This window comes from Dermacentor andersoni, chromosome 11 (genome assembly GCF_023375885.2).
Source record: "Dermacentor andersoni chromosome 11, qqDerAnde1_hic_scaffold, whole genome shotgun sequence".
Classification (NCBI taxonomy): Eukaryota; Metazoa; Arthropoda; class Arachnida; order Ixodida; family Ixodidae; genus Dermacentor; species Dermacentor andersoni.
This window is the reverse complement of record NC_092824.1, coordinates 71,784,949-71,857,037: the sequence shown is the minus strand read 5'-3', so window position 1 is coordinate 71,857,037 and position 72,089 is coordinate 71,784,949. Positions and strand designations below refer to the sequence as shown.

Here is a 72,089-nt window from a genome sequence, read left to right as displayed (position 1 = left end):
GTTCTTGCTCTAAACCAACAAATGATGCTTGCCGCCTGTCATTCAGTGTTGGTCAAAGACATTTAGCCAGAAACTTCACACTCAACACCAAAATTCCGCAAGAAAAAAAAAAAAAAAAAGCTGTTCGGTATGTTGTTTGTAAGCAACACTCGTCAATAAAGGGTTAATGTTTTTGCCATCAGAAGACGTTATTCCACTGCTTTATTCTCCCTTATGCACCGTTGCAACTATGCAGACAACAACTGCAGCAGAAGATCTGCATTTTCAGGTGGAAGCGCACCAGTGATTTAAAGAAACATCAACTTTATTGCACGTGTACTTATACTGACAGGTGCCCAAATTACTATGTGCACATGACCAACACCACCTAGATAGCACAAGTCCTTTTCATTCCGATCCATAACTCCACGTTACCTGGCCCGACTGCCATAGAATCTAATAGGGATGCTCCAGAATAGGCAACAGCCTTCAAAGGAAATTTCAGGCCAGGTAGTGTGACGTCATGTATTGGAGTAAACAGGCCTTGTGCTATCTAGGTGGTGTTGACATGACCTATTAACAATACACTTAGTGAAGAGGCATGCTTCATTAATCCCCAATGATGACAAGTGGTGAGCCAATCATACTGCTCGCTAGAGTGGCATTATTTGCCACATTTTATATAGAACGGGCAAAGATGTGTGAGAACATGGGGAGCAGAGCCATTACAACCTGTAGCAATGCAGATGTTGTTACACGCTTTTTACAGGCCAACCTTACCAACTCGGTGCATTTGAACAAAACTTTCAAAATTGTTTTGGGTTCCCTTTAGACACTTTAATGTGGTTTACAAGTGCTGTTTTCCTTGTGTGTGAGCACGTGCATGCGTGCGCATGTATTTACACTTCACTAGCACTTTCATTGTCGTGACGGTAGCTTGTCTTCACCTTGACGTCTTCATCACACAAGCATGTGATGCATATCACACAAGCACTTGTCACGTGATATACAGTATGCATATTCACGTCACACTGCTATATTTCCAACTAATGCTATAAAACTAAGCCTTATCTCAGCATGACACGGGTGCTGCAAGGTTTCTGGAATGGTATGTGACGAGTCACTGTTGTGCAACAGAATAACACCTTTGGGAAGCTTTGCTCAATGCTCTTCCTTGATGTCTTGCCTCAACTTTGTCAATGAAGCACAGGAATATATTCTGCTTAAATGGCTGAACCCTGTTGGAGGGACCTCACACGCAGAAATCCCTTCTCACCCCTAAAGACTGCTGTCATTTGCTTCTGCACAAGCTCTGCACAAGGAACTTCTTTAGCCTTTGTACTTCCATTCCTTAAACTGTTCCTTTGTGTCGAGATCAAAGCAATAAACCTGCGTCTCATCTACAGTTACCTGTTTGTCAAGGAAATGTGACTCGCTATCTGCAAATGCTCTAAAACAAATTGAGGAGCACAGTTGATAGTGAGCACATAGTCCTGTTATCTTCATTGTTTCCACTGTAGTAATTGAGTTTCAAAACAGTCACTCGTGCCTCCACATGTTTGCTCTTTTGTCCAGTCATCAAAAGTTTTGGGATCCACTTTGCTGCAAGCTTTCCCATTTCCAAGTCGTCATAAACAGAGACAGAAACAGGCCTTTCACTGGGTTTCTCACTTTGATTACCGAAATGACCAGTTTCAATATTGACAACCCGTTTAATGGTAGCTTATGAAGGGTTTCTGAAGCCCAAAGTTTGTGATATTTCGTCATGGACCTATTTCGAACCTTTCCCTTGGAGAGATAGGTGTATGATTATGGCCCTATTTTCTTCCACACTGATCTTTTCTGGAGATGCTGCCACTATACCCCTAAAAAAAAAACAAAAAAAAAGAGGTCAGCTTGAAACATGGCCAGCTGATTTTTAAACCACTGAATATAAACAAATTAGCCAACACACCATGGAATTTTATAACCAGCTACTTAGTTGAATGTTTTCTAGGTAGTGCTAAATAATTATCAGCATGTACCCCATCATGCTGCGGAAGATTTTCTAATGATTCAGATAAAGTTGACTTGGATGGTGCACAATGAGCACATTTGTGCCCCTAAAAAATTTGCCATTCAAATGTGCATTCTATTGAACTTTATCTTTAAGCAGCAAAGCTATCCGTTCATTCAAAATTTTAGCCTTTTTGTTTGTTTCACTTAAAAGTAGGCTAGGTTAATTATCAACAACAGAAGTTTAAGGTAGGCAGCAAATGACGGCAGCTTTGTTCCTGGTAGTGTGCTTATATTGTCATCAGTATCCAGGATGACACTTGCTCCCAATCTTTTGATCAGGGCTCCTTGATAACGGGTCATGCCATCACAGAGGCTTCAGCCGCGGTTCGCATTCAGCAAGGACGTTGAGAAGCATACAGTGCACATTCGTGATGAAATGAGGACAGCGCGGCAAACAATTTGGACAAAAATGACTATACATTACAAGCTCTTATTGTCTTTGTTGCTCGCATTACCTTCAATTAACCATGGATACGTGCCAACGTCTTTAAAGTAGAGAACCGCCCACATCTCAAGCTTAACGCATTTGAAGCACACCTTCAGCTCTGGTGCTGCGAAGCGGCGCCTTTTGTCGACTCCATCGGCGAGCTTTGCAGCTTCTATTTGAGTCCCTCGTGCGTCTGAAGTTTCTGTTGCGTTTTGTTGTGGCTTCGAGGTAGAGGATGGACACACAGGAAATATTGTCGGCACAGAACCGGGACGAAGGCGCGGCACGGGCAATGTCGCTTCCAGCACCTGCCCCGTTCTTGGGTCTGTGTATGTTGTCGTCCGCTCCAGGCAGGAGGAATGAAAGTGGTCCGCGCACACCTGCGCAGGCGTGAGACATGTGCCTGAGTGCCACGGCAATCACATCCAGAAACGTCTCCATGCCGTTCGTGCACTAGATGTTGGTAGGTTGTTCCTCGCAACAAACCATTACCCCCTGAACAGGTTCCAGGCCTGCGCGTCACACGATGTGATGTTAACTACGTCACTATGCGCCGGCTGGGAGGGCCGCGAGTGCATGCCGCGTGCTCGCCTCGCGAGAACTGATGTCATGTACAGGTTCCTCGACCGCCAGGCTCGCACAATTTATCAGGGTAATTGTAATAATCAATACTACGAATGGAATTATACATATTTATTGATCACAGCAGACGGTGTCTGCAAGCATATTTACCACTACACAATGTTCGTGGCTGAAATGGATGACAGCAAATGTTATTGCGCTGTAATATAGACACATGCTGCCTTTAATACTGTGTACCATAAAATCATAACTGAAGTTATTACACTGATAAAAGACACGCACAGTAACAATACCCAAAAATAGCCATTTGTTCATTAATGTACACACTATAGGAGCCTCAGTATAGTGACAGAAAGCAGAACGTAGCACACTGCAATGCCAAAGCGATGCCAAATGTTAGAGCACTAAAACGATACTGCCATTTGAATTGTAGGTTAGACAAAAATATTATTTCATTCATCAGATTGAAAAATGCCGCACTTCAAAGGCATCAAACACAACACATTGCATTTCAGAGTCAAAGACATGCGAAAAAAAACCACTATCCATTAAACACACTGGTGACCAAATTGTGGACTATAGTGGGATTAAGTGACGCAAAGAACCACTTACTGCACTGCTACAGGTAGAGGCATCCACAAGAAACCCCAACACACAAACCAAATTGCACAATAATTCTGTATGCACTCTGCACAAGAAAAGCACACACAGCCACAAGTTATCATAAATAAGTCCTTCACCAACCACAGCAAGAACTGTCTGAGGTTTAGTTCAATGAGAAAAAAGAAACATATCGCATTGAGATGCCGAAAACACTACGATTTCAAATAACAACCCAACAAACTACCGTTTAAATCAAGGCTAGAAAATATGCACGACACAAAAGAAGGCTCATTGTACTGTAACAGGCAGAAGTTGGCCGAAGAAATCACATCGGAAAACTGCAATAAAATACTTGCACTGCAATTTAACACAATCAAATGTGTAGAGTACAAGGTATGGAAAATTACTTTTCAAGAAAGATTTGAGCTTTTCGGTTTTTTGCCCTCTGTTCTTTTCTAATATTTAGAAGACAGTTCCTTTGTTTGCACAAGTTGTTCGGCATGTTTGCTGCACAGTTTGCAACCAGTGCGACAAGGAGCTCGTAGGCATACCCATTTTCACATGCATCCATGTCCTCAAGCCTCGGCAGAGAGCCTAGAGTCAGTTGCTGAACGACACTCCTTTGGTTGGGCCCATGGAGAAACTGTGTGCAGGCTTTTTGTGTCACAAGCTTTGTAATAAGTACAACCTCCGTGTGCATGACTACTGTAATCACAAGGGCAGAGGGAAATTTGAGGCCACCTCGGTCCAGTTGTGCGATTAAGGAATGGGTGTCTTCATCCATTTCGGTCTCATTTCCAATAACAACCAAGTGCTCTTGGCAACTTTCACACTTTAGAATTTTCATTGTAGCATGCGCATCATACCCACTAACATAACCAATAACTGGTATTCGTGCTCTGAGCGCATCAAGGTCATCGTTGCTAACATGAACACTAAAGGAGGTGCCTACATCTATGGCACTGTTTGTTTCTTTGATGCCTCTGAGGTCATCAGTGCTCATCCTTGGGAGGGCATTTTGAAGGCGAATCCTGCCCTCTGTTTCACAGAGCTGTCGAACAGGTATGTGGTACCGCCCACCAGCAATCTGCCGGTACTGTCCAAAACAACTCTCGAGAGGATCCGTTTGGACTTTCCCTAGTAGGGCGTACTTGAAGTGAAGCTCGCTTATGCAGTACTTTACCAATTCCAACAAGAATTGAGCAGAAAGGCTTAGGGCACTCAATGTCTCCTTGGTAACGACTCCAGTGTCGTGCCCATAAAATTCGCAGATGTCGAGTCATGTAATGAAAGCATTTAGAAAAGCTACTTTTGGGTCACCTGTATAGTATAACATGGGTTCTTCGTAAACATTACAATGATGGAAGCCTTTATTCGGTGTCTTTACGTTGCCAATACTCCACCAGTGAAGAATGATTTTGATGAAATCTGCTGTTGCTGACGCATGCTGAAAATTGGCTTCACCACTGCAAGCTGCCAGGGCTGCGGTTATGTGTGGAGAAAATACCTGCAGTACCAGCTTAACATTCAGCCGTTCCAAGTTGCTTGGATTAAGTGCCTTTGACGTCAAGCCATACCCAGACTTTAGAAGCAGAGATGACTCCTCTTTAGGTAAACCTCTCAAATGCCTAAATGAGGCGGTCATTTTGAATTCAGGACGAACATCATTGTTTAAAAGCTTGAAGCGTGGGTAGAAAAAGCAAGTGCCTGCATTTTTCTGGTTCAGCCAATTATTTCTTATGCACTTAGAGATGCACAGCATCTACCATGTAAAACAGCGGTCGATCTGGGTCTGCCGGATGTGGATAAACATGACGAAACATCGGCTTTGGCGGAAACATCTTCATTGCCTTCCTGTTTAGCGAGTTATTGTCACAGACAGCAGCTATGACCCTGTACCCAATCTCTTCTAAGTGTGAGATTACCTTCTTCAGTATGGCATGAAGTTGGTCATCCTGTATGGTTTTTACTGGAAGAATGTATGCTACGTCCTTGAATGAGCCCAGCAGACTTTGAACCATATTTATGTGTACTGATGTGGTTGCCTCGTTGGAATTCACTGCAGCACCACATATGTTTTCACCCTTGTAATCAAAAGATATGAATTTCGTCAAGCATCAACGTCACGGTGTGTTCATGTGGCTGCAGATGTTTAAATCTATGGGAAGCACACTGAAGGAAAGTTGCATCGCGAGAATCAATTTCTGGGCACACGTGAACAGATGAGCACACTTTCCTGATAGTGCTCAGATGGGGTAAAGTTTGTGTTCTTGTTCCTCTCAAAAACTTATAGGCATGTGGCAATATTGAGTGGAGAATGCATGCAAACACCATTACCTGTGTGCTGTACTGAATACGCTCTGCAGAAAGCAGTAGTAGCTGTTCCTTCATAAACTTTACAGCCCTTCCTGTCTTCATTAGTGCTCCTTCCAATATGTCTAAAAGGGAATGTATCGTAAGCGACAGGTGGCAATAACTACAGTGCTCCTCAGACAGCATGCACAGGTTGTCCAAAATTCCCAACAAGGAGCTTACTTTGTGAACTCAGTCCAGTACAACAGCGTTACCAAGGTTCTTGATCACGGAGCCTTGATAGCAGGCAGACACTGGAAGGTTTTCGAACATCGTCAATGACGCCTTCAACCATGGTTCACGATCGTTGGTGATGTTCAAAAACATCATGCACTTTTCTTTATGGATCATAGTCCACTTCACCGACACTGATGCCACTTGCAAGAACACCTTGAGTTCTTTGAGGGACGAAAAGTGGTCTCTCTCCTGCTCCGCTTCATGTGAAGCCAGTGACTCTTTAACAGCACGGGCCAGTTGGGAAGCTTCTAGTCGGCTCCTCTTGGCATCAGGCGCTTCTCTCATGCTGTTGTCTGGTGCTGAAAGGTATGAAGGACAGCCGGAAAAAACTGTAGGCACAGATACACGGCGCAACCACGGTACTGGCAGTGCAACTGTAAGAACGTTTCCTGTTCTTGCATCCGTGTATGAAGTCGTACTCTCGATGCATGAAGCGTGGAAATGATCCGCACAAATCTGCAGCCACGTACAAACGTCTTGTAAACGCCTGAGAAGTCACTTATTAAAATAACCTAATGCTCTCCCCTTTGTGTATGTTTACAAAGTCCGTGTGGGCACAATAAGTCTATCTTGGCTTGAGAAGTACCACAGTAAAAGTGCTTAACAAGTACGAACAACTAGGAGCACACAACAGGACCATAATTCTTACCTTAGTGTAGGAAGTGGGCGCGAAGTCCTTCCTAGGAATGGCGCGTAGCCACTTCTTCAGAGTGTCGTCGTCTTTAGGGAAAGAAAACACTTGTATCCTCTTCCCCGTATCGTAGTTGCCGGTGCATCCCGGCACACAACACTTATTTGGCATTTTACTACCCACTGCACATCGCGCACGGAAACAAAATTGCTGCAAAACAACAAAGGGAACGATAAACGCGACTACGCTGCACCAATCAACCGGTCCGAGCGCTGCCAGGAGCTTGATAGAACGAGGTTATATACATGTCGTTGACGCCTGGCTTCTACTGGAAGTGTCAGCCTGCCGGATATGACGTCAAAATTTTGGGCGCAGGCATGCGCAGGCCTGAACGCTGTTCAGGGGGTATTGAATACAAACACGTAAGGCAACGAGTTTTCTTACAACCTCAGCAAAAATCACGTGGACTGAGAAAAAGAAATAGAGCCGTGAAAAAGTGCCCTACCTTCGTGTACTTGGTCGGCACAAAATCCTTTTTTGATATCGCGCTGATCCATTTTTCCCGCAGGTTTTCTTCCTTCGGAAACGAAAACACTTGCACTTTCTTCCGTCCTTGGTAATAACATCCGGGCACACAACACTTGTTCGGCATATCCACGTCGTTCTCTTAGGTAGCACATTAACAAATATATATAAAAAAAGAAAAAAACCGCGCAACACCACAGAGGCTCTTCTTCAACTGCACCACCACCGCGAACGAGTGTCGATACGGGCAGTGTTGTCAGATGGCGCAGAGTGACATTGGTCATAGCCTGCATAGATAGCTTGTATCTTTGCCCATAGAGTTTCATACAATAATTAGTTTACCCATTAGTTTATTCCAAGAAACTCTATGCATATGCCTGTACCGTTGCATGCGGCGTCACCTACGTTGCTGGCGCTGCGCTTGGCTAAACCTGTAAACGCTTTTGTCATGCTTATATATTTTCACTTTAGAACAACTTTAATACGCAAGTATATTTTTTAACAAAATACACTTTATTTTTGAACTCGTTCTTTATCTTAGTTTCAAATTGTGCGTCCCCTTTGGGGTCTGCAAGTCGCAGTATGTATCAATGTGGCGCCATATTTGAACCAATGAAGGCGCGCGTTTCGCAGAACTCGCGTAGGAAATCTACGAAGAATCGGTTACCGCACGCTCCATATGTGGTGCTGATTACGCAAAAAAATTTGCTTCTGAAGAAAAGGATTGGCTCTGGAGCTTGCCGACACACCATTACACTTTCCTTTACTCAATCGACCTACATCTCAGATGCAGACCCCCATCCAGCATTCCTCGCCATCTGGAAGCTATATATCATCTTCGCCTGAACACCGCCTATGGAAACGGCTTACGGTACCGCTTCGGTCAAGTGAAAAATCCACACTGCAACAACTGTGGCTCAATTGGAACCGTGGAGCATGTCCTGTTTGAGTGTCGAGCGTATGCCGACGAGCGTGCGCTATGAACATTGTATGCATTCACTTACACAGAGACTTATCGTTTGACCGTGTCTTAGGCCCTTTAGCCTGCCTCACGCAACAGAGGCGTGCGATGAACATTTTATTTAGATACTCAGAAAACATTGGTCGACTCGAAAAACCTAAGTTCCTTTCGTTCTACTAGCTCTGTCACCTTCATGCACCTTTCACGCGGCGAATTCTGCCTCCTTACTGTAGGACGGTGTATACACGAAAGGACTACCATTGCACGCCGTTGCCCATGAGTCAGAAAACTCAGTTGTTTAGCTTATTCTTTCTTGCGCCTCTCTCCTTCTTTCTTTCTCTCCTCAATTCACTTCCCCACGCAGAGTAGCATGTCAGCGATGTCTATACGCCGGCCAAAATCTCTGCCTTTCATTAAAGGGTTCTCCCTCTCTCTCTCCGATTACGCTACAAGGGGTTTCATATCCCCTATCAGCGCCGCTATACTCTCACGTTTTCCGAAGCATGCCGGCAACTTCCACGCTCACAACACTGACCGTGTCACTCCCCCCCCCCCCCCCCCCCCCCCCAATTCGTTGAGGCTTTCCTGGATCCTCCGTGGCAACGCCTTCGTAATTCCGACACTTTTTCTAAGTGATTGTCTTTCAGAATGGCTAGAAGCCTATGGCGTGGAGACATCAAGTCTAGCCATCTATATGATGTCTACACTATATCTTGACATAGCTCTAGCTGCTTCTAGCCTGCTCAAGCTGTATCAATCTAGCTAGTAGCCAACTTGTGCTTCCTGGAATGTTTTATCTGTTAAAACAGCAAGCAGCAAGCTTAAAAGTTTTTCTTTTTTTTTTCGTTTGCATTTCACAAAAACTACTGATGGAAAACTATATGCGCAAGAATACTCACGAGAGACACATGCTGCTTGTAGAACAAGCAAAATAACTGTCCTCCAAGGCAATTACATTAGAATAGCAGAATGAAATCTGATACTGCGGCTGCAATGGACGCACAGTCACTGCGCGGCATAAAAACCACAGAATTGAATTTATTCTTAAGACATAAATGAATGTCATGTGTAATTAGGAACACAATTTCAACGGTCTGATCACAAACAGCCGCATGCAAAGCAGTACGAATGACCCCACTGAGCAGAATCACCAGCAGTTTCCAACAGCACGGCCTTGATGCGGCCCAATTCACTGCGATCGCAGCGCCGCCACAGCATTTTTCAAAGGGCGGAATGGCCTTCACTATGGGGAATGGCCTTGAATTTTTTGTGTGTGCAATCGTGAGATTGCAGTCTCAATAAAACTTGTTGTCGGACTAGTTGGCAGATGCTTCATACAATGAAAACGACGCAACACACCAAGGGAGAGACAGGCGAAAGGAAAGATTGAAGTCCATTGAAAGCGGGCAAAGTAACTAAATAAACCTACCGCTCTAACAAAAACTTTAGCAGACTCAACTGTAGTTGACGCCCACGTAATGTGAAGCATTCATTATTCGTAGGAGACAGTGGTATGAATAATGTAAACGCTATGTATCAAATGCTCAGATTATATGCTGTAATGCTTATATTTATAATACGCCAGACAGAATGTTTGGAATGGCAAGATATATGATTGAAAGCAAACTAAAGTGCAGCAGTGTCAGTGGCATATACTTGGTGGTTTCATTATGCCTATCCAGTCGCCTCTGTGGCACACAATTTTAGACCGCACTGTCATCGGGATCGGCCCACTTAATTAAAAAGCGAGATACCCTGCCTGCCCATCCACAATAAAGCGTATGCACTCGGAGATGAACGCTTTGCATTAAAACTGTTGTGATGTACATGTCACTTGGGCCCTCAGTTCTGATACAAGGTTGAGATACAGGCAAACTGGCCAAAGCATGCGAAAAACACCCCACCTCCCATACTTACCGATGATGCCCCCAGAGCACGATAGTGAAACTTCCTTCTGTGTCGAAACAGCCCAAATAAAAGAACACACGAAGTTTCCGATGCCACACTTGTACTGCTGCTGAGAGTCACGTGTGAAGTTCAAGACGGGTAAAGTTTTCCTTCATTTTGGTCATTAGTAATCAACCTTTGTCTGCTAAATGAATAAAATTAAGTTTTCAAAGAATGTTTACCAGTTTAGACTTATCTAGTATTCCCCTTCATCGTCCCTTTAACACTTCCTAGTGCAATGTTTCCTGTAGAATCATGTTTTGCAGGAAATATCCAACATTGAGAAAAATAAACACCAGCAGAGTATTTTCAGAAATGCGAGTGTTGGCAATGCTAATTGCATAATTTGCCAAAATTTTGCCACAGATAAATATGGCTCTCCTTCGCATTTCACAAACACCCAGGCATCGCATCATGCTGAGCTAAGGCCTCTGCAATGCCTGTTTTTGGAGCTTGCTGCATAACGTTTATAACCTGCCTTTGGTGGTGCGAAAATGGTCTTCAAGTAATCCATGGCTATATTTCACACCACCATGATTATTAATATTTATAAGTCTGAAGAATCACATACCGCTGCTTACAACATATTGAGTTTTTGGCACTTCATGAAAAAAGAACCTTTGGTTACTTGCCAAAAACTTCAGTGGGAACAATTCCTTTATTTTACCCTGACTTTTGTCATTCAGGTGCACTTAATACAATGTTTTCACTTCATTAAAAAAATTCAGGCAAAAGAGGGGCAAAACCAGCCTACACGTATGCATTGCAAGGAAGCTCAAAAAATGAGCCGTTCATGAATAGAAACATCATCTACCTGACAGGTACAGCAAACTTTGTTTAAAGGGACACTAAAGTGAAAAATTATTTCTTCTGCATCAGTAAATTACCATTCTACAACACCAAAAACACCACTCTTACAAAATAAGACGTTTGGCAAGCCAGAAAAAGCGCAAAAACGAAATACGGGTGGCGACGCCTACTTAAGTTCCCGCACCTGGGGGCTGTGACGTCTTGGATTTTGATGGCATCTCCTAGGGCCTACTAATTGTATATAGCACTACAGATTGACTACATTGTGTTCTAAAGGAACCAAATACTAAACATGGCAAGTTTCAGGAACCTTTATTCAGCCAACGCGGCCCAAATGCGAAAACATACTTTGGAATCCCTGACGTCATGCTGACGTATCGGCGCGAGGGTTTCGGCGCGAAATTCAAATACTGATACTTGGACCTTCATTTTCTCATCTAATAATCAAACTATTTTTTTTAAATGACTGCCTGCAGGGTTCTAAAACAATGCTTCATTAGTCTAAACTGAATTATTGCTTCGCTTTAGTGTCCCTTTAAGAAAAACTCTCTTAATATTGCTACGGGATAGTATTCCCAATGACGAAGAGCAGAGCAGTAAGAAGACGACGACGACGTTTGGAAGCTAGCGCGGGCTGTTGCCTCTTGGCCAACTGCGGCGTATTGCCTTGTAAATATACTTGTAAATAGCTTTTTGTTGGTGTCTTTCTACGTAACATATCTGGTGGAGGTGGACGTTCCCTGTACCTTGTCACGGAGCTTCGCAGTGGACGGTACGTCGAGCCTTCCATTATGGCTCCCGGCGACGACAACTCGACTCCGCCGGCTCCGACACCTGCTGCCACTTCGACTACCTACATCACTCTCCCCGCTCCCCGTGATCCTGGCGTATTCTCGGCAAAAGATGGGGAAGACGTCGAGGACTGGATCAGCCTGTACGAACATGTCAGCCGCAATAACCGGTGGGACCCTACTATCATGCTCGCCAACGTAGTCTTTTACCTTGGTGGCACACCTCGAGTTTGGTATCGGACGCACGAAGATGAGCTCACCAGTTGGGATTCGCTTAAGCAAAAGCTCCGAGACTTGTTCGGCAACCCCTACGGTCACCAACTTGCCGCGCAGAAGGCGCTTTCCGGTCGTGTGCAGACGTCAATGGAGCCCTACGTCACGTACATTCAGGACGTCTTGGCTCTGTGCCGCAAAGTTGACGCAAACATGACTGAGTCCGACAAGGTCTCCCACATCCTCAAAGGCATTGCCGATAACACCTTCAACTTGCTCGTATTTAACAACGTGGCGACGGTGGATGCAGTTATAAAAGAGTGCCGCCGCCTGGAACTCGCTAAAAGCCGACGTATCGACCAACAGTTTGCCCGTCTGCCCAACACCCCAGCGACATCTTCCTGTGCCGACGCTCCTCGTCCCAACAACACTGGCGATGTTACCAGGATTGTCCGGCGTGAGATCGAGGCCGCCTATCCGACTGCGTAACAATATGGACTCTCCAGGCGGCTTAGCAATTTGGTAAGCTTTGTTCAGTTCACTCTTTTATTGACCTGGTTAAGTTTAACAGTTTTCCAAGGCCTCTTTAGGGCTGTCATAAAGGGAAATTTATAGTGATGAGGAGCAGAAAATTTTATGCGCAAGGTATGCAAGCTGGAGCTAAAATTACGACAGGACTTCACCTGCCTTGCAAAATTGTCGCTGAACAAAATACAGGAGTGTCAAGGGTGTCTTTTTTTAGTCTATGGCTGCAAATAAATTCGAATAGTTCTCTTCTCATATTGGTATGCGTCTGCATTCTAGCCACGATTGCCCTGTGAACAGTCCCTTGTCACTGAACACTAACTGCTAAAGTAGCAAACACTCTGTACCAGTTCTATTGGTGTGAGAATTGTCCATGTACTGGTTTTCATCAGCAGTAGCAACACCCCGACATATTCCACATCAACCACACATTTGTCCAGTGAGCCTCCATTTACTCAAACTCGTATACATCAATATATCGACTATGTACAGATTATGGCCTCCAAGATTGGGTGGCCACATGCCTCTGAATCTCAAAGACCATGGTCAGGTTCTCGCGGCACAGAGTAAGCTGCTTTAGCTGATATGTTTCACCTCTTTATCTCGAAAGCTTTTACTGGCAGACACTGAATATCTTCAAACTTTTGACTATATTAGGAAATGCTGGTAAATGGGCGATTCTATTGGTTGAGTAACCCTTAAAAGGGCCCTGAACCACATTTCTTTGAAGCCTCAAAAATGCCTTGGAACGAGTATGGTGCCTCCCAGAAATCTATTACCAAAATAATTTTTCAGGAGACCTAGTATGAATGTAGATACTTCAAATGCGATATTTACCTTTCCTATTTGCCCTCAACATACTCCATTCTGAAGGAGAAAATAAGCACCGGTGGCAGTAGAGTGGTGACACTTAGTCTACAGTGTTACGATGAGATAAGGTCCTAGATAAAAAAGTTTTAAAAACCTGTTTTATCTAGGGGCCTCACAATGAGAGGGCTCACTGCGGCACCCCATGGTGGCCATGGTATTAATGCAAAACAGCAGACACAGCTACGCGCAACTGTAAACGCACGGCAGTGCTGGAGCACGCTCACATGCTCCAGCCTGGCTATGCTACATGCTGCAAACCGGCCTTGACATGTACAGATAGTAGACAAATCCAGACTGCCCACTTTGTAGCACTCAATATGAAGCTCAACACGAAGCACGTCTGGCCTGGAGCGGCTGGGAGTGAGCATGCACTGGCACGTGTCCCCTGTAGTTGCTAATCGCCATTCCTTGACAGGCGCAGCAGGCATAGCATACACATGGCCTGGGCTGGGCGCAGTCTATGCGCAGTTTTAGGCTAGTTGAGTGTTCCAGACTAATAGAAATTAGTGAGACCCGATGACTATCACACAAATAAGCCGTGTAGCCGAAGTTTCATCCCCACATGGGCAGGTGCGGCCGAGCCTGGGGAGATGATAGTCGGCTCACACTTCTTGAGTGATGTGAGCTATTGGCCAACAGCAGCCATGTATGGGAATCTGCTATACGACGATGCGTGGCAGCCACCAGCTATCCCAGAAATGTGAGGAGAAGGCTTCAGTTGAAAATAGTGTTTGAGAAAAAGGCAACTTTGCGCTACGTTTGCGAGCACCACGTGCCACATTGGAGCGCAGAATCTGGCCAAGATGTCCACAGAGTGTGTGCTATCTGTGGAATGTGTTCTTCCACCAAGCGCGAGGGGGTGGTTCAGGACCCCTTTAAAGCTAACTGCAAATGAATGTTGACTAAGCTGCAGAGCTGGTAATGGCATAGTTTTCTTCTTGGCAGCCATTAAACAGTACTTAGCGGACGACGCATACACCTAGTGGTTGTCACTATGATGCAAGTCCAAGCGTGCCACTTCCGAGATTCTCTAAAAGCACTGCAGGTGTCCCCTTATCTCGGAGGTCATGCCGTCGAGTTCCACGCTCTAGGCTATGCGCCACACTTCTACCGAGCGGTAATGGCAGTGCTTTTTCAGTTCGAATGGCTATTTTTGTAAGCTTTTTGTGACGCTTATGCTTATACTTCAGAAGTCAAATTTTCCATGGAGGCTCCTATATACCTACACTACCTTCAACTAGGCTTCTTATGCAATCCCAAGTTTAGTTGCAGTTGGCCATGAACACCTCACAGATGTAAAATGACTTCATGCTTGCAGATAGTGCTAAAAAGAAATTTTAAATAATTAAACATGTTGGCACACTGCACAGCATGGTTTCTCATGTTCTCTCAAGTTGAATCGCAAAACAGCAACTGTAACAGCTTTGCCCAGAAATATCATTTAATTAATGCCAGCTTTGCTTTGTACAGAGTTTCAGCACAGTTCACTTCATTTGCCTCGGCCACAATCCACTTCCAAGTCACATGAGCAATGACAGTCCAGTCCCACCTTGCATTCAGGTCAGGAAATGGACGTAAAAATTAAAAAGACGAAGCACGTGAAACAACGGGCGAGGAAGCGGGGATGGGGTTCTTCCTCTAGATGGGACACCAACAAATGGACACACACACAATGTCTGGAACTTGTCTGGCAAGTAGAAAGAAGTGACGAATGCGAGCTTGCTCGCGATGGTTGCAGGTCGAGGGATGCGACATCTTCACTTGACGTCTTCTGTCCGCGCTTTCATCCTGTTGATGAATGCCTGGCCTTTGCTCTTGCGGAAGTTTTCGTATGGGTCGTGCAGGTTGATTCCGACACCCTTGTAGAGGTCTTGCCGGTCTCGGATGTCACCCGGGTGGATTGGGTCTTGAATGCCCTGCTCGGCTGCGCCGAGACCAGCACCTCCCCACCCTGAACATTACCAGTGAGTCAGTAGGAGCCAGTCAGACATTTGCATCAGACAATTGTTAAAATCCATCACTACCAGCACTGAAATTTCGACAACATTGATAGATTAATATCGTAAAATACCGAGAGATGCCCCACCCCCAAATGATAACCTACCCCTGACTAAGCTACCGGCTTTAAGAAATTGAGAATTACCCACCTAAAAGTTACCCACCACACTGAAAGCTAGATGACCTCACATTTTCACTCTATTGTCTCCCGATTTTAGGTGGGCCATCTCAGGATTTTACGATAAGTGCAAAGCTTCTTTTGGGCTGAAAAGACTAGTGGTTCCCCTAATTCCTTTAAATTATTCATATACCTATTAGGTTAGCTTAGGCTTGCTTAGACTATAGCTGACAATATGCTATAACATTGCTTACAGCGATAAGTCACAATAAGTCCCACCATTCTTCACATGAAATTTGAGAAATATTGATTAGTACTTATAGAATTTCTTTTATGCATGAAAGAGTAGTGATTCACCCAGTTTCTATAGAATGATCCGTTTTAGTAGGTTAGGTTCAGGGTGTCGAAACGAATGTCTTTCGTTCTGGCTTTAGTTTCGTTCCAGTGAAAAAGTTCCGTTCCGGTTATGCTCCGGAATGAAAAAAGATATGTAACGGTTCGTAACGGTGTTTATTTGTGTGCAAAACTTTTCCGAGCAGAGTAACAATAAAACCAGTATTTATTGTTCTCAATAATTTAATTATGAATTCTGAGGTCCCGCTCAGTGGCTTGAGTCAAGGTACTGAGCGTTATCTTAGAGACAGCAAGTTGTGAAATGTACTCGCCGAAATACGATACCACTATTCCGATAAAACAAACTTAAAGGAACGGTAAAACTTCAGTCACAAATCGCACCTGTAGAAAATGAAACGATAAGCTCTTCAGCACGCAATACCTGGGTTTTGCTATGATGCCGATCTGCTAGAGCATCAAGTGGCAGGCTTTGATTATTTGAGCGCTTGACCAATTATCGCTTGCACTATCCCTGCCTGAGATACGCGCTAATACTGACGTTGCCTGACGTAAATTATTTCGGATTTCCAACTTTCCTGTTGAACCGAATACCAATGAAAAATATTTCGGTTTCACTCTGCAACAAAATAATAAATAACATTTCGGTTACATTTTTGTTCTGGTCAAAAATTCCTTTTTTTCATTTTTATTTTCGTTCCGTTCTGACACACTCGTTAAGTTAGACCATGATTAATTTAACATTTGCCTCTGTCTATGAAGTGCTTGTTAGTCTTCACATGTAGAAACAAACTTATTGAAAAAGCAGTGCGGAGCCTTCAATTCCGGCTCCTTCAACAAAGCATTTTTCTTGCATTGTCTCTCTGAGGCGAGGAGTTAAACCTTTAACTTGAACTATTTGCAGAAGGCCAGCAACACGTCTACCAAATAATACGTAAAAAGAAAGAAATGTTTGAGTCCCTGCCTAAATATCATAACAGCTTAGTTTTTTTTTATAAGCAATACTTTCAGCCTAGCTGTACAAGATACACAATGTCAAAGCCTTGCATGACTAGAGAAGATTCTTTGATATATCGTACTGAATTTGGAAACTATTGTGTACAGTATCATTGAACTATGTTGTTTTATGATACACCATATGGGTCCAAACCACGTTCTTTTGACCCATATGGTATCACTTGCTTAAGATGCTAAACAATGTTTTATCGTTGCAATAGAAAGCATCATGAATGATGATGCGGAGAAGCAGGCATATCACGCACAAGAGGCAACGTAAAGCACTGATAATCAACTGATTTATTCTTGAGTTTAGCGAACATCTCTTATGCCTGTGTCAACTATTCTCTAATGGTTAAATACCCCATGCGTGTACTCCTTACTTTTCACCCCGAGAACTTTTTTCACTGAATTATTGCTGTTACATGTTTTTGCTTGGCACAAGACAAGCTTTCTGTATCCACAATGTCTTGGACATCCTAAGGTGCGAGATACGGGCCTAGTCAGACTGTAAACACAAACACTAGGGGTGTGCAAATACCAAATGATATATTTGCAATGGAATCAAGAAAACAAAGCCAAATATTGAATACGAAAAAATTTATCACAATCTTTAAGACCTTGCAAATCTTGGGCAAAAAAACATGGCACGGCACAGGCTCATGCAATGCATTTTTCTTATGCATAAGAAAAATGCCGCAAGTTATCAGTCAGTAACTTAGGTACACAGAAACCAAGATATACATACATTACAATCTGCTCTTATTAAAGCAATCTTTAAATTAATGTGCCAGCACTGATTACAGCTCAGTTCTAGAATATGAAGGTCTGCAAAATATTTTTTATCAATAGAAAGTTGGACACAAACGCTATTTTCCCTCTGGAGCTAAAGAATTACTGACATTATGTTGTAGTAGAACCTTTCTAATACATTTTCAACAGGATCATGGTAAAAAAACAGTAATACAGTTGAACCCGTTCATAATGAACTTGCCAGTTCTGCGAAAATTGGTCATTATATGAGTAAATCATTATATATATGGACTCAGCCTTAGAAATGATCAAAAATTAACCGCACTGAAGCTGGCATCAACAGTTACAATTCGGCAGTATTTTGGCCCAAAAAGCAGGTTTTCGGTGTCATTTTTGCTCCCGGTGCGTTCCCGCACCGTGACTGGGTTCAAAGTGTTTGTTGTAGCAATACGGCTATTTAAAAAATGTTCGTTATATCTGGAAGCAGTTTCTGTAGGGAGGGTCGGAAAATTGTAAATGTACTGAAATGTGGTCGTTATAACCGATAGATCATTATATCTGGGATCGTTATAAGTGTGTTCGACTTAGTCTTCAAAAGTGATCGTCCAAGTATATGGCACAAGGTTGTCAACACATTGCTGTACCAAGCAGCACATTGCTAGACAACCTGTGGCCGCAATTTTGTAACAATGTCTTTTACGCTATTCCTTTTTACAATTTTTGTGCTTCATCAGTGGTCAGAGCGACACTCCACACACGTGATCAGTGGTATCAGCTGGTTGTGAGCGTTCGATGATAAGAGGTGCATAGAATTAAGCGAAATGTGTCACTACAAAATCGCAGCCTGTATCTCTACCCTTGTAGGGTAGATACAGATAAATGAAAGTGAAGTAAATGCATGCACGGAATCTTCATTGGCGAATATTAGATCGACCAGGCTTCGTTAGTTTCGGTTTTGAGGAGGCGCCAGCAACATGGCCGACGACCATGCCGTTAACGAGAGTATAGCTATTTCTGCTCGACTCTGTAACCAAATTAGCACGCAGTCATACAGTCGGAGTCCCAATTATCGCATGGTGCACTGTTAGGTGTCTGAAAGTTCGGTCATCCTTATTCATTGGGTCTACGGGCAGTGCCACAGAGCTGTCCAAATAATCAAGCATGTCCAAATTATCGGTATCCAAATCACCAGTCAGCTACTGTATTACACAAAAATCAAGTAGAGGATACATGCATTTAATTCATGAATCTAATTATTCGAACGCAAACTATTCAATTCGGTTCAGTGATATTTAAGTATTCGTACACCCCTAGCAAATATTGTTGCACAATCTGAAACCTGTACGAGTACCAGCAATTGCTTTACAATGTATAGCGGCACATGAATAAATAGTGAAAGAACTTGACTGTGAGGTCAGATTCAATGATCACCAAGCGTGCTCGCCACTATCATTCACACTACTATTACCCTGCTTTTTGAGTTTGCTGAATAAAAGTCAGATTCTTCACTCCACTCTTTCTGGTAGTGCTCTTTCTTCATCACTCTGCTGTGAGAATATGAAAAACAAACTAACTTACACATTCACATCATCAAACACTGTTTTAATACAACAGACTGCACTGTGCTCCTTCCAAGTGGGAGAACTTCAGAGACGTATTAGGTAGACATTACTTCAGAGACATAAGTATTAAGTAGACATAAGGTACTAAGTAGTACGACAGTTTTTGACGTGCTTCCTTACCCATTTTACGGAGGAGTTGATGACCCTTGTTGGACTCGTCCAACCTTGAATCCCTGGGGTCGCCACCGTACGAAGAACCACTGGGAATAGACAAATCTTCATCTCTAGGCACTACACAATGCTTTCACTCCATTGTTTGTTTCGCTTCCTACATACACAGCATAAAACCTACAATTTCAGTCGAAAGACCATCTGCCCTTTTACAAGACCTTTCACTCCTATTACAAATGCCAATGAAACATGATAGCTGAGTCAACTTCTTTAGATGTCAAATTAATCAGTGCTCTCCACCAATAGCAAAGTCGTCCTCTGAGAAGCAGCAGTTTTCTACACCAGACATATACTGTAAAAATTTTATATCAGTCATGATCCATGTTCTCCTGAAAAATTTTGCAAGGTTTTCAAATAAAATGCCTTCCGGGTATGTGTCACTTCCAACGAACACTAACGGCACCATTTCTCTTCTTTAATTTCATTTTTGAATGTTGCACAACCCACAACTGCCCAATGTATAGGATGTGAGAACCTAATCAGCGGATTCTTGCTTCTAGTTCTCCCCTCCTTGATCGCGCTGTACTGATGGAAATAAGTTATTCTTATACAGTTGACTTCTGTTAATTTGACCCTGACGGCACCGACGAATTATCCGGCGGGTCGAATTAAGCAAGTTGCAGAAAAAAAAACAACGTCGAAACACACCGCTGTTTCATTTGGTAATATTTGCCTGAATTTTAACATGCCCCCGAAACAAACGCGTACCGGTTTTTGCGTCCAAGTAGAAAACTAACGTAGAAGTTACATTAAAGCTCCTAAACAAAGTAGAAACCTAATGCACGTCGATTTTTTAGCAAAGAAAAATGATTTGCACAACGACAATTGGCTTCCTAAAGTCAGATTCGCCGCAATACAGCCCTGTTATGCGGCAAAGCATAAGAACGCCACGAAAGCGGTTTCAGTTTCGTATCCGATTGCACAGCGCAGGCGATTTCCGGCCCGATTTCCGTGAAAAACAAGAACAAAGGTGTGCATTAGAATCGTGTAAATACCGTAATTGGACATAGTAAGCTACCGTTACTGCTTAAGAATCTCCCTAAGGCAGGCCGAAAATAGGCGTTTTCAACAGGAGATTACTTCTATTCACTGTCCCCTAAGCTCTGCTAAGGCCTGCTTCCACTAAGTGCTGTCACTATTTGGGTCACCATAGGGGTCAGGGGCGTGCATGCTGATTGATTAAGACGAAGCTTTAGCTCGGGCCCATCTCCATTCAAATTACATGTAAAACACAAAAACATTTTTCTGAGATAACCCCTGGACCGATTTTAAATTTGTTGCATTTGGGCGAGAAAATAAAATTCAAGTGACTGTTGGAAGCGGAATTTCTATTTAGGGCCTGAATTTTGTTAAAAGAATTTTCAAAAATTCTAAAGTTTGAAAAAAAATAGAAGTATGAAGTTTACAAATAGCTTTGCATCAAGAACAGGTATCGCGGTTCTGTAAACAGGATCCATTAGATCGTTCAAAGCTGACAAATTTTATATGTCAATTTATATCTTACGTGAATTTGTTAGTTGTGTACAAGGGTTCTGCAAAAGTTGTATTTCTATATTACAAAATTTTTTCAGGCTCGTGTAATGTATAAATTTTGTCCTCTTTAGATGTACTATCAGATTCAATTCAACGAATTGTGATATCATTTTTCATAGCTGAGTCATTTTCTGAAAATTTGCAATTTTTGCAAAGTTTTAATAAAAACATGACGACCTAAATAAAAAATTTGAAACGAGCACTCACTAGATTTTAAGTTTTTCTTTTAAATGCAACAAACCTCGTCAAATTTAGTGCAGTGGTTGCTAAAAAAAATGAATTCTCCTTTTACATGCATTCAGATAGGAGCACCCGAGCTAAAGCTTCCTCTTAATGGGACACTAAAGGGAAACAATAAATCAGTTTAGACTTATGAAGCATTGTTTGAGAACCCTGCAGGCAGTCATTTAAAAAAAGTAGTTTGATTTATAGATGAGAAAATGAAGGTCCAAGTATAAGTATTTGAATTTCGTGCTGAAACCCCAGCGCCGGTACGTCAGCGTGACGTCAGGGATTCCAAAGTATGTTTTCGCATTTGGGTCGCGTTGGCTGAATAAAGGTTCCCGAAACTTGCCATGTTTAATATTTGCTTCCTTTAGAACACAATGTAGTCAATCTGTACCGCTATATATAATTAGCAGGCCCTAGAAGATGCCATCAAAATCCAAGACGTCACAGCCCCCAGGTGCGGGAACTTAAGTAGGCGTCGCCACCCGTATTTCGTTCTTGCGCTTTTTCTGGCTTACCAAATGTCTTATCGTTGTAAGAGTGGTGTTTTTGGTGTTGTAGAACGGTAATTTACTGATGCAGAAGAAAACATTTTTCGCTTTATTGTCCCTTTATGTTACAATTATTCGGCGAACGCCAATTTTAGAATAAAAATAATGATAGTATGGGCTCACAGAAATGCATGGGTGCCGGCTGGGACCTACGGTTGGGATAAAATTAACCAGAGTCATACTACCAGAAGTCAACTGTATCATTATCAAAAATTTCTATTTCTGCAAGCCTTCAAACATAGAAATTTACACAGAGGCTGCTCTATGACACGCTATCTGAAACTAGGCATTTAACGTGGCCCAAGTATTTGTTCCAGTTGGCCTTAGAGGTCATCTGCAACAAATGTATCACACTTATGTTGAACAAGCAGAAGCACACACAAAAAAAAAAACTTACAAGAAGGAAGGAGGCGTGGGGCTGCGTTCTGGAGAACGCCGCCTTGAGGGAGACTGTGAATGGGACCGGGATCTCGACCGAGAGTGTGACCTCGAAAGCGATCTTGACCGTCTGCTGCGCCGAGGTGGGGACTGCGACTCCGACCGACTGCGACTCCGCTTCTTTCTTCTGGGCTCCTCATCGTGCTTTGCACTTGGGGGACTGCAACATTGCAATGCCAAAGCAATGAACCTTCCAACTCCTTTCACAAAACACTTTGCACATATCCTTCGAATTCGAAGCTAAACTTAACTTAGAAGTGTTTCAATATGTGACGTTATTTACTCAATACTAACACACATTTTATTTCCAGAATAAGTTGCTAAACTATTACATGCACTTCAGAATCAAGTACAAAATCAAAGCTGCAATATATGGTACCCAAATCCCACCCCCAAATCTTGAAGCTTTGACATACTCTAAAGGTTGGAAAGTTCTGCGAGGGCTGAAAGCTTGCAACCATTAGACAACACCAATAGCTTGTGTCCAAATCGCACATTCAGCGACCTCAAAGTAATGAGAACTGGGGCAGCACTCTCGGGAAATCACCTTCAGAGATATCTTCACTTTCACTGGATTTTGCTAGACTAGCACCGATGTTGCGGCGTCTACGGGTGACAGTGTTCCTGACACTGTACTCTGTAAGTGTGCTTGGCATTGTGCCAGAAATGCTGTCGCCAGTAGACGCTGACGCATCTGCCACTAGTCCAGCAAAATCTCGCAAAAGTGAAAGTGCCACCAAAAGTGATTGCCCAAGAATACCACCCATTGTCTCGAAGGCCATGTTTTTTCGTACTGGAAGTGTTAGAAGTTTACTGAGACCACTGAAAATTGTTGTCATCCAATCCAAGCCATCACTGCGGCTGGGGGGGCTGCGAGTTTGCAATGTTGTTTCTGCCTGCTCAGTAAATTCATTAAACTTCGCACATATTCTGCAAATTCTTTGTTTTAGTTGGCCCAGACTGTGCTTCCTTACAATGAAAATCTCGTGAGAGAACAATCGACGGTGTTGCATTTTGCAGTTTTTAAAGTGTGAAAATCAGGGCACAGCATTATAATTGACACGTTAGAGTTGAGTACAGTATTTACCTGATTCTAATGTGCCCTGAATCTAACGCACACCCCATTTCCACAGGTTTAATGTAACAAGATAACAATGCAGCTGAATGTAACATGCCCCGATACCCCCAATAAAAGAAAACTATGGCATGACTCTCACACGTTCACTTAAGAAAAAATGAGGCATGCAGAATCAACCTTCACAGAAGGGAACATTTTTTTAATGAACTTTAATGAACTTTAATGAAAAAGTGGCGCGTCATTGTCCCAATTTATGCTTCACTGGCCACGGATACCAAGCAAACATTGTCAGTATTCTCAATCGATCACTTCTAGAGATACTATTATCACTTTTGCAAGATTTTACGTAACTCTGCACTGGACTTGTTGTGGCCAACAACGTTCCTGGCACAGTGCGCAGATAGCAGCTTGGTACAGCACTAGAAGTGCTGGCAGCCTTATATACCGGTGCATCCAGTGCCAAGTCGCCCCCAACCTTGTGAAAGTGATGGTATATTCAAATGACTGATCGAGAATACAGCTCCAGATCGTAGTGGAACACAAAATGAACACACATCAAAAATCACGAAAACACATACGCTCCATTTCCATCTTGCAAAAACGATGAAGCTGCCTGTGGCTGTTGCCAACGTCGCAAAGGCGGTTTTGGTTTCGCATTCAATCGTACACAGAGGCCCGTATTCGGACCCGTATTCCAGTAAAAAAGAGGTGCATGTTAGTTTAGGGTAAATACAGTGTATGGCACGTTTTAAGCATTATTTTCATCAGTGCTTTTGCTTTGGTACACTATCTTGGGGCACACAGTTGTATACCCAGCACATGACAGGGTTTTACCAGAAAAGGTGAGTCAGTGTAACGTGGATACCTACAGTGTGATTGGAGCCCAACAAAGTTTTGGAGTCGGATTTTTTAGTTACATTGGCTGCAGCCTTTCCTTTTAGATAGCTTTTATAGAATGCATATAGCCTGCACATAACCTGCATATGGCTCTTACAACAAGGTTCAAGAACTGTCCCTGAGTATGCGAGTAGCTCGCTAAAATGCCCTCTCAAAGCTGGTTTCTCTGCAGTAAGAGGCCTTGCGGGGTGGAGGCCACTTCACTCTTTACACCACTTGACTCATGAATTCATATTGCCATTTTGTTCAAGCATGAACTCTCAGCATTGCTCAAATCAGGCAGAAACAGAAACAACATACAATTATGATGAAACCTAACTCAACGGTAACTGCATGACTAATGGGGCATAGAAAAGCAGTGTGCTGTTTATTTTTTCTATGTAATGAGAAAACTGCCGACTTCTAAAACGAAATCTTAAGCAAAATCACCTTATTTACTGGATCCTAATGCACGCTTTTTTTTTCCAGAAAGCTTTACTAAAAAATGACACGCGTGTAAGAAAGGGGTACAAAACCAAAACTACAACAGTAGCAAGGTACTATCGGCATTAAAGGTTGCTGTAATCCAATCCATAAATTGGCTGCAGTTGCAGTAGCTGTGGTGCTAGTACATTGGCTACACCAGTTCTGTAAATTCGTTGGGTTGTCATGGACTGCAAGGTGTTTCAGAAATGTGGGATTTCAATTTTATGGATGGCACCAAAAGTGTGATGGTCCGGGCTGGTGATAGTGATAAGCTGGCCTCCAACAGTGTTGATAAGTGATGCCCAACCAACTGTGGTTAGAACGCAATATTTTTCCAAGTAGGAAAATATAGCTGCTTCTTTCTGAAATTCTCACAAAAATGAACAGTCTACAGCACTGCATCCTGCATTTCTTGAAGTATGAAAACCAGGTTTGGGGGTTAAAAAGCACTGCGTCTGTCTTTTCTGGCCATGAAAATCAGGTGCGCATCACAATCGAGGGCATACCAGATTCGAGTAAACATAGAACACACTCTTCACAATACAAAAGAAATCAAGCCGCACAGCCTTGGCGCAGAAACAGCATGGCGTAACCTCGAATATCGTGCACAGTGCAAGGAAAGTGGCTCACCTCTTGCTCTCACGGTACTTCCGCCGGTTGGGGTCCTCCCTGAGCTGCATCTGATCCTCACCTTCCTTGGCCTTGGCTCGCCGGTTGGACTGCTGGTCCTCCCGTTCACTGCGGCCCCGACCATTCCCTTCCCCTTCCTCGTCAGAGGAGGGCCTCTTGCGCACGTGCTGGCTCTTAGCCTTGAAGAACTCGTACAGGCCCAGCTGCTCCCACCCTTCGCTGAGAAAGAGAAGACATGCACTCATCAGGAAAAGCCAACAGACACAATTGACAAGGTTAACCGAGGGAAAAATCCCAAGAGTGTGCAGTCAAGTCTCAACACAATGAACCTCAATTCAACGAAATTCGAAAATTTAACAAACTATCTTCATCTCCTGATCTTAGTTCCATTAAAAAGCGTACATACATTTTTCACAATTTAATGAAGTAATTTCGTGACACAGTTTCGATTTAACAAAGTTTCCAGCCATTTCAAGCTCGTACTTGGAGCCTGTATGGCTAGTAAATCTAGCAAGAAACTATAAATGTGTCGGCCAAAGCAAAAGTTACTTGCAAGAGTCCTTCTGCATGAAACTTTTTAGTGGCGTGCATGCCGGGATATGGCACGCATGAAACACCCCTGCGTGTTTCGCCATTTGTCGCGTTGGTAAACAACTTGCAGAGGCTTCAGGGCATGCGGGAGCTCAGCGCGCTCTAAGAAACACGAGAGCTCTTGATTTCTTCGGTGCAAAGTGGGTGGAGAGGGTGGTGAACGTGCGGTAACATGATCAACCATGTGCTGACGGGAAGGGGGAGGAGACGCACACCCTTCTGCCCTCTTCCCTAGCGCACACATCTCCTCTTCTACCTTTGCCATGGCTACCCATAACTGTTCATAAGCAGGCCAAGCACCATATCTTGGAGGTCATCTGTGGCAAGAGCGAAGGGCGAGCAGAGTGGTTGGCACCTTGATGCGCATTGTGTTCCCGTCTGTCTAGTGCTGACAGCCGCGTAAATCTCATGTTTCCGAGACAATGTACGAAGTGTTTGCTCGCACTGTGACAGTGAGTGATTCAGACAGATCTGTTCATGCTTGCCTAAGCAAGCATGACAGCCATTAAACTACGAACTTTACTTCGTGTAGTTCTCCTTTTGCTTCGCCATCAATGACCTGCCTTTAGAATGATACTGCAAAATTTTTTTGCTGTGGATGAATACCCATATCCTGTCACACTTTTGTTTTAGTTTCTGGGCATCATCTGATGATGGCTGCAGACACTATGCGCAGTCAGCCATCCCGTCCAAGATTGACAGCGCAACGTGGTGCAACACACACAAACCTTGAACACTGTGAGCCATGCCGAAGCACTGCTCTCTGTGTAATCTGCACCATATGTGGTGGCGCTAATAACCATGCTATTATGACCAGACCTTCTCACAAATTGTTAACCCTTTCGCTGTCACGGACGTACCGGTACGTCATAGCGCTTCCCCCCCACGGTGTCACTGACGTACCGGTACGTTCTCTATCGTGCGTTCAAAATGTCGCGCCTGAGCGCAAAGCAGGCGCTCCTGGATTGGCCACGCCATCTGTTGACTCTTTCTACAAGTTCGTATATTCGCCCCGACCTGTGTTAATCCATGTATTGAAGAGTACGGTGCGACTGCCACTCCCCACTTTCTCTTTGCTGAGTGGCGCGGTGGCTCCGCGTTCGCTGGATCACGCGTCGCGCGCGTGTGGTTATGGGTTGAAGGGTTGTTCTGTAATCTCCGCTGGTTTGAAGGTTTTTATTTTTCTTCTGTTGGTGTGCCTGCTACGGCGCGTCAAGTTCAGGCGCACGTGCCGTTGCCTCTCCAAAAAGGGTGACTCGATTGGTGCTTTCGCTCTCTTGCCGCACCCTCGCTTCCGACTTGCAGCAGTAAACGTAAAGCCCTTCGAACTTTGTTTAGCCTTTTTCCATCTCCCTCTGTCTTCTTGATCACACAACGTCCCATTTCTCTCCGTTGCGCGGGCGACTGAAAGCGCATCCTCCCTGTGCGCGGTTACTTTCGGATGGCTCGGCGCGCGGGACCTTCGTCTGCTCATGGGAGCGGTGGCTGAATTCAGATTCAGAATACGAGCCGAGCTCGGATTCGGACTCGACAAAGTCGCATGAGAGGAAGAGGGTTCCGCATCGTCAGATTCGGATGTTGAACGGATTTTATAGTCAGGCTGATGATGATGATGATGTTTACTAACAACAGCTGCAGAACACTGAAATGTGCATATTGCATTGACTATGTTATTTGTATACCAATTATAATCAAAACTAAATTGCTATGTTCATTCCCTGTTATGCTCGTTCCCTGAAACCAAGCCGACACTGGGGGTGCGTCACGGCCAGAAACGTCCGACAGCGAAAGGGTTAATAAGTGCTTCCAGGTGTGTTCTGGGAACTTGTGAAATTATTTTTACGCTGAAACATTAAAACCTCGATGTAACAAAATTTGCAATCTAATGAAGTTTTCTAGTGCAAGTACAACTTTGTTATATCGCGGTTTGACTGCATTTGCAAGAACAAGGTTGACGTGATGGACTTTTTTTATGTCCGTTTATTCAACATTTACTGGTACACTCAAACCGAATTATAATGAACCCAGTTAAATCAATTGCAGAACATTGTGAAGCTGCAGCAAGAACCCAAAGCAATATGCACGGTTAAACCGTACCAAAATTTTACCCACGTGAAAAGACTGAACTCCATGCAGTGCTAAATGAGTGTGTAAGTTGGCTTTCCCACGTGGGCTTAAGTGCTCGCCGTGAAAGGGAAAAACAAAAGAAAGGAAGGAAGACTCGTGTAGCCATTTGCCAGCACAACTTGTGTGTCTGTGCCAGTCTTAACACGTGCTTTCACTGTGTTGCAATATCCACCTAAATGTCGAGCGGTGGCCTTTTACCGTATATACTCGCATAATGAACACACTTCTCTTCTTTCACGAAAAACCAAATCAATGTCGGAGGGTGCATTTATTATGCGGGGTAAATTTTATGGAAACTTTTTCTAAACAGCAAAAATTGAAAAGTAAGAAGGTAATGATTTGAAAAATGCATTAGATAACTTGCCTTTGCAGTAAAACACACATGCAATTTGTAAACTGTAACAGTGTTTTTATTTCTCTTCACTCTGCATCGGAATCACCAGACCTGTCATCCAGCTCGCTGGCCACTTCATCCACAATGTGGCTCCACAACAGCTTGTTCTCGCAGCTGCTTCTGGCCATCTGCCATTACAGCAAGCATCACGTTGAAGCCTTGCTTTTCTGCACCTGTTGTTTTGACAAGCACGCTGTGTGCGCCTCTTTCCTCGACCGTCCTGCTCATCGGCATGTTAAAAGTTTATTGGTGTCTGTCCATCGTTTCCGTTTTGTAATCAGATAAAGCTCTCTATCTCGCGGCAGGTGTATAACTCGACTTAGGCCCCATCACGCACAGCGACACCAAATACACATGCAGAAAAGCGAGCAACAGACACACATCAACGCAAATTCAACACTATGCCCGAATGTGCCCACTATGCTGACCAAACGCCGACCTTCACTTGGACTCTACCGTGAGCTGCGCCTGTCCATGCCTAGGGCGCGCACTCTCTGGTGTTACGTCAGAGTAAAGTTGCAGTTGCAGGGAGCAGTTTCGCATTTTTTGCCCTCTCAAGTCTGCGAGGTGCGACGACACTGACGGCAAGCATGCGGTAAGAACAGGCTAAGCATCATCGCGGTCATTCTTTCTGTCAGGTCCACAGCGACCGTGATAATGTGCAGCCTGTTCTTACTGTGTTCTCTCGTCATGGCTTTGCTGTCAGCTTCTCAATAATCAAGCTTACTGCTCCTGCCGGTTTGCTGCCACGGCACGTTTGCTGCTAGCGTGGATGTGCAGCCTATATAAGTTAGCCGTAGAATTTATAACACAGCAATTGGCATAGAGACTAAGGCTTGCTGTAAACAAATTCATGAGAGGAAACGGTCTTAGCCTCTCTGAAAAACTACAGCAAAGATTTTCGATCATGGCATTGCACAGGAGCAAAGTTGGGGGTACAATTATTATGTGGGTGAAAACGAATATCCAAATATTCAAGAGAAAAGTTGGGGGTGCGTTTATTATGCAAGCACGTTCATTATACTAGTATATGCGGTATGTTCCTTTAAAAACTAAGTCAAGAGAACTTTACACGTGTTCAATTTATAAGAGTTTGGCTGTATAAGTGACCAGCAGCAGTTTGTTGCCTTCAGCATGATGCACTGCTTGAACATAACATACAAGAGCAAGACTGTGAGCACAGAGATAGATACAAAACACAGAACAAGCAGGAAATATCTGGTACTATAGTATGGAGTTGACGATTATACGCTGGATTAACCCTTCATGGATGAGTCTCGCCAACAAACAACACACCAGAGAAATATATTTCTTCTTGCAGATTTTGGCATACATCTGAATGTCTTTGGCAAACACTGAATGACTGACAGCAAGCATCACTTGCTGGATAACACCAGGAACAGAGGACGAGGAAAAAGAAGTTTGGTGCGCAACTGGCTTTGTTTTACATGCACAGTTGTAGAAGAAAGACAGCTACAAAATCTACAAATGGAAATAAACAAAATACAAAGTACGCTTCAGTTTCACATCCGACAAGGACTGCCTGTACAAGTGCCAGATGAAGCCATAGGTGGCTTGGGGCAAAGCTTACTTCCAGTGTTCTGCCTGGTGTTGCGCTGCTACTGCTGAAAATGATGAAAATAGTGCTACCACATGGAACAAGACAAGAAAATGCACACAGACATACGCGCTGCTCTCTGTGTGCTCATTCTTGTCTTGTCCCGTGTGTGGCAGCGCGGTCTTCATCTGACCATGAACCAATTAGCCCAGCAGTCAATCCCTGCTGAAGAAGTTTCTGCCAAACATTTTTCTTTTGAATATTCTCATGCTCAATGCATTTCACACATTTTAACGAAATATAAGCATTTATTTAAGATATTTTTATGCCTCGTCCTTAAAGGGTTAAAGAAGTAAACGAAAGAGAAAGACAGTGGCAGGAAAAGCATTGCTCTTCCGGCAGAAACTAGGAATTGAACCCGTCAGTTTCCTTTTAAGCCTCTGCCCAAAACTTCGTGGAACAACCTGCAATGTGTTGGACTAACCTGTTACGTGGCCGCTCATGGGATGGCGGACTGTAGAACATCTCCACTGCTTGCATCAGGGCTTCACTGGGGGGCGCCGGCGGAGGCAGGCGCAGGTCCTGGGGGTCTAGTGGCCTGTAGTCACTGTCCTCCAGCTGCAGGCGCGCATTGAGAGAACAAGATAAGGAGGTGAAGCATCACATCGCTTCTGTTGAATAAAATTCAACTATGAGGCAGTTACAATTAAAAGGCGAGGGTGCCCAGTTAAGGGACACAAGAAAAAGAACTTGAATATGCATGCTAATATAAGGCAATATAGAGTGACCAACGGATTATTCTGACTCAGCAGGGATTGCTCGAAATATTGAATAATCAAAAGTCCCTTCCCTCCCCATCCCTACAAGAAAACAAAACTGGGTTGGTGAAAACATCCCCTTAAAGTGTGGTTCTATGGCTGCATGCGCTGCCCACGGAGCCACACCACAAGGTGAAATTCATGCTGTTGTGAAGTCACGCCTTAAGGCAAATTTAATGTATAGCCTCTACCCTGCCTTTACTATTACAATCTTGACATTCTTGGTGCAGGTTATACATGCAAAAATATGGTACTGCCTTGTCTGCCAAGGTTTGTTAGTTGCTACGATTTGCGCTGCCATCTAAAATCTGGATCAGTGAAAATGTGGTGCTACCGCCACCATATTGAAACTGTAGCTGAACCTATTGGCCTCGAGAAAAAGACTTTGAGGCAAGGGATAGTGGAGAAAACCGCCTTACATTCGAATAAATACAGTACTTAGCAGGCAGCGCCATATAAGCTACGCCATATAAGCTACGCAAGTGGCGCGTTCACTCCATGCACCTTACAGTGCAGTCGCCTTTGGTGTGCGATGACTTTTACGGGGTAACTACTTTACGCACAACTACAACAGCTACAGTACAACCACAACAATACTTCATCAAATGACATATTATTTATGCCCTTCTGTGTACCAGTATGTGAAACACCTTGCTTTGGTCACGAATGCAAGTGATCCACTGTGAATGTTGTGCCAAATCCTGTAGTCATAGAAAAGTGCCACTAAGCTCGTTTGGTGGCAAGTAAGTTAAGGTCTGCAACGACTTTTGTGTAAAAATTTCTTTACATATTGACCCGTGTACTTGTTTGTCTTTATCGGGCGACATGTTTCACTGCCTAACAAATGTTATTGCACAGCGCAGGACGCGCCTGCACGTATCTGAAGTTTCTGGAATGTTATCGGTGTTATCGAATGTTGTCACGAGGTCGTGGGATCAAATCCCGGCCACAGCGGCCGCATTTCGATGGGGGTGAAATGCGAAAACACCCGCGTACTTAGATTTAGGTGCACGTTAAAGAACCCCAGGTAGGTGGTCACTATGGCGTGCCTCATAATCAGAAAGTGATATTGGCAAGTAAAACCCCATAATTTAATTTTTTTTAACTTCCACAACACATGTTCCGTGTTCAGTGCTCACATGACCCTGGTTATGAATGCAGCATGGTTCTGTGCCTCTTGCAGTCCGAGGATATATACAGCCTGGCTATTTCTTTCTATGTTCCAGCATGAATGCCACTTACTCCATCTCAGTGCCTACTATTACCCCCCCCCCCCCCCCCCCGCATTGCCCATTGTCGTGCTGTGATGTCAAAGCAACCTGGCCCCACTAACACAACAGGCATGTGCATTGTTAGTGCTAAGGCATAGAAACATACCTTGACCAGGGGCACGATGAGGCCTGCAGGCAGCTCGTAGTACGGCATGGTGGGCACCAGGCACTCAAGGGCCTCCGGGGGGATCTCCGGCGGCAGGTAGCCTTGAGAGTTCATGGGCACAAACCCAGGGGGAGGTTGGCGCGTGTCAGGCAGGCCTGGCCCTGCGGGCAAGTCTAAGTGCCTTCGTCGTCCACAACACCCCGTGTCCATCCCCCAACGGAATGGGAGGGGGGAGCCACACGGCAACCCCCTCTCATATCACGGTAGGGGGGGGTTGAGGACAGAGAGGGTGCTGCCTGAGAAGGGCTTACGGTGCGACAGCGGGCAATAGTAGTAGTCGTCCGGTTCATAGCTGATTCCACCACGCGTAAAGGGAGCATTCGAGCGGGGAAACAGATCCACCTCAACGGCGGATGCACCATGCAACAAGGTGGCACAACCGCGCAGAACTCCCCCTGGAGAAGGGAGACTGTTTGATTTGGAGCCACAAATGGGGTCCCCATGAAGGGAGACAGGTCGGCTGTCAAGCCTTCAGCGGTACAGTGCGGCCTACTGTTAAAGGAAACGCATGGGTGTAGACCACATGGAAATGTTTTTCCTCTGTCTATTATAGACAGCTAGGCTTTGCAGCAGATGACCCTTGTTGCATCGCACCGACACCTTTCTGCATCCCCGAGCTGCACAGTAACATAGCTTAGGCCAGTACATGAATGTGGAGCACAGTGAGACCTGCACACAGGGGTGTTCCCTTTAACAGTGGACCCCACCGTACGTGTCTACAATGGTAGCTGCAGATATGACCTCGATGCTTGTAAAGGGTGTAGGGATTACTAGACTGACACGCTGTCTACTGCATCACCAAGGTGGACACGGTAGTGCGAGAAAAGTCTGCCAGAAATTACATTTAAAAAATTATTATTTCCTATAATTCCCCTTCGCAATCCTCTAGTTTGAATACTTTAAGAGGGGGTATTCACATGGGAGAGGGTGTCAAAATAACTCCAACGTAACTCTGTTGGAAGCCTTTTAGCCCAAGAGGTGCACTCCTTTGCCAGAGCTGGCTTGCATGTCAAAGGAATGGCAAAGGCATGACACCAATAGACCTTTGCAAGCGTGGAGGCCGGGCTTAGCATCAGTGATTATCAGGTGCAAGAGGAAGTGGTCTGGAATTCACAGCGAACTGCTGCGGTAATCTTATCGAAAGCTCTCTTCTTTCCTAGTCTTGTTGTTCATTCGAAAGCAAGGATCGCAACTCTGGCAGACTTGATGCCATGTGGTAGCATTACGTAGATTTAGTGACCAATTGCCTGCTCCTAAGCTCACATACATGACGCCTGCAGTTGATAGAAGTGGCACTGGCTAACACTTATAAGGCTAGGTTTTGTTCTTGAAAGTGGTGATAAGGTTAGAATTTCAGCTAAGCTGACGTGACTTCACTACTGCTCGCCTTCCGATCTTGTTTGAAACGTGTGGCCTTAAGACAATAGTTAAAACATTAATTAGTAAATTTAGGTAAACAGTCCATTTAGCATTGAAAATTTTCTTGCTGAAATTTCAAAACTGCAACATGTGATCTAATGACAATTGACAAGTTTTTTTTAGCACATGCTGCACAATTTGTCGAATTATTGAATTTTCTTCTTGCTGCTAATGTTTGCCAAGCCACATAAGCCTAGCTGTGAAAATAGCAGCTATCTAGATATATGTTTATTAAATAAAAAGTGTTCTGCATTAGAAAAAAGCACAGAGTACACACACACATGCACACAGACATGCAAACGTAAGAACTGTATCCATCTCAATACCAGCATTGGGATGGCCGCCATCACCACGAGGTGGCATGGTCTCAGAGTCGATGTAGAAGTTGCCATAGTCCTGCCGGGATCTTGCATCTTTTGTGAGAAAACCACAGGCACAAGTATGAGGACATGAAACTGACAGTAGGCCTGGAGACTTTCCTGAAGTTGTAAAGATGAAACAACTTTCTCGCTAGAGGAACAACCCTTATGCTTCACCAAACACCTTTCTATTCTGCCAAGTTGTAAAAAAAAGGTGTTATTGCCTATGACTAATGGAACTTTTCCACTTTTATAGGTGAACTTCCAAAAGGGATGAAAATTACAAAAGTAATGCCATGAAATGCAGAAGCAGCATAAGAATACAAATGACAACTTTCATGAGAGCAAATATAATAGCCTCATCATTACCTTAAGTGTGATAATATTCTTTAACCCCTTAAGTGTTTTATTTTTTCAAGCGAAGCTCCTATTGGCTCACAAGTGGCATTGTCGTGGTCGCGAAAAAAAATGAATGGGACATCCACGCAAAAACCGCACTCCTGTTGCAGGAGAAATTGAAATCATCAAGTAAGTGCTTGGTGGGAGACACGCTATCTAAGCCGTAGACGAGCGCTTCTTGCCCTGAACACTCAAGAGGGGAAGCTATTCTGGTAGGACAAGCTCTGCTCGTCCAAAACAGTTTGGGGATGCTTTGACTAGGACGAGTTCTGCTCGTCCAAAACACTTGAGGAGTTAAGAAAGTACAGGTTCCTTGTGCACGTAGCATATGCTGCAACAAGCTAGACCCTTATTTTCAGTCGATGGTTCCTCTAATCATTTGTCTTGTTTTGTTTGTATTGTGCCCAACCACAAACAAAACAAAATCCAAGGACACCTAAGCACTTCTTACGAGTTGTGAATGCAAAAGCATTAATGTCCAATTGACCACCGTTGAGCAGTCGTTCGAGTTATGAACTCCTCACAGGCAAGCAAATGCGTTGAGATGCTTGCTGTGTTTTGATTTGGCCTTACCAAGACGCAGTAGAAATGCGAGCAAGAGCATGAGTGGACAAGGAATGCGCTGGTAATGAAAGCTTCCGAGAGCAAGCATGCCATAGCGTCGTAGTGACGCCCTCATGCAACATCTGACACGTTTGTGTGTCGTTTCACCTGCTCTGCTCCGACAAGGCATGCTCGTGATGTGGCGTCACAACGAATGGGAATTTAGGTTGCTACAGATGGCAGACCCCGGCTTTTTCACTGAATGAGCCATTTGACGCTTTTGCATCAAAACAAACAAATAGAGGCACCAGCGCCTGAATATAAGGGCCTAGCATGCACAGCTTGAAGTAAACAAGAGACAGAGACAAACAAGGAGAGGACTGGACACTTCAGAGTCTACATTAATTTATATTTTCTTGCCCACATTGGTCTACTGATTCTTCTTAATTTACCAGAAATTAAAGAGATTGGATCCACTTACTCATGTCGTAGTCGTCGTAGTAGGGCATGTCATTGTTCATATGATCGTAGCCTGCAAGATTTCAAGTGGGAATCAGGCGGATCTCATTCTTGAATGAAAAGCACTTTCAGCGATTGAAGTAACACACATGCATTTAAGACATCTAGCTCACACTACAAGCAAGGGCGCATCTCAGAGGAGATATTGCTCCTAAAACAATTATTAAGGCACAGCATTCTTTGCATCATTCCAAGCACACTGCAGTAGGTAGGCAGGTGGGTACCTATCTCACATTTAAGACATCTATATACAATAAAACCTCACAAATTTGGATTTCACAGGACTGAAAGAAATGGCTGAAATAACCGAACAACAAATTATTGAGGGCATCAAGATAATAATAAACAAATGCTCACTACATCAGGCTTTTATCTACTCAATAAATCAGCAAATCCTGCTTCTATTTTGCACAAAAGCAGCGCAGAAGCTGCAAAGGCCTCGTGGCATCCTTCGCAGTGGGGCCTTTTCACCACCGCGTGCACATCCCGATGATTTTTTTCACTAGTTAGCTGGCCGGCAACAGTATCACAATGTAGCCAGTAGGTTTGATGCCAGCATGCAGGCCGCAGTAGAATCGCTCTACATCTTCAAGAGCTTCCGCAGTGTTCAACATTGCGTGCACATTGCACTTAGCCAAAACAAAAATTACTGCTTGCCGCAACCACTGCAGACAAAACCATGATCGCCATTAACACGATCACAGACGGCGACCTCGCATTTATTTCTGAAGGCCCGCAGGCTGTGTATGTCAAGTGAAAACAATACTACTATTTGCCGCAGTCTCTGCGGACGAAAACCAAGGTCACTGTCGATGAAACCATGCATGGCAAATACACAGTTCCGAAGGCGCATGATGAGCACGGTGCCATGCGTGGCAGTAAATGCAAGAATAAAGGCTACAAATGCAAAAATAAGCGCAATGCTGTGGTTCCTGTCATTCGCCCATGGTTTGTGCTGATGACAATGGCGATGCTGACTGCGCTACTTCGCCTCAGCTGGACTTTTGCGTTGCACATTTGCGGCGCTCCACACTTGACGCACTCCAAGGGTTGTCTAAATTAACCAGTGCGCAGTGAAACACAACCCTATTACGAAAAGTCCAATACCATTAAATGATTCACACGCCTGCCGGGACCAGAGAATAGATCTGAATTAGCCGCTCTTAAAAATTAACAGGGGTCAAATTAAAGCGGTTTTACTGTAACAAAAAAGAAATGTGTGACACAGTGGAATCAAACCTCTGCCTTTGAGCGCAGTAGTCCAATGCTTTGAGCATTAGGCTATGATCGCACGCATACGTCTCTTGTGCCAAAGCACAAGAGAAGCCGTCTACCTGTTTGAGAAGTCTGGCAGGTGCATCATGTGCCAGTTTCTCGTGTTCTTTCCTCGTGACATCTCGCGCTTTGAGACAGTGTGTTAGACTGCACCCCCGTTTTCAGGATCAGCCCACATTCCCCAGCCCTTTCTTCGTAACGGCTAATGTTATGTAGACACTGGGTGACGTTCTATTCCTTGAGAACACACAGGCTGATATCAGCAAGAAAAAAAAAATTTATTTGATTGGATACACAGCCTACATTCATTACAACGGACCCGCATACAAGACTTTCGGATATAACAAACCATATTTCAGCCTTAGTTTGTTCTACGTATTTTATTAATGCAACAAAGTTTGCTTTTAATGGACCGCCCTACAACAGACTATTGACTACAGCTGACGAAATTAGCAGCTTTTTTATTTTTTTTTAAATCGGGCATACAAAACATACTTTTGCCATGTCGACTCAGGCTGACAACTGACTTGCGAGGCTCAGCTGACGACTGCGGTTCAATATCACGCACATGAGGGAACAAGGCGGGGCGGAAACGCGCCGCCTTTTTTGCGCTTCACACGCAAGGCACAGGGTTGGGGAGGTGAGAGAGAGGGGGGATCTACTCCGGCGGCTGCTGCTTACAGTTTGGCCACCATATCTCGAAAACGATCTGCGATGTGGACAAAGTACGCCCAGTGCCGGTAGCTTCGTATGTGCTGTGCTTTCGACGTTTAGTTCTCGTTGAGTAGAAAGACGGCACAAAGGCCAATTCGCTCACTGCTGCTGCCGCGCTTATCTTGCTTAATTTGCTATCACGATCGATGCTTTGCCATTGGGTCGAACCTGCGACATTTTTGTTCGTTTTTTATTTTAGATGTTCGTCACTCACTCTTTGCAATAAAGTTGTTGGACATCGTGACGAAAGTTTCGGAAGTGAGGTGTTTCGGATGTTACGGACTTTGGATAAAACAGACATTTTTTGTCGGATTATCAAGGCCTGTTGTAACGCGAATTCGACTGTGTATGTAAAGAAAAGCAAGCATATGTGTAGCCTCCAAGGGGTCTGCGAATGGACTCCTTTCGATTATGACGGCCCTTCGGCAACCTGCCGTGCCGATATGTGGCATGTGAACAGCTTTAAATTATGAGAGCAAGCTTCGTGCCATGGATAACACACGACCGTGCGATCATTGTGATGATGTGGGATCAACATGTTGGCATGTAGGCTGCAGGCTACAAGCCAGTAAAGCCAAAAGCCACAGTTCAACACGAGCATGTGCGTCCTGAATGTGCCGTTTCATGTTTGTCACTGGGTATTTAACATTCTTGCTACCAGACTACATATATCGAGCTGCGAGCAAAAACACATACAGTTCACTGTAACAATACTTGCCCGAGGTTGCGATTTTTTCATTCCCTTATAGCAGTAGAAAACTCATTGAAATAAAGCATGGCCAGGCAAATTTTAGATTTACCTTGTCATAACCAACAATTCGTTATATCCATGTTTGTTGTATCAATGTTTGACTGTATAGTCCGTTTCATACATAGCAGGGAACACTATAAAGGCTGGAGACTTCACTCAATGTTTGCATTCACAACCAAAAATATAGCACCACATATGAAAAAGATAAGGTGTATGCATCATGCAATTCGATATAACATTGCAATTCGTAATTTTATGCACCAATACATGACATATTTTTCACGTGGAAGCCGTTGCAGATCAGAACGTATTTAAAACCGAACAAGCAGAGCAACTTGTTTCTGTGACCAACGGTAACAGTGCACTGCGTGAGCTCACGACCAAAACATAGTATGTCGCGTACTGGAAGTATGAAGATGCACAAATAATTAGTGATCTTATGCAACCTTACACTAAGAAGTTGTATATGCCATGTGTTTAATCTGTAGAAAGCGCCGCACATAGAAAATGATGGCACTGTGAAACGTGCGAAGTGGGGCTTCTATGACCGCACTACATGCATAGCCTCGTAAGCATTGCATGCTTCATATGAAATGGAATATAGAGTCACATTAATGTTTTAGCCTATCCGTAAATATCTTGCTGCTTACGGATTACCGGAGCCATAGACGCGGTAGCAAGGTTGGTACTGACATCTCGTGACGCTTTGTTCAACTACCATGCATTTGAAACATTTTTGTGTTGCATAAATGTTCGCATCAAAGGAAAATCATAGGAGGACCACATGTTAATGCCCATTATGCTACGAATGCTTTACATCAGCAGATAAGTAGAATATGGTAGAGAATTGCAGTATTAACTTTGCGGGCTCTCTGGCTACACTTGGCGTCACTAGGCATCGCTACCCAGTATTCAGAAAACACTACGAACCATTTACGGACAACCTAGAACTCTCCAGTACCTCTTCAACAGCATGCACAGCACAGCAAAGACGCAAATGGAAGCACTCACTGTGCATCCCTCGAGGTGGCATGCCACCGTACTGCCCATGTGGAGGGCCTCCGTGGTGCATGTAGCTAGGTGGTGGCGGGTGGTTGTAGCCAGGTGGCATGCCATAGTGGGGCGGCGGCTGGGGCCCAAAATGCGACATTGGCGGTGGAGGTCCGTTGCCCATGTACGGAGGCCCACCTCCTCCCATGGGACCCCCGCCTCCTCCCATGGGACCCCCACCTCCTCCCATGGGACCCCCGCCTACTCCCATGGGACCCCCACCTCCTCCCATGGGACCCCCACCTGAATAGTGCATAGGGCCTCCGTAACCATGGTTCATGCCTCCTGCATCGAAAAGAAAAACAAGGAATCAGCAGACTTCAGCGATTCCTCTGGCTCTGAAAATCTTTACTGCGATAGCAACAGCAGGCTCCCGCAGCAGACACTGCCGCCTTTTCAATAAGAAAATTGTGCAGACCCAACACACACGTTTGGAATCTCTGTGAAGCAGTCAATTGCTATAAAACTAAATGCAAGGCTTATTTCTCTCAATCTGTCTTTATTGACCCCACATGCAGCGTTTATTGTCAAGCAATGTTTATGTACATTAGGATCTCGTTAAATCGGACTCTCTTGGGACCAGAAATTTATTTGAATAAAGCAGAGTTGAAACTAAGAAGAGTGCCAATCAACTGCGCAGTGTAGCATCATCACTGGGCTCACATCGAAAAAGTCTTTATCCTTCCTCCATCAGCAGGTTCTGTATAAAGTTCAAGTGCGATAAGATGGTGCCTTGCACACCGTTTGCTGTAGGAGTGAGGGAAAACATGCGAGGGTGAGCCGAGGAGGATGGTAGCTTGACACGTGCCATGGTCTCGCGAGCCGAATTTCGGAGATGATCAAGCGTGCACTAGGAGAGGGGTGTAGGTGAGTGCACAGTAATGTGATCAAGCAAGCACAAGGAGGGAGGGGTCCAAATTCGCGGGAGTTTTCTCTCTATTCAAATACATAGGGCTTTGCCAGGAATACAGAGCAGTTAGAATTATCCATCAATTAAATTGGGAGATTTCAAATTATAGAGATTTCACTGTACTACACCATTCACAAGCTGTGTGGGAATGAAAAAAGCAGTTGATGTAAGAGCTCGCTGCGAGACATTGACGCAGTGATGCCATGTGGATGAAGGCAATGTTTGATGTTTGTTGAGGGAAGAATGGCAAAGAGAAGTGTGCACAAAGAAAAGTATGACATGAAGGAGCACTTCACCATTTCACAACATATTGCGGCCCTAATTTTGAACAGAATGGACTTCAGATATAAGGGGTCCTTCCCACTGGGTTCTCACTCGTAATGAGTGTCAACTGTATTGGATTATTTACAGTGCTCTGAAGCTTGCCAGTATTTTTCTAGGGTTGCGAGGTTCTAGACCTTCATTTAATGCAGAAAATGAAAAGTTGAAAACATCATGTCAGAACTGCTTTAAAATCATTATTAGCATTAGCATATCTCAATTTGTTTGAATTTTCAGATTAAAAGAAACTATGTAATATCTTGGACAACACAACACAAATAAATATTGTATAAATGGGAATATAGGTAAAGATCTTTCTCCCCCCCCCCCAAAAAAAAAACATAGCTAAAGTAGCCCCTCGTATTATATACCGTATTTACACGATTGTAAGTCGACCCCTTTTTTTAAATTTGAAAGTCTGAAGTTGGGGGGTCGACTTACAATCGAAACCAAAACATGGCCCCGCCAAAAAAAAAAAGCGATACCAACGGGAGCTACTATGTAGTTACAATTTTATGTTTGCTCTATGGCCCTACCCGTATCTTTTCGCTATCCCGCGTGTTTTTTCGCTTTTTGGAAGGGTTTTTCAACATTTTTTAGAGTTTCACAGCGCATGCAACGTTCATGGGGGGGGATGTCGATAGCTGATGGAAGCGCCGCTGTTCCCATTTGCGGCGGCGCTTGCGGGGAGTATCGGTAGTTCATGGAAGAGCAGACACCGCTCGCGGGTTTCTCTTTCTCTATTTAAAGGCATTCGTATTGCCTAGACGCGTTCCACTTGACTGCCGGCTACGTGCTACTTCTCTGCTTCCCCAGTCGTCATGAGTGCTCCAGGCCCACTAATCGTTCGGGACTCATTCACAGCAGCGTTCAAGAGAGCTGCCATCCTTTACGCCGAAGAAACAAATCACTGCGCAGCGGGCCGCAATTTCGATGTTTCTAAACGGGTGGTGCGAGAGTGGCGACTGCAGCAAAGCGAAATTTTCACTTGTGACGGCAAGTGAGAAATTTCCCACGTGCCGAAGTCTGGACGCTTTCCAAAGCTGTAGGCTAAGCTTGCGGCGTACGTCGCTGAAATGCGTGATCGGTCCCTGCCAGTGAAGTGCGACGTGGTCATGAAACAAGCCCGGACCTTCGCCTTAATTTTAAGGTTCTGCTCCGCCGTGAGTACAACAAGTGGCTGGCGGCAGAAGACTGCGAAATTACGCCAACCGGACCTGTCAAAAGAACCTCCCTGACGGCTGCGTGTGGTTGGGTGCATTTGGCGTGGGCTGCTGTTCTGCAAGATGTTTGCCAAATTTGAAATTTCGCTGGACCACAACGCGCTGTGGGACCGCAGCAACGATGACGATGGCAGCACTAGTGAAGACGAGTAGTCCAGTGACCATGTCAGCTACTAATAAATTTTCGTTATCGAATGCGCCCTCTGATATGCTCTCTTACTTTTTTTTTTTTCGGTCACGCGATATGGGGGGGTCGACTTACATTCGAGTCGACTCACAATCGTCTAAATACGGTACAGTCGAACCCACTTATAACAATATTCAAGTGCCATGAAAATTCCATTGTTATAACCAATAATTGTTATAACCAGGTTGCATGAAAAAATCAAAATAGGGGGATGGCAGAGCTGATATGAGAAAACTATATAGGTAGGGAGGCCAGTGCCCCTCCCCACCACCTTCCTCCGCCCGGCTGCTGATTGTGTTCACTCGTTTAACTGCTTCCTAGGCACTCCGATCACATGTAACAAGCCACGGCTGTCGGCGTTAAAGAATGGCGCTGCTATGACTGCAGAGAGGTGTCACGGGTGGCGAGCGATATGCGAGCACCGCCGCGGCGAAACTTTGGTGGCCCCAACAGGGGCCTTTTAATAATTGCGAGAAGGCTGCCGCAGCAGCCTGTCAGCTTCAGAAATCCAGAAGAAACACTGAGGAGAGGTCGCACAAGCATCTCACCACGTACTTGTCACCGGCTTGCACGAGAAAAGCCTATGTCCGCCAGCGATGCATGCTTTACGCGAAGCTTGCCGACATCCTTTTCCAAGGCATCCGAGCGCTCCACGTAGCGCAGCGGAAGGTTCCTCGCGAAAACGAAGCCCTGGAGGGACTGAATCATGCTAGGCCTCCTGTGAGGACAACGTTGAGACAGCCTGCCCTACCGCGTCATCGCTGCCATCGTCGCCGTCGCTATCCGATGCAAGTATGTTCGCGACGATCGTCTCATCAGTTAGAAGCACTTAGTTTCCAAATCTTAGCCGTGCACTTTCTTTTCACCCGCAATGGTGTGCATTGCTGGTGATGAACAGGTGTATCAGCCATGTTCTGTTTCGGTGGTGAGCCAAGTGAAGTTGAGAAACCGCGTGACCAGGAACGACTTCGACACAACCAACAAGAACAAATGCAAGCAATTAAGCTGTTCACGATACTGCACTTGATGAGGAGCAATCGAGCAACATGCGAACAATCTGCTTGCGGCGCAGTTGGCGCAGTCCATTTGTGTTTCCGAGGGTGGGGCAGCCTAGAGCTATGGGCACAGCCCATTCATGTTCGGAGGGGTGGAAGGGCGACGGGGGAGAGCCGTGCAGCGATGGCTAGAAAATGAGCGCGAGGCAGCTGTTGGAATAGCGGCCTATCGTGCAGTGGCTCGAATTTTTTTTTTTTTCGTGGATTTCCCATTTCACTACCTTTCGGTTCGGACACTCAGCAGCTAGACTATCGTTATAACTGATAATGCAGCATTGGGGCATTGTAGTAAGTTGGTTATTTCACCATGGAAAATATACAAAAGTCAATGGTGCAGTAGCATCTCATTGTTATAACCAATATATCTTTAAAACCGCTATCGTTATAAGTGGGTTCAACTGTAACATTCTTTAGCAGATAGTGATCCGTCATCTGAACAAGTCAAAGTCAGGGGCCGACCTATATTCCAGTGTATATTGCAGCATTCGAATTTAAAACATGCCGATGCATTACTGACAGAAATTGAATTCGTTACACTTTCGACAAACCACCAACACACAGTGGTACCAAAACGCCTGAAACACCTGGCACCCAAAGGTATAAAACTGTTGCAACCTGGCCTCATGTCTCTCGGTGGCATCTGATCGGACATCATGTGTGGTGGAACGCTGTCTGCGTTCATCGACATTGGCCCCTGCGGATGCTGCTGCTGCAGAGGAGGAAGTCCACCGCCAATACTGTCGTCGGGCAGCGAGGCTGGGCCCATGTTTGGACCATGGCCCTGTGCCAGCTGAGGGTCCATTTCCTGGACACTGTTGCTTGCTTGCACCTCTGACGACTGTGACTCCTCTTCGCCGTTGCCGTTGCCACTGCTGCCACCACCGCCGCCGGCCTCTGATCCAGTGATGGCAGAGTCTTGGCTTGTGGCTTCCTGCAAGACCCCACAAAGAATACCTCTGACTATGAAAGCACACTTCTCTCGTGCAATATGAGGGTCTTTCATAATGTTCACATTATTGACAGGAAGGAATAGAAGATTAGGAAATATTTTCATATCCCCAACAAACGCCCATAGAATTCAATGTATTACGTATCTCTCAACAACGAAACATCACTAAATTTAAATCCTGCATCAACAAAGTTTGCCGGAACCTATGTAACGCTAACAGAGTACAAAAAGTGCTCAAATGCATTCTCTCCACTTAAACTCTATAAAATATTGTCGCAGCATGTTGGCAAGGCTGCTGGCATTTTTATTACAGAAAGGACAAAGTGCGGGAAGCGATTGCTAGCGCCAGAAGCACATTATGGATGTCATCTTCATTGCCTATTTCAAATGGCACAGCGAGCACAGCCCCCATTGCTGTCAGCCCCTAATGACATATGACAACAATTTTTTGCGTACCATGTGCAATGCATGACCTGCGGCAGAAAACAAAGTCAAGCAAAAACCAAGAAATCCATGTCTCACTGAGGTAGGCTGACACACCTCTGGTCGTTACCGAGATCTGAGAATGCGCATCTCCCAGCTTCAATAATGCTGGTTGTGGTACCACCCAACAGGCATCGATTGTGGATTTGGTGTCACCGGACGTAGGTCAATCACATTAGAGGATATGATAATTTTCACGAGAAATTGCATACTATGGCACAGGACACATCGGCATCTACAGGTGGCAGTGCATACTGGAGCAACGATGTTGCTTGCAGAGGCCGACCTGTCTGGAATCTTACAAAAGTGATCACATCAACGCTGTCACCCATCAACGCCAATGCATCCGGTGATAAGTTACATGAAATCCGGTGAGTTACCGTATCAATGCTGTAGCTCACAGACATCCACATGCCCAGTGCAGAGTTACACGAAATATCGCCAAAGTGATCGTATCCCTGAACATTATCAGTCACGCATAGGGCGCAGTTGGTGATGGCAATGTGGTTCCATAGCCTCAGGCAAGACTCCGGAAGGTAATGGAATTTTCACAATAAAACTTCGTTTTGCAGCGCATTCCCTGTCCGTGCCATCTCATTTTGCAACAACGAAATTCCCAAGAAAGCAATCATTTTGCTGCTTCCCCCGCCGATTTTGTCACTGTGGGGTCAAACTGCACTTCCCTAGGTTTCACAACATTGCCTGCAAAGTGTGAAACCGAGTACTATAGTGGGCCCAATACCGCCAAGCTCACCTGCTCTGACCCTGCAAGCTGCTGCTGCTGCGGAGGCTGCTGGCCGGCAGCGCTCGTAGCTGGCGTGGCGGCAACGCCGCTCGCCACTTGAGGGCCCGGGGCACTGACAGACGCAGGCGGCGCCAAGCTCGCTGTTGGGGGTAGCGCCTGGCCAGCTGCTGTCGCCAGCGCCGCCTGCGGCAGCATGCCTGGCGTTGGCAGGGCGGCCACGCCGGACAGGCCTGCCTGCGCTGCCATTGTAGGGGGCAGCATCTGCGCAAACAGAGTGAGCGTGGCACTTTACTGGCAACAGCCAGTTATACGAAATGTCTTGGGCTCTGTGCTTGCAGACGACTTTCTGTGACAATAAAGGGAAAGCTACAAGGGCTGAGCTTCCGCATATGTGTACCTGCACCAAACAGTCTGGCCGAATTTGACAGCATTTTCTATTTTAGTTTCCTGGAGCAGATACAGAATCAGAAGCTCGCTGCTTTGTTACAAGTAGCAAGCTTCTGATTCTGTTTCACATCTGCGAAAACACGGAACAGCAAACAGAGAATAAGAGACCATGATGATGACATGCGAAACCCATAAGAGGCAGGCAAAAAAAGCTTCAATTTAAGGGAGATTTATTACAGTTTAAGCAGGAACTGGAGCAATGCTTACATCTCTAACAAACCTAGTGCGACAGAGGGTCACAACTATCACAAACATCAAGCAAGTGTTTTGCATTGCATACAATTGTACAGTTGACAACCTAGCCATTTTTCTTCCTCGTCCACTTCATGTTGTCTTGATGTTACTGTTAATTATGTTCTTAAATTTAGTTTAGGAACTTCCCGATGAGACCACAATTCTTTAGCACTCTGCCATGAAAACAAGTGAAGGCCCCGGCATTGTTCGAGTAGAAAGTGCATAACCATTTATGGTGAAAGGAGGGCAGCGCGACAAACAATCATGAAGAAGAATAGACCCCACAAATGGTGTGTATTGTTCTTGCCTATTTGTTGCGCTACCCTAATTTCACCATAGATCCATACCAACTCGCTAAAAAATCAATGTTTCTGCATATTAGGATTTATAAGGCACGACAGCATCGCCTTATGGAGTATGCAACAAAGTGACGTCACACCAGAAACCAAAAAAAGGGGAAAATGCAGTGTAAATGCTTCGGCATGAACGAGTACAAACAAATTCCTTCACCAACTCAACTCACCCCAAACTGTAATGTCTGCAGCCGCGACGTCAAGTGTGCCACAAAATCTTGATGCTGCTTTTGTAGCTGCGTGTACTTTGCCTGCACAGCACTTGTCACTGATGTGATGACTGCCGCATGCTCCGTTATGAGGCTAGCCTGGACAGAGTAGAAAGCAATAGCAATGACCCACGGCAAGTTGTTATCTGTGCACAGTGGAGCAGCATGCACAAAATGCACACATGCGTACTGAGAAGGGACGTAACACAAGTAGAGTCACCAACCAACAATTCGAACTTGAAGGAGACTTGGCTTGACTTCCCCTTCAATTTGGGTGTGGTTGGCAGCTACTAGATCGACTAGGCTTCGCTAGTTTCAGTTTTGAAGAGACGTCAGCGACGTGGCCGACGACCATGCTGGGGCAGCTCAGAACCAAACTAGTGCTAGCGTTTCTGCTTGGCTCAGTGGCCAAATTAGCATGCGGCCGTGCAGCCGGGGTCCAAATTACTGCACGGTGCACTGTAAGGTGTCTGAAATTTCGCTCGTCATTATACATTAAGCCTATGGGGCCAGTGGCAGCGCCATGGAGCTGTTCATATCAGTCAGCAACTGCATTTGTGGCCAACCTACATGTCCAGATACAATAAACCCTTATCATGATCGGGTCACTTAATCTTGAATTGCTGTATACTCATGCAACGACTGCACCCATGTCTGTAAATAGAATGTTACAGTCTTGCATGAACACATTACCATTAGCGCGTATTAGCAAAACTGCAACTGGAGACAAAACCAACCACACTTGAGGCAGCGTCGTGTGACCCTATGTTCATTCTAAGGTGCACTGAAATCTCAAGACGCAAGTGCTTAAAAAACTTTACACTCGCATTCAAAAATAATAAATTTTAAATTTTTTTTTGCTGTCTTAATCTCTGAATCTGAACCAAAAACAGTACCCAAATCACAATTTTGGGCGGAATTGAACCCAAACTAATATTTTTGATCCCAAACCGAATCTGAACCAAAAAAAAAAAAAAAAATGATTACTGCTTTGGCATGAGACGATTCAAGCATATAAAGCGACAATGGGTGCTCAATAGTTTGCAAGTTGTTCAAATAACTACTACTTCAGTTGGCGTATCATACTAGGAGATTGTTACGACTCATGCATATTGTGCCAGAATGGGGATAGACGATGGGTATGTGCTGGTAATATAGGGTGATATATATATGAGCTGAAAATTTATTTCAGGAGCTCTGCAGAATCACCATTTCTGGTGGCGCTCCACATTCGGCCGTCAAGTAAACTTGTTACTAAACTAGATAATGTAGATAAACCTGGAGAGCAGAAAAGACAATATCCTTGAGGAGGGATATCACCGGGTTTAGCTGCATGACTTATTGTAACTACAACACTGCAGTCGTTAATGAATGCCATTACCTTCTCAGTGAACAGTAACTGCCAATGTAAACGGCACGTGAATTCTGCTTTTGTTACATGCTGTGGTTCAACACACGTTTGGCATCTCCAAGCAGAGTACAACGCTTTTCGATTTCTGCAAATCATTCTGTGGGCACAATATATGTGATCTGGACTTTTTTGTCTGTGCCTAGACAGTGCAAAACTCTGCAAAATGTGCAGTTGCGTAATATATATTATCACAATATTTAGCAGAAGCTGCCCTTGTTCACGGTTCAGAAGCATCAATGTACTCATCTGCGTTTATTTAAAAATGTGAAAAAAGCAGTAATGTCACTGAAATGAATGAAATGTCACTTGCTGGCTTCTTTCTTCCTTACAAACTAGAAGGCTGGCGTTGTAATCTATGTACAGATAAACCTTGATACACTGAAGAGCACGGTGATCGCGAAATACATGTAGTTCGATATAGCCAGAATTCTATATATAATATCATGTAAAAGATACGTCAAAAACTTGTGCAAATCAATAAATGAACCAATTGTGGCACAGTAAATATTCACTTGAAGCTTCACACAAAGTATTCATTTCATTGGCTAAAAGTACTGCAGCAATGTAGCCTGCTTCTTATTGGCAGTCGCATGCTTAACTATGGCATCCTCAACATAGTCTAAACGATCCACAAGCGTGAGGCCGGTGCCTTCGATCATGCCGCAGTAGCGGTGTAGAAGGGCCAAAGCAGCTACAGCCTCATTTGAAGTCGGGAACGGGGCAACATCAGCGCTTGCCGAATCAACCTTGGCAGTGTCTTCATTTGGCTGCTACTTCCGCTGGGATCTCCATGTCCGTCAATTGAAGCATTCGGAAACACTGTCAATAACGAAGTATGAAGAGGCATCAGCCAAGGCCTCTATAAGTGAGCCCAGTGAGCGTGTCCTGTTGTGCGTCTCTGTGGATGCAAGCCGCCATTCCTCGCAAGGTGCTGCAGGCGCAGAGCACAGCACCGAGGAGGAGTCAGTGCGGCAAATGCAATGCATAGTTGATGTTGTCGAACTGGTCAAACCATTTTGTGCATACGCTGCTACGTTCAAATGGCGCCCTTGGCACGATCGATGCGTGCAGCAGTCGGGAACGGCCATCGTGCCACCGCTATCTTCGAGGGTGTTGCGGGAAAGCTCGCTGCCTGTTAACAGAGCACATGTGGTCTGGGCTGGCCGAGTTAGATATATCCATTTTACGTCCGACCTTGTTCAAAATAAAAAAGGTTAAATGCAAGCGATTTTCCAGGTGATATAGAAAGTGTTCAATATATGCAATAATTCAATATATTGAGGCTTGACTGTAATACCATACGAGCCCGACGCTTCGTCACAGCTTGCTCATCATCAATCCAGTAGTAATTACTCGAAACAAAATAAAAATTAACAAACTAGGTTGCTGTAAAGGCATGGAAGGACAAGCCCACTCCACCAAAGGCACGGCCATTCTCACTAACTATCCCTGTTTTTGATACGTATATAATTCATTTATATCTCTGCAATCCATTCATAAAGTGCACGTTGTTGAGAAAAGCATTGTTACTCATTCTTATCAAGGTGCCTCGACTGCTTTCTGATCGCTCATTTTCAACAACACTATCGCTACAATTGCAGAAATGGCAGAAACACGCAAAGTTTATCCGAGTGGTGCACATCGTGCTTCGAATGAGCGTACAAAGAAATAGGGCCCAGCATGCGGCCGTGTGGCTGCTGTTCGCTTTGTCGGCATCTCAACAGCCAGATCTAAGCTGCATCCTCAAGGCCAATGCAAACCCCCTGCCCATGTACATACATACCACACATGCTAGCTTTACGTACGCGTTAACATTGTCAGGCTGAAGCATTGAAGCCATATAGCAGCCCTGGCAACACAAGCAGCCACCGCTAAGACAGTGCCACACCATAGAACACATATGACCAACCTAGACTTGTCGCTAGTCTCTTCAACCCCCCCTCCTTGTTTCTCTAGCGCTTCTCGCTTTGCTAGCTGTGTCCACGCTTGCCTCTGCGACACGCTGGAGGGACTTTGGAAGGAAATAAGGGTGGCAGCCTCACTAGCAGCGCAAGGCATTGGTGTCATGCAAGTAGTGTATGCCGTGGAAATTTTCACTTTCAATCTTGTGACAAAGGTCAAATATAGCCAGGCCCTGCGGCATGTTTTGTAGTAAGCATGCCTCGTCTTAGACAGCCTATTAAAAAATTATGGGGTTTTACGTGCCAAAACAACTTTCTGATTATGAGGCACGCCGTAGTGGGGACTCCGTAAATTTGGACCACCTGGGGCTCTTTAACATGCACCTAAATCTAAGTACACAGATGTTTTCGCATTTCGCCCCCACCAAAATGCCGCCGCCATGGCCGGGATTCGATCCCGCGACCTCGTGCTCAGCAGCCCAACAACACAGCCACTAAGCAACCACGGCGAGTATTAGCCTATCAATGCACTGTTTTGACCTAGACAAATAAATATATTACCTGACGAATTTGATCATGCGAGTCCTGGAAGACTATGCACAGCACACTACTACGGTTTTTCTTTGAATGAGCCCTATACACTCTACTACACTCATTTGAGGCCACCTGTTTCCAAAATTTTGATTCCAAAGTTTTGCTACTCAAACACCCCTATAAATTTCTGTTTCCCCCGTACTCAGTACGGATGACAACAAAAGGAAATGTTGGAAAAATAGAGGATGCGTCGATGCACTGCACCGTGTGATGCATGCGACGACAGTCTAAGATGACTGTCTTTCTCTATAGCTGCTATAGCTGTACAACATACAACTACATTGATATTCCAATTTAAAAAAGGAAGAACAGAAAGAACACTTTTTTGTCGCTCATGTGCCAGAAAGCCTATTTTTTCCACCTCCTGACAAATCCTGCGCCGTGCTCCTTGTGGAAAAGTCTGCAGCACTCAGCAGCGTTTCACCATAGGGCAGGATAAAGTTTACTATGCTGAACAGGTTCGCAATTTGCGAACTGTAATAAATCTTTATTTCTCCTAATCGTAACTGAACTGGGACGAAATCGGAGCGTGCTGAGCCCAAACCTGAACTAAACCCGTACATTCTTCAGTTCGACACACTGCTTGTAACGATAACATTGCTCTCAACACCTTCAGCCATGCAGATGGGTAGAGTTTTGACACTTATTACAATAAAAGTTCCACTGATTTTGGTAGAGCACTTTGTAACCTGGTTCTGCCACCAGCATCTACATCTCCAGTGTCATGGTAATGTAGCGAAGACTATGTGCCCATGACACACTAAAACTCATAATTAGAAAAATGTTGAATGTTTAATAGGCATGAAAGCTTTAGCATGCAGGCAGCCATCCCAAGAAAAGTGTTCTTGTTAGCACCAAGTAAACCAATGACACGAGAAGGAAAACCTGGGTCCACTTACTTGATAGTTTGCCAACGAAATGGCCGGGTTCTTGAGTTGCTATGGAGAAACATGACGACTTCTGTTAGATGTGAGAGTGTAAACATAGCTACATTGCTGAGCCTATTTACTGCTGTAGATCATGCAAGCACATGGACAGACAAAATGTCACCATGCTCTCTTCTTACACATCTATTCAAGCAATGATCAGTATAATAATGGACAATGGACATCAGATAACTTAGGTAGCTAATGAGCCAAATTTACCATATTTGCATGAATATAATGGGAGTTTTTTTCTTCAAAACTTTCTACCACTGAATGCACCTCACATTATATTCAGATTTGTGATATCAATACACAGCTAGTTTTTTCTGGCACTTCGAAGCCTTTGAAGTCGCGAGATGGATCACCGCACAGTGCGCGAGAGGCTTTGCCGCGCTCAATTGCTTCATGGGATTGCTTCATGGACATAGGTTACTGCCCGTCCAGTAACCTAGGTGGCATGGAGGATGACACTATTCTCGCCTACAGTGACAACGACGTCAGCAGTGAGTAAACTGTGCATGCGATCGTCCTTTCACTTTATTTTGCAAGGACAGTTAGCAATAATGATGAAGAAAGCCCTGTGGCCATTCACTTTTATGTGTTGTTTCCCATTTCATTGCAGCACAATTTCGCATTATGCAGTTGAACTCACTTATAACGATTCCAGGGACAACAATTTATCGGTTATAACGACATCTCCCTGCATTCATGGTTTTCCAGCCCTGCTTATTGAAATTGTGTTCAAATATAGCAAACATTTTCAGAAGCTACCGTGCTGTTATAACGAACTTAAAGCTCGGTTGTGGTAAAAGGTAAGAACAGTTCCAAAGCACAGCAGTTACTGATAAACGTTCACAATGGCATTCTACCTTTCAAACGTCATACTTTTTCAGCCTAGTGTGATATACTTTTGCCAGGTAGCAGCACTCGGCCTGCATGGCTGATGCTGCATCTGTAACGGCCAAGACCTTTGCAAAATGCCAGCATGCTGCAGTAGTTTCCATTTCCAGCAAACTAGAATGCTTGCTATCGTATGCAGAATCTGCTTGTGTCCCGCTGATAATAAAAGATATCACAAACTCTAAAAAAAAAAAAAAAGCCCGCATCTGAGCTCACAATTTCTAAATAGCAGGTAATCGGAACCGGCAGGCCCCTATTGTGAAAGAGCTATGAGGCCACATTTAGTTTTTTAGATGACGTTTTTAACATAAGTTTGCAACTGGATGCGGGAAAGTGCTGTGAACAAAAACGAAGATACTGAAAATACGATTTTCAGACCAAAATGGTGTCAAATTGTAACTGCTGACACCAGCTTCAGTGTCATTAATTTTGCATGTTTTGAAGGGCGAGTCCATATATAACAAACCACTGATACAATGATCACTTTTTTTGCAAAACTGTCAAGGTCATTATAAATGGGTTCGACTGTAATTGTAATATATTTTTCTTCTTACAGGAGACCGAAAGCCCCTTCTCGTGTTCATGGTGACATTATTTACATGCAAATAAGGTAACCTTTCTTGCTGCTGTCGAGTGTTGAATGTAACGTGGCATTGCTTGTTTCGTTTTCTTCTTTGGTACCACGTGGCTGTCACCCCCCCTACTGTAATGCCTTGGGGTGAAAGTAGGGATGTAAATAAATAAATAAATAAATAAATAAATAAATAAAAATCGAAATGAGCCTTCACGTACTCTACTGAACAGCTTCTAGGAATGTAAAGGCCAGTCTTTATTTCGTATAAGCCACCGATGAGGGCAGAAAAGAAGAGAAGCCATGCTTTCAAGGTAGCGGCATGCTATTACTGCAATGTGCCTACCTCAAGAATTAACGCTGGAAAGTAGTTGTTGGTCTCCCAAAGCTTCAGCAACTGTAAAAGGAAAATATAGAGTTGGCATGACTCAACAATTTGGCATGACTCAACAGCTTTCTTAAAAACTGAACAGCCCCACTGTTACTGCAAGTGACCGCACAGCAATGTTTTGCTTTACAAAAGACAACAAACCTGCAAACCAGATGATAAATGCTCACAGGAAACCTTCAAAGCAGCCAAGGTATTGTCCGTCGAGAAACTCGTAGACAAGTATGCAGGTTAACAATTACTGAAACTCGCATTTTGACCTATCCAAGAAAGTAAGAGACCAGTTGTGTTGGTCTGTATGATAGTATAAAACTACACGGTATCTAGCCTATGCCACGTATAGTTCTGCATTTACGAAACCAAACAAGCTATACAGCCATAGTACGGTTCTTTCTCAAGTTTAACTGTTTATTGCTCACGACATTCATAGAAACTCAAAGCTATCTCTCTATAGTTATGGTTTCTGCGTGGCTGGTACAAAATGCACCAGTGTCGTTAAAGACGTGTATTTGTCTCTGACACTGTGAAACATACACAAAAGAAGTGATGATGCAACAACTTACTTATGCCGAGCACATCAACAGGTTCAAGTGTCACAACCCGATGAGACAGAGATAAAAAAATGGCATCAGCTAGTGCAGCACAGGCACCTTGCAAGTACACAAGACTGCTACAAAAACAGCAGCCTTATGAAGTTACTCATAAACCAGGGCACCTTAACAATGGTGAAGATAGTAGAGTTGGCTGAAACTTCGAATAAATTATGCGTGGTGACATGTGCAGTAACAAACATCGCAGTATCGGAAAGCTGGCTGGAGTAAATGGCAATGAATAGTTAATGAATGATAAAGGGTTGTAACCTTAAATCTTCAAAATGTACAGCCTTCGCTGAAAGCATTGTAGCCAGCACGTGGGTGACCAAAGCTGTCACCATTTACGGTACATGACCGCCCCCTCTCTATGGAGATGCTGACACTCAAGTAAATGAGTGCAACATTTGTCGAAGAGACTGATATGCAATGATTGACAGCGGGGGATTTAACTTCTAGCTCTCTCCAGCGTTAGAGCAACAGGCATACTGCAAAAACGAAGCTACGGCCTTATTTGGTGAGTAAAATAAAACAATGAATTGCGAAGCACAAACATTTTTTGCAAATAAACATCGTGAGAAAAGGGGGCTGATTGCAAAACAACTTGCTAAAGGCCCAGGGTAGACTTACTACCAAAAAAGCGTGGCTGCTTTAGTTATCTGTAACCATGGCATAGAAAAAGACAAAGGGGGGGTGTGAAAAACGAAGAGCCACTTGAATGCCCCGTCACTGTTCTTCTCTGGCGCATGTACAGTGAACAAGCAATATCGAACAGGCATGCTCAACAAGGGTACGCAAGCATACAGTCAGTGTACCGGTATCTACAGTCAGCATTGGTAAAACTGAAACACTGTCCAAGGTATAGTATAGTGGCACCAAGTCAAGTTACATGGTGGAAACTAATGTCCTAAAGCGATTCGTGGGCTCCGAAAAATGCCACAGTGGATGGCTCCACATAAATTTTGATCACCAGAGTTCTTTATTGAGCATACAGTGCAGGGTTACCAAGTATCCAATGCACATTTAAGCCCAAAAGGCTAAATGTAATTCAAAGCGCTAAACTAAGGCATCCCTCGCAGGCCACTGTGCAGTTTTGGGATGATAAAATACCAAAATTGATTTTTTGAGAGATATTTATTTACGTAGGAATACTACCAATGTCATCAGAGGTTACAACAGGGAAAGCCCACAAAACTTGTGCTTATACATGTCGATTATACATGCAATTATATAAAGAGCCCCTGAAGCACACACACAGCTTTGCTAGATGTACTGGTCATTTTTTCCTGCACGCAGAGTAATATATGCATCAACACTCTACCATTAGAGGATATATCCATCACACTTTTATATATTTTAGCTGCACAAAGGATTCATGACAGTTAAGTTTTAACCCTTTAACTTCCTGATTCTTTCATTAAATAATGTACAAATTTTATGGGTGCATATTTTTTTTTTTTTTTAGTGACTACATATTATTGCACATTATATCTAATGGTGGTCTACTCTTTAAATTCAGCTGGAAAAAACAAATTAAGACCACCTACTTTGAAAAAGTTACTTTCCCTCATCACAAGTGTAAGGATTTAGCATAGTTATTTGAACATTAGAGAGTGAAGGTAATCAAAAACATAAAGGATATGTTCAAGTGCTTAACTTTGAATACATGACATGAACCACGTTGACGACAGCGACTCATCTCCAGCAAGCAAAGCAGAAGCTGTGGCCCGGACAAACACTGCTTGCCTTTGGCGATATTGATACACATAACTAGATGAGCACAGTTCGGGCTTGGTCATTAAAGGGTTAAATATAAAACGCAAACAGTACAGTTACAAAGTGCAGCAATGCAAAGTGCCTTATCATGAAGCCACACTGAACTTCAGCAGAAGAGCTGTAACAAGAGTTGCGACGGCTAAATGATCAAAACAAGTTCATTACTGCAGCTTTACACCACATGTGTGCCTTCTTTTTTTTTGTAATGATTCGAGCATGGTTCCTACCCACAATTCTAGGAATTGAATTCGGGAGTCGCATATGTTAAGATGTGCTGCGACTTTTTACTTCAGCGCAATGTAACATGTGCCGACGAGTTTAAGCAGTTTAGGCAGAGAGCTCTCACTTTGGCAAGCTTCTGGCCTTTCTCCTCGTCAACGCCAATGCTGGTCGTGCAAAAGATTGGGACGACAACTTTGTCCAACGACTGCTTCAACCCATCAGCGTTCTTCCGCACGCTGCAAAAGAGGTCCAGGAGCATGACATTTTTCCTGCGCATGCCACAGCACAACCGAAAAAGAGAAAAGTTCTTTTTTAAAGAGTTCAGGCAAAAGAAAGAGGAAGGCGGTCGGGTTTGCTAATAACGAAACAAAAGGGGAATCCAAAGAACTGGCTAATTTACCAGTGGTGCAAGACATCATTGATCAAGTACACAATGTGTAGTTTCATGTCAAAAGGAGCGCCCGGCACGGTGACCCTGAGGGAGAGAGACAACAGAACATCGAGGTCATCACAAATCGCAGAGAATGCAACTAGCTTCTCTAAGCGGTAATATATATTAACATGCGGTGCACACAACAAAAGCAAAGTGCACGCTCCTGGCATTTAAGCAAAATCTGTTCAGTGCGAAGTCGTGAAGCAAGCTAGTAGTAACAGCAAGTAAACAGGCTACGACGACACAGAGACACCAATCCCTGAATGACGCCGCAGGAGAGTGCGACACAGTCAAGGAAACAGAATGCAAGGTGGTCTTATCTTTGCTTACTTCTTGAGGAGATACTGGCATATTAGCTCATTACGTTGGGGGGTGGTTGAGTGAGAAAAAATCCAGCCCTTTCCTGCCTGTAAAAGGAAGGACTCGTACTTTTGAGACAAAGCATTACAAGAGAAATATTTTTTCAAGAGAACACACACACAAAACATTTCTACAACTACAGAACAGTCAGGTAGTTTTTTTACTAATCAATGTTTATCAATTTCTAAGTGCAGTACATGTAGCGGTGATAAATTATGCAGTCGACTCGCGTTAATTCAGACTTCTAGAGGAATAAAGACTTCTGTTCAAAATAACAGAAGTTTCTAATTGTCCAAAGCTGAATGTGCTCCAAAGCAGAATTTTCCGTGAACAGATATACGACCCAATCCCAGCAACCAGACCGTTTAGGTCAGGTGAGTGGCGCCATCTTGTGGTAGCACCTAACATGGTTGATGTGAAGGCTTCTTAGTGGTCTCCATCAAGATTCAAAGGAGCCTGAGAATCAAACATGGGTATGTTTTGACTATTTGCCTTTTTCAAACAACTCCAGACCAGGGAAGCCAAATATGAAAGCCTTGTCTCAACAGCATAAAAATACATTGGAGACAATGATGAATGACGAAAGTTTCAAGGCTGGCCAGAATTCCAATTCATTCAAGAGTGAATTGTCGCGAGTTGACTGTAGCACATGAATTAATGGCAAGTGATCAGAGATTAAGTATTAGTATGTTTCAACTTTTAAAGGAAGATAAACGTTTTAGATAGCTTGTCATCACTACTTTTCTACTTCCTTCAGAAAAATGCGCTGATTTGCCTTTCCATTATACAACTGTCAAATGGGCAATTGTATACTCTTTTGGGATAAGGAAGTACTATGAGACTTCATAAATGGGTTCTGCCTTAAAGGAGTTGTCATCATGTGTCATAGTCTCTTAAGAAGTTTTTAACAGGAGCTACTGAGGAGCCATCAAGCGTTTGTCAAGTTATTCAAAGCATAATATGTTTGGCATAGTAGAACAAATGGCTCAAAACAATAAAATGCTAGCAGGAATTCTAGAGCGAACTGGTAGTTTCACTAAAAGCTGCTGGCTGAAGAGCGATGTCTTTGCCCATGCAGCATGGAACAGAAAAAGCAACAGCCTTTGGACACGTTAGTAAACCGCCTACAGCAGCAAGCATGCTTCTATTGTTTTACATTTTTGACAGCAGTGCGAAACTTTCACTTAATAGTTCTAGAGCCGAGGGTGTCCATTGACAACACTGCTGGCAAGGAGTACACTAAAATGTTAAATGTGGGAAAAACGACCAAAGTAAAGATGTGCCAGACCTTCACTTAAAATTATGCACAAGCCAGTACAACTCATAAGGAAATGTTAATTAGCACTGAAGCATTGCAAACCTTCCTTACAAGTTTCTACATCCCTATGCTAGGTACATCCAGAATACACATGCTCACCGAAATGGCATCCTTGGTGCAAGACTCAATGATAGGCTGAAGGATCTTATCCAATTCTGCAATCTCTATGTCGCAGCTCTTTGCCTGAGCCATCAGCTTGTCATCTTGGGCCTTTCGTATGGCCTCGTCTAACTGCACCTGAAAGACAAAACAATATCAGACATCAGATATAAGAAGTGTCAAAAGAACTATGCAACAACAATGAAAATTTTCAAGACAACCAGCTATTGGAGCCCAGCAAAGCTTTACTGGCATAGATGAAAATATAATAAATAATAGGGTTTCACGTCCCGAAATTGTACAGTGGGTTATGGGGGATGTCATGGTGGGCTACAGATCAATTTTAACCAGCAGGTGTTCTTTATATTGCACCTAAATGTAAGTACGCAAGCGATTTTTTTTTCTTTCAATTCGCACTTATCGAAATGTGGCCACCGAAGCAGGGAGTCAAAGCCGAGACATTGTGCTTAGCAGCGCAACACCATAACCACTAATACCTCGGTCACACATAGTACTTTAGATCCTGATCGTTCTGAGCTGGGATTGAATTGCTTGACCACAAAAGGCTCCTTTCTGCAACTTGCATAAAGAAGCCAATTGCGATCGAGCTTGCTTGCAATCGTAAGTGCCTCGCGTGAACAGGATATAAGCCACCACGGTGGTTTGTACTCGCATAGATCTACATTAGAGAAATATAAGATGGTATTAAAATGGGAAGGTGTAGAAAAAGAAAAGTCAAGCCCCTTGTATACCCTTATTCTTCTGGTTCAAAGAGAATTATGCAATGTAGTAGTGTTCCCAATGCATTGCAACTGATCACAAGGACAAGGTTCACAGGAACAGGGACCTTAAATGAACAACAGTTGCTGACAAGAAAGCCTCAGCCTGGAGCCAACGTTCTGACATGGTTACTTGTCTCTGTCACTTGTCTTTACAACGAAGATGTACCTTTGTCAAAACGTTGGCTCTGGGCGTCATTTGATTGTGAGACCCCCCTCACCCGATTAACTGAGATATATGACGCGGTAGCAATACAGTGTTGTGCTACATTACTTCAATGCTACTTGTCGCATTATTATCGAACCATTCCGAGTTCATTCTGCCGGAATTTCTAGCTTCAGCATGTACCAACTGGCCCAAGTTAGCACTAACCTGTTGCTGTTGCAAAAGGACCTGGTGTTGCGCGGCCAAGTTGACCTCGCTCTGTCGTATCTGCTCCTGGATCTCCTGCACCTGCTGCTGCAGCTGGGCGAGCGCCACGTTTGACGTCGCCTGCCATGGCATGGGACCCGGCGGAGCACCTGCTGCCGTCGGCGGCACTTCCTCTTTCGGCTTCAAAGCTGCACCACAAGATGTAGAACAGCAAAGTAGCTTGTTAAAAAACACTCCGAGGCTTCTTGTGCCAAAACCATGATCTGATTATGACCATGTGAAGGTAACAGATAATGAAGTCAATGAAAACAAGGAGAAATTATTCGTAGTTTTGAAGGAAGTGTAGAAATGATAAGCTAAAAGGAGACGAAAGTGGGTGAAAAAACAACTTGCTGCCGGTGGCCGCCTGACCCTAAAGGCACTGTTTGGTTCCGGGCATATCTCGCCAAGCACGCTTTACTTCCACAAGTGAATCCTTGGAACACCGCACCATGCATTTCTCCTCTGTAGACTAAGGACTGGCTCTCGTGCCTCACTTTGTCATGCCCATGTCTCCTTTGAAGCTTTTCCTCTGGGGACAAGAAAGCCATGGCAGGAATACCGAACAGGCTACCCTCGGAAGCATGACTGCAATTCTGAGCCGGCAGAGTGTAAGAGTAGGGTTGTAGATTACCATGCAGAAGACAAAGGTAACATTCAATAGTCCTGGCAAGAGAATGAGAATTCATGATTGGCAGTCAGCATCAAGAATCCGAGCAAAAGTATGTTTATCTAGGCCAATTACTCGCAGGGGACCCTGAACATGAGAACTAAATCTACAGAAAAATAAAAATGGGCTGGAACTTATATGGCAGACATTACAAAGTCATGATCAGTAGCTTATTATCCTTGCCAATAAAAGTGTTTGATAGTTGCATTCTACAAGTACTCACATATGGAGCAGGGGCTTGAAAGTTATTAAAGAAGCTTGAGAAAAAGTTAGGGACTGTCCAATGAGTCATGGAACAAAAGATGTTAGGTGAAACATTAAAAAGACAGGAAGGAAGCCGTGTGGATTAGAGAGCAAACATGGAAAGCCAATCTTCTAGTTGACATTATATGGAAGAAATGGAGCTGGGCAGGCCACGCATGTGGGAGATAACTGGTGGTCTATTACGAGTTACAGAATGGGTGCCAAGAGAAGGGAAGCACAATCGAGGATGGCCGAAAATGAGGTGGTGTGATAAAATTTGGAAATTTGTAGGCATAAGAGGGGGTGAGAAGGCACAACGCAGGAGCAATTGGAAGTCCATGGGAGAGGCCTTTGTCCTGCAGTGGACATAAATATAGGCTGATGATGATGACCCTCAGAACCTGTGCACCCGTAAACTGGGCCAGTCTCGAAACCAGAGCCCCGATTTGCGTCACAGACGACAACAGACATTTACATTTTTACTGATGCCTATATAACTAGTTATCCCCAGCAGAATAACTATATCTTGGTGCTAGACGTGAAAGTCTAGAATGACCAAAGCAGTTTAGTATAAAGCTGCAATTGCAGGCAAGGCTAGTGCAAACACGCTAAGCATTTTTGAAAAGCCAGTGAGGAGTGAAGAATGTAATGCTACCCCTAACCCTATGTAATAAATAAAATAAATAATGAGAAGTTTAGCCAATCATGGGGTTGGTAGACAAACTTATTAATGCAAGTGCCAACTTTTTTTTTTTTTTACTAGACAGTACTTGAGCAGTTTTATCGTTTTTACCTGTGCTTAACGCCAATTGGTCAAGAAAAGTTTCTTCAGTCCAGCAATCACAGTCTAGTTATGAAGTGACTTGAATGAATATATGAGGAGAAGAAAATGCTTATGTGAATAACCAACTACCATGTCCACATCCGATGAACTAAGCTGTTAGTCACATGTCACCAAACACAAAAGTATGGCAGCCGAAAATCATGACAGAAAACTTACTAGACAAGAAATAAGCAGGCAAGCAAAAACATACCAGCAACAGGCTGTCATAAGCTTAAGAAAACTGTTAATACCACAACCAGTGAACCCATCACAATACAAGCCATCATAGCACAGTTCTAAATTTGGCTGGCAAAATTTCTGGTCCGTAAAGCCGAGATCTTAAAAGTGTTATCTAAGAACACAGCAGTTATTTAGACAGATATCATTAATGGCAACAAGCAAGACATAAAACTACCAATTCATTCAGGCTTTACAAGACAAATTGCTCTTAGTTGTGTATCCAACATATTCTGATGCTAGCATATATTTTATTAGAAAACATTAAGCCAATTGAAAACTGAGAAGATAAAAATAGAGTAGCAACAACTAAATTAAAGAAGCCATATTTTCTGCAGCCCTTGCTAACCCTTGTAGCCAAGAGTATTGTACACAAAAAAAAAATTAATAGAAATATTGCATAAATTTCTGCTACAGAACTAAAGCCACATGTCAGATTTAAGCTTGCAAGCATGATGGCTAAATGACTTAGACCAAAGGGTCACTATTCACTATTCCTACTTGCTCCTCTAACATGCAGCATGTTGCGTGAAAAATGTCTAAGATGCTTACATGGCACAAGAGACATCAAACAGATGAGGGAGATTGGCACACAACAATGATAACAAGAAAATGTTAGAAAAAGAACAGCAATGCCATCCAACACATCCACAAAAGTAAGAGGATTGGCACTTCTTCCTCTTCTTCACACTGTTTGTTCTAACCACTTCTTCTTTGTTCTCTGCATAGCAAATTGCACTTGCAAACCTTCATGTAGTGTTCTGTAAACTGTTCAACCATATATAAAGAAAAATGGAAGAAAGCTTCTGAAAAATACAATAATGTTCATCAATTTGCACAAATGGTTCAAATAATATTACTTAAAAACCCATGTGAAAGAAAAGGTGAATTTTTTTGCATACACACCACAGTCAGGGCATCACTAGTATTATTATTCAAAATATAACTTGCTGATGTTTAAGTATATCCTTTATTTTATGTATTCCAGTGACAATTTTCTTTTTTAGTATTCCCATCAACGCAAGGCTGATTATAGTATAGATCACTACTCTACCTCATGTATTCACAGTTTTTTCATCTTGGGTTATACATTTATTTTCCTTCTTTTTGTGTGTTATTTATTTGTTAATTTATTTTATTTTTTCAATCATATTACCACCCAATTCGTGGCCAATCCCCCATGGTGGGTTTGTGCCATTAAATGAGGCTTCATCATCATCATCATCCTCATCATCATCAAGATTGTAGGCCAGCTATGTTTTTATGAATCCATAAATTAGCTTTTCTTGATACACAAATCCATAAACTACCTTGTCCCATAGAGCCAGCAAATTTGAAGTGCGACATAATATATGCAAAAACCATAATAAGAAAGCCTGTTGTTCATTTAATTGCTCCATGCAACTCTTTCGCCACACGGTATTGTTTTCATAAAGTACTGAACACTGGAGGCATGCAAGATGTCTTTGAAGCTAATCATTTAGCAGAACTACTTTTGACGAACTGAACTCATCTTTCGTACTTGATGAGCCAAGCTCATGTTCCCCTACGAAAAGGGCTAAAATGCCATGTTTGCTAAAATAACAATCACAGAGATGGAAGAGGCACTTGGTCTTTTGGAGCAGCTTTATGAGCAGAAAAAATCGCAGTTTGAAATAAGAATATGTGCTTTTGAACACAGAAAAACTTGCTGTTTAGAGCACGTAAATAACGCTCTGGAGAGGAAACTTCTCTGGAGCATTGTGAAAGCTTTGCATGCAGTCAATGAATAAAGACACTGTATAAGTTAGTACATAGGAAAAATTTTACTTTTTATTTAGTGTGCTAAGATGCAAGGTTTTTTTTCCTGAACTTGCTGCTCAATATTTTTAACTTACATTTAAATAAACGAAGATAAGCATAGATTTAGGTCGAATTCACCGTTATTTCCGCATTTCAACGAGTTCATTCTCCGCAAGCTGTCCTTGGCTTCGTTATGCATTTTATCGGCTAAATGTTTAATCTGACAAATTCATGTCCACAAGTTGATACAACTGTCTACACCTCTTTATGATATAGTGGGAGCACCGCATCCTCGCGAATTAATCATATTCTGCCAGGATAAGCTCATGCACTTACAGCACATGCTAGTCACAGCCTATGGTTTGCTAGGCAGTTCCATTAACAGCAACATGCCTGCACCACTGCAAGAAACTGATACATTTTCAGATCTTGGTCTCTAATATCATAGCTCGTGCAGTATTATTAAAGAATTGGAGGGATGTACTATGTGGTCACTATGTAGTACTACAATTCAAATTATTAGCTGAGGGAGTTAGTAGCTAAGCAGAAGCATGGACTAAGAAGTGCAAGTCAAGATGAAACAGAAATAAGGACACTACTTTTTTTGTCCTCGCAGGCATAGATGGCATAGCGTCCGTGTTAGGTAGCTTGCGTCTTTTTGTCTACTTCCTTGTCCCAGTTTTCGCAATATTCCTTTATGTGTTCAAGCCACCTAGTCGTAATAAAATGTCATATGCACTTGTTGAAACCACTAGGCAACTGTGAACAAAAGCACATCAAGCAGCTGTTCCCTCACAATTACGTGTCGCCATAATTACATAAAATTATTATTTCTAAACTACACACACCAGATGTAAAACACTAATAAAAGGTGTGTAGCCAGCACTGATGGACTGCAAAGCAACCTCAAATATCTAGCAAATGTAGTAGCAAAGAATGCACACGTGCCATGAAAAAGCGCACGGTGACAAATGAGCATCAATAAATGAAACAAAGAAAAAAAAAAGACTAAATTTCAGCCAACTAGCCAAAGTATCGGTCCTGTAGCACGTCGGTCCTTCATAGGTTGGCATCCCAGGATCACTCGTTGAACAGCTATGATTCATGGCATAAGAATGTGTCATACGACAAGGGGGACAAAGTACGGCTTTGGACATCACTTCACAAGTGCAGCCTGTGCCATGAGTTTCTGGCTCGTTACCCAGGTTTTTCATCATCACCGATCGCCTAAGCAATGTGACCTATTCGACTGCTCGTCTCATGTCTAACGGCTGCTGTTCTAAGAAGACACAGCTTGTTCACGTCAGCCGCCTGAAGCACTGTCATCCCTATGACTGAGTGCACGTAATAGTTGCTCGCCCAGCAGGCTTCGTCTGTGAAGGGAGAAGTGTTAGTTAAAGTGACAGCAAGGACGGAAGAAGACGACAAAGCGTGTTTATCTTTGGAGCAGCTCGGTGTCAACGCGGCAACTCTTCTCCCCTTTTCATCAATTCATCTTTAAATAAATGCACCCCATCGTGACAATATGTACATCACTGATCGATTTTTTTGCCTGTTATGATTATTCAGACTTCCACACAGGACTGCCACATTCTCTAAATACACTGTTGGATCCAGAAAGGGAGGAGGGTCCTGGGCCCTGCCTGACACATGCTCATACTCTTCAGCGTTGACAGTTGGATGCGCTTACTGGACGGAACAGTGTAGGAGGCGGAAAGCTCCGAGATAACAAAGCTCCAAGCATCACGCGTGGCATTTTGCAATCACAAGCAACGCACATCCAATTGCATGATGGGTGAATGCGAAGTGTCAGTGTGAAAAAGAACATTGCATTATTTGAAGTAGAGACTACTTCAGCGAAGCACAATACAGAGCAAAATTAGGCATTTTCTTCATACGACTGGCATTGTAAAAAGCAACAACATTAATTTTGAGTGCAAAGGACTTTATCGCAATTGATTTTTTTCTGCAATTATTCGGAGCAGGTGCAATCATGATCAAAAGCATTTAAGCCATGTGTACATTTTGGGTTGTGCCTTTCTAAAATCTAGTCAAATAATGCTCATTATCCACAGATTCAAAAAGATGCATATAAAATAACAAATGCATTTGACCACCACTATTAGGCATAGTGCAATCCACCGTTCAATGGAACAGGAACGCAAAGCATGTGCGAGTTTTCTCTCTTGCATGTGTACAAAACTGTCTGGCTTTGAAGCAGCCGACTTGTATTTAATAGAGCTGGGACTTTTCTCCACATACATGCAGAGCACAGGCATAGCTTTTGCTGGCACTTGCAGCTCGAGTGCCAGCAAAGCGAAAGCCGAGAATTAGAATGTTCCCTCTAATAGTTAATCGCACTGCAAATGCACACAACAACACAATAGCTTTCTCCCAGCCAGAAAAAGAAATGTTACAGTGGTTATGTTACTTTGGATTCTGACAACTCAGCAAGTCACAATGGCTGCTGCGTCAGTGAAACAATGCCTAACACATGACTTCCGACAAGCTAAAGCAATGAGCTTGTGTGAGCAAAGCAGTACCTAAAGCAACACCTGGTTTTAATGCAATGTGCACCTTTATGAAGTCTCTTCGAAGTCCCTAGCAGGTCTTAAGTGTAAAAAAGAAAAATCGTAGGAGAAATGCAAGGCGTACAAGAAAGAAAAGTTAAAGGTCACAAGTTGCGCCTTGCTAGCTAGTATACAAAAAGGAAAGAAAGAAAATACAACTGGCCGTGTGAAATCAACCTAAAGAGCTGCAGGTTCTTTTACTCACAGCTCTGTTGCGTGGCGACCTGGTGCTTGTAGTAGGCGTAGTACTCGCCGCCGAAGAGGAAAGAGAACTTGGGGTTGTCTTTCTGCTTCTGCTTGGTCATTTGCTCAAACTCAGGGCCATTTCGTGCGACAAACTGGGCCAGTTTGTCAATTATGTTGCGCAGCTCCTGGTCTGCAAACGAAACACGATGTGTTAGCAAGGACGTGGTAGTTACGATCATCAGAGCGTACGAACAATTCCACAGCTGAATGGCATCGGTTTATGGAGTATGTTAATCGGCGCGGTGTCAAATACCACTGCGCGGAAATAGCATGCTAAGTACATGGCGTGAAGCCCCGGCTTTCTACCGTATTAACAACGCTAAGAAAAAAAGGGAACCGGCAGCTGAAAGGAACAAAGTCATAATGCCGACTGACCGCCGCGCAATTACAGCTCGGCGGTCGTTCACGCTAAGTTCGCATGCCCTGTAGCGGTGTCACGCCGGTAATTGTGCCGAACTTGATAGCGCTGATATAGACGCAAGGAAACCACCGTTTCGTAAACGTCAGCGTGTGAAGGACGCCTAGGGTCCAAACCGCACCGTGAGCGAGTTGTTACTCCAGTTCGAGCTACGACTGCGCGCGAAGCGGCCGCCACCGCCTGCAGTCTTCTGCTACCGAACCCCGCCGGACTAGCCCGCGCAGTTTCCAGGGCGCAACGAGATCGCACCGTGCGGTTAGCAAGTAACAAAGAGCACCAGTTGGTGACTACAACACCGCAATCACAAATACTCTTGATGCGGTTCCTTCAACGAGATGGATATCAACGATCGGCACATCGTGGGATGAAACGTGCAAGCCGTGAAAGCAGTACATCTCATGGCGAACAAGCAGGAACCGCTTCACGTTGCATCCGCTCCGAGCGCACGGTACGGGCAAAAGGCACGCTCGATAGCTTACCTGGAGGGGCAATGGGCATGTCCATCATGATTGGCATTAAAGGGCACTACGCGAATATTTACAGCTTTCACCGATCACATCCCACAAAAACACTCAACAACGCGCAAACGCTGTGCTGCTATCTGGTGGCCACACTTCGTAGTCGCCTTTAGCCAGCTTTAGCTGCGGAGCCGGCGAGAAGCAATATAAATTCTAGTCACGATGGGTAAATTTTTAGTCAGGCATCAATTTATAACGTTAATGTGAGCAAAATAAAATTTGCAGCGTGTTGGTAGAAAGTTGCAATAAAGGCAGCCGCCACAAATGTTAACAGAGCCACCAACTCGCTGATGATGACTGAGGTTTCGAGTTCAATTCTTAGTATACCTAGAGAGAAATTTGGCGCTGCGATCGTTCAACCATCATGAGAATATAGAGTTTCCTAAACCAATGCCTTCTTTACTAGATGCCTGCCGCGTGAGCCACAGAGTTTCCTACAAAAATTACTAGTCTGACGCTAGTGTGTACGGGAGCTGCAACGGGGGCGGTTGAGGCAACGCTCATGAGAATCCCCGTAGACACTAGCGCCACATTTCCCTCTAGGGTATTTATTCAGAAACGCTATGTATATAGGGTTGTACTACAGTGTACAGTGTTCGCTGTAGTTGTACACCTCTTGCGCTTCAATTTGGCGTTAGTACGTTGAAAGCTTGGCACAGCGTACTGAAAAGTGACATCAATTGACAATTTTGTTCATTCAAGGTTGCTATGTTCTATAAGGAACTAAATTTGGATTGTCTATTATTTGGAACGAAATAAATTTAGTTCGTTATATCCAACAATTTGTTATATTGATGTTTTATCCAAATTATTGTTATTGTTGTTTTCGTCGTCGTCGTTGTGATCACCATCAGATTACTGCCTACATTAGTTGGCTGTGCAGCAGGTCTAGATATTAATCCCTTTCCCTGTGTAGGCCTGTGTGCCAGCCTTTATAATAAATATTTTCACTCATTCGCTAGTGCTCTCACAAATTATAATCAAGCAGTTAAAGTCTGTTCTGCTGTTGCCCAATCACACATGTTGCATCTGATGCTCTAAGACTAGCGCTTTCAGCATTTTCCCCTAAAAACATTTTTTTAAAAGATTGCACATGTTTACCTCAGCTTTGAATTTGCTCAAAGTTTGCAACAAAGTCACATCTTATGGGCCAGATTGTTAAATATAACACTCTACACTGTTACTTGACTGGTTTATCAATAATAAATTAAGAATTTGCCTTCGTTTATGCCTATTTTGATCTCCACATATGGCACGTCAAGCAATTAATGGAAACTAATCTCGAAAGTGCACTCTTTGCTGTTCTGCAGACGCCGGAAGTGACGAAATAATCTCACAGTCGCCATGTTTTGGGCATTACTGACTGCGAGGAGCGCAGATGAAGGCAACTTCTTACCTTTTACTTGGCAGACCAGGCAAATAACAGTACCAATTAAGTACTATATAAGTACTATCAATTAATTTATTATTATAATTGTTATTAATTAAGTAAGTAATATTAATTACTATATTAAGTACCATATAGTTAAGTATAAGCGCTGGAGTTTCGCACTGACAAACAGCGCCTCTTGCGGACATCGCGCACATTGTTTAGTCACACATGCATACAAAAGAAAATGGGCAGTGGCGGTACGGTGGGGAACGTGCAAAAGCTGTGGGGAAAAAAACTATTTGAAGGCCGTCGTTATTCCTGCGTGGTTAATTGCCACAACTAACAAAGCCGTAATATAGGCTTATCATATTATTTTTCGTGAAAACTACGAGCATGAGCGACGGCGACGTTGGATTCAGGCAGGCGCGATTGCGAGCTGTTTCAACTACTTCTACAGCTTCTCCGGTAAAATATCCACATGCATTTGATTTTATTGCAAGCGAAAATGGCTATGCTTCTAGTCCAAAAATACATGTGTTTTAAATTTAGGTCAAGAATATATACAACCGGTATTTGGGGGAGGGGGGGGGGGGGCGCTAAGTGTACACTCTAAACAAAGTTCCACCCTTCGGGTTGTATTTTGTCCCCAAACAATAATCGTCATCTGTCTTGCCCGCATTTCCTTACTTTAACGCTGCGAGCCCGGTACTTCCTTGGCATGCGAACCATCGAGATAGAATGGCTTGCACGTTATCAGCTATAGAGTTAGTATAGTAACTCTATGTTATCAGCTTGACACAGCATTCTCGACAGCTAGGAAAGTAGCGAGCGCCGAGTTTTCAGGAGAGGAAACGCAAGCAAGGCAGATGACGATTATTGTTTCGAATGATGAATTGATGGTTAACACCCTTTTCTCATTATTTTTGTTTTAGTGAAGTTGTACAATAATTTGTTTTTATTGAAATTATTTAATTTATTTATTACATCCACGTTTAACCTGTTTGTATACAGTAAGAGCTTGCAATGAATATATCCATACATGTGCCTGGCTGGGGGCCAGTAATTCTTGTAATAAAGCTTTATCAATTGTATAAATAAAGAGTAGCGTTGATATGCTATTGCGAGTCTCAGTTGTGTGCTTTACTTTACATAGTATGCACGTGACGTCACATGCGCTGCTGTCGTCTGCTTTCGCCACCTTCCGCCATCTTGGGGTACCTTATCAAGAGGCGCGCGCATAGGCCTATAGGTTCCCCAAGATGGCGCTGCCGTAAACCGGAAGTCGCGGAGTATCGTTGAATGACGTACGTGCATACTATGTATACCCAGTGGTTACTGAACTTACTTATTTTCATGTGGCCATTGCAGGACTTGTAATGATTCATAATAATCAAAATGCAGATTTACAATGTTGTGAGCCCATTTATCGCATTTTGATGAGCGCTAGAGCTAGATATAGTAAAAAAGATACTGCACGAGTGTTTCAATGTATATTTTGGCATTTACATGTTTGCACGTTAACAAAACCTTTCAAACAAGGTCACCAGCCAATTGCTGACACCAGTGGTAACTGTGGCGTCAGTGCGACTCAGCAGATGTACCATCGAGGACAAATGAAATGCAGAGAGCAGAGCCTGTGGCCGAAGCATAACTAAAGGTACAGTGCATGCCATCAGCCGGTCATTGTGGACCTGCGTGGGCATGTGGTCCTCGTGCAGAGCGCAGCGCTGCTCGCCCTACTGCAATAAACACGACCCGTATTTTGTCCAAAAGTCATTTTCTAATCCCGCCGCGGCAGTGCCAGGCCCACCTGGCAATACACTGTTATGATGGCTAGCACCATCGCCACATCTGTAGCATAACATAACTGGCACACACCTAGTTTGCTAATGTGCGTTGCTTTGCTTTTGTTTCCACCACCAAAGCTGCCAGTGTCTAATCGTAACTTGAATGTGTTACACTGGGCTAACAGTAATAGAACAAAAACATACCGGAACAAATATTTACAACTGGATGAGGCATGTGCAAGCAGCAGCAAAAATCTGGAGATCACTCAGCACATCCTAATGGAATGTGAAGGTCCCACTGGATACAAGTACCCAGCGAGACCTGTAGGTAACGTACACCTTCTAGGAGCACTTGGCGTTACAGTGGATGGAAGCATAGGTCAGCACTCGAGAGAAGCAAGAGACTTCTAGGGAGGAAAGAAAAAGAATGAGATGTATACAAAAATGCCAAAATGAAAAATCATGTGTAGCAGACGTGATTAAATCAGGCAGGCTAGGCGACTATTTGTCACCACCCTATTTCAAAGGGGATGCCAATAAATCATCGGTGCTCCTGTATACGTTACCAAAGACACTAATGTACAAGACGTTCATTTTCGTATTTGCTCGACATTAGAGCTGCGACTAGCAGGACTAAGGAGGTCATACAAGTAGGACAAGCAGTTGCGAGAGGAAATTTGGGGGCTTTTGCTCCTTCAATATCTGCCTTTGCCTAGGTACTACTCAGGATAACATTCTCTGCTCATTTTGTATGCATTTTTCCCTAGTATAGCCAGCATAGTGGTGCGACGCGTGTGCGTTGATGGCGCATCCACAAATTTGGACCTTGTTGCTCCTTGTGCATTGCCGGTGTAGTAAAATGGCGTGGGCAATTGCCGTTTAGACCGCTATCTCCGGTGGAGGTGAGTAATCCTCACTAATGTGGTCATAGATGGCTTTCATGTTACTTCTGTGTAGTTTTTCTGTTGGCTGCTTGCATGCCACATTCCCGGAAAATTTGGGAGCATTTTTCCAGTTTCCTGTAGTACAAAAAGGGTTATTAAAGGGCCACTAACAAGAAACAATAAGACTAGCAAAGCAGTCTTTCGAGCCTATCTGCACTTACTAATTGGCTGGAAAGAGTTGGTCCATAGAGGAGAAAATGAAAACCAGTTTGTCCACCATGTACCCAAACCACAGTGCGATGTCTGTATGTTCGAAGTATTTTCGTGCACCTGGGCTGTTCTGATGTAAAAAACGTTGCAACTGATGAGGTTTGATCAATGGTTTCTGTAGAATGCAATGAGATTCTTGGGACAAAATTTGATTGTTCAATTTTTCACTAGAAAATGCCATCAAATCGAGGAGTCCATCAACTTCACGACAGTGCATTGCCAGCTGTTTATTTCTCCAATTCTATTTTTCTGGTTAATCAAGCCACTGCTCATGATAAGACAGTCTTTTGGTATTCGAATGTTATAATTCACCAGTCAATCTTGACTAATCTCCTTTAATCTCTCTTTAGGGTCCAACACAACTTTAATGTTTGTTATATTGAGGGAACATACATACTACAGAGCGATCTAATTCTTCATGAAGACACCAAATTTTAATACCAGCACAGATGACCACTCTGATTAGACAAGACAGCATCTATGTTGGTCCTTTATGTACTAACGACTGCCTAGGGCATCATGTCAACTGCCGATATTAGTCACAAATTTTTCAAGCTATCTATAACAGAACACTAAATTGGTGTTCCCTTTATAACAGACCGTAGTGTACATCATTCATAGAACTGTACATGGTACCGACGCACGAACTGCAGATGTTTAGTATGTCAGTTTTATGCAGATGAATTGCTATTTTTGCACTGAATTTCCAAGGGAGATTACTCTGGAAACACATCAAGACAGAGGAGGATGCTTTGCACTTGGTTAAACCAACACTACCTCAAGGAAGAACACACAAATGAAATTATGTTCGGTGGGAGTCCTAAATAACTCCCTACCATGCACAGATAAAGACAAGGCACGTTTTTCTCGCGTTGGTCGAAAGATTTTTTTTTATTTTCACAATTCTCCGTCTTTATCCTTATATCAACACAAAGAGAAGCCAAACAAACAATAAACTTTGTACTTTTTTTTTTCACTCCCACATGGGATGCGTGTACGTTCTGTAGAGTTGCGACAGCACAATTTTGATCCGGAAGCACAGAAATTTTTTTCTTCCACAACGTACAAAACGAAGAAAAAATGTAGCTGACGAAGAAAAAAAAATGCACGACACCACGTTTTCCTATCAATGTGACAGGTTCGCAGTTTTCAATGACAATAGTACAGTGTACAGCATGT

At 43.8% G+C, this 72,089-nt stretch overlaps 3 protein-coding genes across 9 annotated transcripts in view; all 3 read right to left on the bottom strand.

Moving 5' to 3' along the window:
- LOC129381353 (uncharacterized) overlaps positions 1–7,780 on the bottom strand; it is a 24,298-nt gene extending 16,518 nt beyond the window's left edge. Inside the window, exons 1-2 of one of the 4 annotated variants that reach the window (XM_055064125.2) lie at positions 7,375–7,780; positions 2,575–2,844 (exon numbers count right to left, since the gene is read on the bottom strand). In XM_055064125.2, the coding sequence (XP_054920100.2) occupies positions 2,575–2,844; positions 7,375–7,521 (417 nt within the window). In that variant the 5' untranslated portion in view covers positions 7,522–7,780. Of the gene's footprint in view, positions 1–2,574; positions 2,845–6,887; positions 7,351–7,374 lie in introns of those variants that run through there. The other 3 variants (XM_055064124.2, XM_055064123.2, XM_055064126.2) reach the window with 3 other exon arrangements.
- A 7,154-nt stretch (positions 7,781–14,934) lies between these two features.
- LOC126519805 (calcium homeostasis endoplasmic reticulum protein-like) lies at positions 14,935–66,679 on the bottom strand. Of its 3 annotated transcripts, none has more exons than XM_055065422.2 (21): positions 66,559–66,679; positions 65,621–65,791; positions 59,052–59,239; positions 57,900–58,037; positions 56,453–56,529; positions 56,090–56,164; positions 55,814–55,958; positions 53,060–53,110; positions 51,216–51,254; positions 46,372–46,509; positions 45,177–45,428; positions 43,606–43,921; positions 39,256–39,579; positions 35,467–35,517; positions 34,011–34,097; positions 32,206–32,366; positions 30,495–30,628; positions 25,341–25,559; positions 22,230–22,430; positions 19,470–19,549; positions 14,935–15,462 (listed from the first exon to the last, which is right to left on the bottom strand). In XM_055065422.2, exons 1-21 carry the CDS (start codon positions 66,593–66,595, stop codon positions 15,269–15,271), a joined length of 3,078 nt encoding a protein of 1,025 aa, XP_054921397.1. In that variant the 5' UTR covers positions 66,596–66,679; the 3' UTR covers positions 14,935–15,268. The 3 variants fall into 3 exon arrangements, with proteins under 3 accessions (XP_054921397.1, XP_050025066.1, XP_054921398.1); XM_050169109.3 differs by having other exon boundaries at positions 32,206–32,306; XM_055065423.2 differs by having other exon boundaries at positions 55,814–55,925.
- Positions 66,680–71,771: 5,092 nt separating this feature from the next.
- Lk6 (MAPK interacting serine/threonine Lk6 kinase) overlaps positions 71,772–72,089 on the bottom strand; it is a 117,824-nt gene continuing 117,506 nt past the window's right edge. For both annotated transcript variants that reach the window (XM_050167900.3, XM_050167901.3), the window contains one exon: positions 71,772–72,089. This exon is cut by the window's right edge and continues 2,848 nt beyond it. The gene's annotated coding sequence lies outside the window, so the exon portion shown is untranslated.

Excerpts from the sequence above, each read along its gene's own strand:
- LOC126519805 (XM_055065422.2), bottom strand. The coding sequence starts at position 66,595 with ATGCCAATCATGATGGACATGCCCATTGCCCCTCCAG. Across the intron at positions 45,429-46,371 it reads TGCAGACATTACAGTTTGGG|ATGCTGCCCCCTACAATGGC; the intron begins GTGAGTTGAGTT and ends CTGTTTGCGCAG. Across the intron at positions 15,463-19,469 it reads TCAACTCCTCCGTAAAATGG|GGTGGGGAGGTGCTGGTCTC; the intron begins GTAAGGAAGCAC and ends GGTAATGTTCAG.